Raw genomic sequence first — 72089 nt, 5'->3', positions numbered from 1 at the left:
TTTTTCCTCTTTTCATAGTTTGTTACTTTGTTATTTTAGTTTACATAAGATAGAAAAGATTTATTAGGATTTTATTGATATGGATAGGGACTGGCTGGAATGATCTCCTTCCTTATCAAAACCATGTGCTAGCTTATCCTTGCCTCTATTTTTATCACCAATATAAGCTTGAGAGAATCTTTCCTAATAGAACCGTGCATTGCCACTTTGTCATGATATAGATTATTCATTCTGACAAACTGTATGTTTATTATGTTCATTCCCAAGAGGGAATGTACTAGGAAACTTCACGATTTCTGGCCTATTTCCTCTATAGCTGTGTACATAAGTTCATCATCAAAGTTATTGCCAATTGGATGAAAAATATTTTTAGGAGGATAATCTCAATGGATCAGGCTGATGTTGTTCCTAGATTATCCCAGACAACATCATTGGGCTCATGAGATTCTCCATAGTCTAGAAAGAGGGAAGCATGGTTCTATGTGTCCCAAGTTAGACCTCTCCAAAGCATATGATAGGGTCAGTTGGGATTTCTTTTGTAATGCTTCTTAAACTTGTCTTTCAAAGGATTGGGTGGATCAAATTTTTACTTGTGTTGCTTGTACTTCAAATATCATTTTGATCAATGGTTGCCCTGATTCATTCTTTGATTTGAAGAGAGAGTTCCAACAAGGTGACACTCTCTCTTCACATCTTTTCATTATAGTAATGATTTTTTTTAGAAGATGCAACAAGATTGTTTACGAGGAGAGAATAGATTCAACCCATATTAGGCAGGTGGGCTCCTGTTCTGCTATCATCCCCTTTGCATATGACATCTTTCTTTCTAGCAAGGCTAAGCTTGATAGTGTGAAGGCAATCAGTTGGTGATGAATGATTTCTGCACACATGCTAGGTTCAAGCTAAGTACATAGTAGTCAACCATCTTGCCCTTTCATGTGCAAGAAGGTCATCTTAATCAGATTAAAACCATTTTGTCATGATATGTTGGAGTCTTCCTATCTGCTATTTAAGTGTTCATTTCTTCAGTGGAAGGATGAAAGGGGAATGGTGTGAGGAGCTCATTACCAAGGTGAACAAGCCCCTAGCTGGTTGGAAGAGTAAATTTCTAGTCAGGTCATTTGTGTCTCCTTAATTATGTGATTGCCAATCTCATCCATTATTAAATTATAGCTTTTCAAATCCCATCTAGAGTGGTCAGGAGGATCCAATCTGTTATGTCCAATTTCCTGTGTGACTCAAATTTCCATAATGGATTTAGTCACTTGGTTTTGTAGAGTGCATTTACTAGACCTTCTCTCGAGCCCAAAGGGATTCCACTGCTCTTAAGAAGTCCCAACTTATTGTTTTTCTAGGGCAAAATTGTTGTAACTTGTGAGCTGCAGATACTTAGAAATGTTTTGGAGACAAGCTATCTGTAAATGATTGGAGGTTGTGGATTTGTAATTTAGATGTTGCCCCTAAAGCAAGATTGTTCAGCTATCTAGCGGCCCAAGTATTCTAGACTAGGATCTCACTATGGTGTTCAACATGGGATCAATTGCATGTGCATGGTGCCTAGGAGGCCTTGGACATGTTGGATCTTGACCACCAAATCCGGCAACTATTGACTTTGTGCGGCTTTGGGTCCAAGATATGTGTTAGCCTTTGTTGAGAGCAGCCAAACGAGCTATGACATTGGCTGATCTGATCACCAAAGCACATGTGGGTGGATGCTAACCATTCAACTTCCACCTACAGGTCATGCGAAGGGGGGGGGGGGGGGGGGGGGGGGGGGGGGTGAGTGAGAGAGAGAGAGAGCTATTAAGCCATAGTGGATGGGGCTCCAATAGCAGTAGAGCACCAGCAAAGTGTGATAGATCTCATGATGGTACATGATGATGAGAAATTAGATGGAGGGAGAGAGAAGCGGTCAGCTTACTTAGGTTGGCCGGCTGAAAAAGTTACAGATACAACAGATATGGCCGAAGCAACGGCTAGCGGCAGAGGCCTTGGAGGGAGAGTTCACTGGTAGGGTGCCTCTAGCCGATGGTGGTACAACACTAGTTTGCCAAAGAGCTTACCAGAGTGAAATGTGGGTTACCAGAGGAGAAGTTCCTCCTAGTAGGAGAGCTCGGCTGGTGGAAATGGAGGTACTACTGAGGACCACTCGCAATGATGATGGCTGGGCACCATCCGGAAGGGGTCACCAGAGGGTGGGTGAGGGTCTTCCCTCCCAAAATCAAATATGTTACAATTTTTTTTGACTCCTTGTTAGTGAACATTAAACTTAGTTTAAATAAGTAATCAAGAAAAGCGAGAAAGCAGGTTCATCTAGGGCTGACGTAGTGCTAAAGTGGAGTTGACTTGATGTTGACCGGATGACATGGTGTGTTTCATGGAGGGCAATGAGCTAACTGAGCAATGAAGTGGGGCCCACCCAAACCATCGCTCATTTGAAATTCAAATGGTGGTTATAGATTGACTAGATGTGGGGAGGCTGGAATGATGATGTGGTGTGCTAAAGAAACACTAGGAGGTCGGCCTACCTAGTTGTCACACAACTGGTGGGCATCAATTGGTTGGGGCAGCATCCTAGGGAAAGGACTGGTCCACAATGGCATTGACCAGGCTGGGCTTGGTTGACTTGATCTAGAATGGTGAACGATTGTCTGGGGCAGCATGCAAGGGAGATGACTTGTAAACAATTGCAGGGCCTACCCATGTGGCCTACTGATTGAATGGGTCCAGTTGATGTGCTGGCCTTAGAAAAGCCTGGGTACCATACAGGAGCATTGACGGTTCCAGTATGGCACTAACCTGACCGAGTCCTACCTCTTCATTGGCCAGGGCATCCTCCTGACTGCTGGTTGGTCTACTATGGCAAGGTGTGAGAGCCATACCTAGCCGGTGGGGCAAGCCATGGTGGAGTTTGCTGGTTGGTTGGGGCAGCTTCGGAGGGTGTTGGATAGTACAATGTGGCTAGTTGGCTTTGACAGGCTTGCATTATCCTGAACTAAGCACCAAGGGAACCCAACGGAGTTTAGCCTTGAGGTCTCACCTGTGCAATGTACTTGGGCATTGACCAGGCCCAATATGCTCATCATCTTGGTTTCAGTATAGTGTATGTTGGCGCTGGGAGACCCTTGGGTGCTGCTAGTTTCTATCTGGACTAGGCCCAACTGGGATGGCTTGACTAGTGGACTAAGCTGGACTAATCAGCCTAGGACATGGTGGAGCCTAGACTAGCCAATATATGGATCATTAGGTCCTAGCCTAGCCATCCTAGCAACCTGACTGATTTTGGTTCCAATCTAAGCAGGGTGCGATGCCTGAGAACCAACTGGGTGCCGATTAGGTCACCCATGCCTCACCTTGGCCCCAGTAGCCAACCATCGGTTAGCGAGAATGGTCAAGTAGAGTGGGCCCCTGTAAACAAAGTAGGCACTTTATGGGCAACCCGTCTAGGCTCAGCCAATAAGACTAAGCAAAGCTCAACCATGATGGTCGTGATAGGGTTGGCCAAGATGGCCGGACCGATCATGGTCGAGATGGCCAGGCTGGGCTCAGATGAGATGGCCTAGGCGATAATGGTTGGGCTTGGCTTGTTGAGGATGGTCGGGTTTGGGCTTGGTGAGTTTGGTAGGCCCAGTCATGGTTGAGAGAGTCGAGCCAGGCTCAGCCATGATGGCCGGGCCACACCTAGTTGCTAAGGCTGACCAAGAATTTGTTGATCATATCTTGTTTAGGTTTCCTCTAACAATGAAGGTTAGGAAACTTGTTGTCTCAAGATTTGGTAAGAAGAATGTCGCTCATAAAGTTTCTTAGTGGAATTGAAATGCTGGAATGCAGTTGGCTTTAAACTGGATAGCTCATGAAGTGTTGGAGGATATTCTTGTAGTTATACGTAAAACATGGACGAATAGAAATGGTACACTTTGTGGCACTAGTTCCCTTTTCTCTAATGGTCTTGTCATTAGTACATGGAAAACGTCTAAAGGCACTTCATGACAATCTTCATTGCTTTGGTGGCTTAGGGGTTGCCTAAAAGAGCAATCACATTTGCATGGTGTTTTGGATAGGGTGAATGCTCACTAGCATGGGTTTTTTTATTCTTTTTATTGACCCAGGTTTTGATATTATTGCTATACTTAATCATTTTGTAAAGAACACATAAATGTCTCCTCTATGTATAGCCATTTTTTTTAATAAAAGGTAGGATGCCTATATGAACTGGTGTACTGTCAATTGCAACATCCAACCCCATGCTCGATGACATAAATTATCACCAAAAGAAATGCATGAAAGTCTTTTCAAGTGTTTTTTAAATAGCTAGTGAACCAAGCCACTTTTTTTTTAAAAGGGGATAAAATCATGCATTTGATTTCAGCCCTACAATTTTTTTATTGCAGCTCTTCAAAAAACATCTATTGTTAACTCTCTGGTGATTCATCTTCTCCAATTGCATTTGATCCCTACTCTAAAAGTTTTAGGGTACTTCATCTTTTCCAGCAACATTTTTGATATCTGACTTCTCCTTGATATGCCATTCCCAAGCTCCATTTCAAGCATTTCTGGTAGACCTCGGTACTACTCCTCCCTCACTTTGGTTTATTCCCTCCTCAATTATCGTTTTCTAATTTTCTTTCCCTCTAGAAAGATTCCTACTGGTTCATCTTGTAGCATTTTCAGTATGAATCCGAGACACTGCAAAGAAGTTGTGAGAAGGAAGGAGGTCATCTGAAGTTCCTAGTAGTGATGGGATTAAGAATGAAAACTAAAAACTATGAGATCTAATCTCCTATTTTTCCTTGGTAAATTGATAGCAATCACACTATAGGAGTTTATATAACAACATTTAACATTGAAAATTGCCTTTTTTATTTTTTTAATGTGATTATCATTAGCATTATGACTAACTATTCTTACTTCTTAGTCAATAGACCACATGTAATTGAATCTACTGGAGTACACCAAGGACCATATGCAACTTCAAGAGGCAATGAATGTTTTCCATAGGTTATACAACTTTTCCATACTAAATAGACTCTTTAAAAGTGTACTCCTTTCATATTAATGTCATAAGATTGTTTGGCATGAAAGAGATCATACTTACATGAGAAGAGACAAGGTTAGAATGGCGATTTGAGTTAGAAAGCACGATTCATTTCCATGTTCTATCTTATAAGTATTTTAGGTGCTTTCTAAGTGTAACATGGCAAAAGCTGCTTTTGAAGAAAAAGAGAAACCAAAGCATCTATGCTGATCTGTCTCAGGTAGGTTATACATGCATGCCCTTGACTGAATAGTAATATGTGTCATCTACTATCACACATCAATCCTTTTGACCCTCAAAAATTTTTTTTTTCTAAACATAAAATGATGAGGTGCGACGACAAAACAATTAAAAGGGAAAGGATCCATGCAGTTCAAAACAATGAGGCTAGCTTTCCATTATATAATAATTTTAGTTTATCAATACATATGACAAAAATACCCCCAAATCACAACTTTGATGCCTAACAAAAACAAGACATCAATATGACCAAAACAAGACGCGTCGGCACTACAAAAGACTCAAAACCTCTACAGTAGAATGTGAGTAGAGCCATCTGATCAGCCTGCTGCCCCGGGTCTGCCAAAACTTAAAAAATAAAAACAATTGAAGGTTTAGCCTTCGCAGTATGACAACAAGCCAGATAAATCTCTAACCCTCTAAGGTAAGTGCTTAAATAAGAGACATAACAAATATGAAAGAAAATCTCTATCATGTCATGATGGGGCATGTAGTCACATGACTTGTCAAGAAGGCCCCTCACCTATACGCGACATGTAAAGGCCTCTCAATGGCTACACAAAACACCTTTAACAATCATATGTTTCATTCACATTCTTTTCATTTACATTATTTTAGTGAATTGACAGTTCCTGTGGGTGCAAACACATATACGTGCACACTGCGGGCGGCCTACAGTCGGGAGACAACCCCCATGGTAGCCCGAAACAATATAGATCCATTCACGCTGTAGCAGAAGAGCACTCACTCATTGGTGTGTGAAGACTAATGAGAGACACTCAGCCTTCCCTAGGACACCCAGTTTGGGAAGGCGGGAGCACAATGCTCCAAGCACATCACACACAGTACCCTGGGGCCTTGCATCGCCTGCGCTCTGAACAGACGAGACCAGTGGCGATGGCTGGACAACTCCCAAATACATTGCCACAACCCATTGGCCTCTCATCTCTTATTCTTTCTTTCTTATTATTATAATTGCACATTCACAAAATGACTGGCTAGCTCATGAGGTTAGTTCACTTCTCCAATGCACCGACACTTCCAAATGCCTCCACACGAGGGCTACACATATCATTAACATTCCTAGCTAGCCGTCATAACAATACGTGTATAATTACCTTTCAATTCATTCAATTACATTATTGCCCACGGCAATACATATACAACATACCACAACATTCACATTAATCAAATACATCAATCACATCTTTTGAAACTTAGCCAAACCACGAAGAGTAGTCTCGATCCGTGATTGGTTCGTAGTTGTCCTATGTAGTTATCATTCTAGGATACTTTTTAATGCATAATCGGGGTCAAGGAGACACTCGACTCGATACCCTACCTCATCTGTCCTAAGCAGTCATCAATTCTAGCATGCACATGAAATTGCGTAGTAATTTTTAAAACAAAACTAATCACATAAGCATTTAATTCTCCTGCATACATTCATTCAATCACATTATAATCATTCAATCACACCACAATCCTATGATCCAACGATCCTGGGAACACACATTCACAAATTGGCCCTAGGCAGAGATTTTCCTGGAATGTAGCCATACCTATCGCGGGTCCACAAAACACCCAAAATGCCTTGAGCTTCAAATCTGGTCGCTCAAGGTCTACTGGACGTGCACGATGCACCTGCAAACACAATCAAACGATAAGTACTCCACTTGCTTCGCTTTACAATTTATACAAGTATTAAACATAATCATTGAGACATGTCATCACCTCAAGAGGGTGTCGACCCACAACGCCCTCCAATAGGCCACTTCTCAACTCCTTGAGGTTGTCACCAAACGTCTAAACTCGAAGCTTCAATCAATCTATCACTAACACATTTATCACTTGCTTTCTTTAGTTGAGGCGTCTTTCCAATAATTACACCCAATTACATATTCTTTCCCAACTAACGCCATGAATACACACATTCACAATAGTATGCACTACGTGTTCACTAAAACGGTTTTAAATCTTCTCAACCACATCAAATCTCTACAATTTTTTCAAATAGCTTCGAACATCAACTTATGCTAAAAGGACAATTATACACATAGATCTACGTCCTTCTCTAAATACTCATAAAACTTTTCCCAAAATAGTAACATCGCTAATATGCATTCCAAATCATTGAATCATGAGTCTATCATGCTCAACTAATAATTATACCTGCTCCAACAACAAATATTCGACAACTTAGGCAGATTAAGCCTTGCTTACCACAATTTCAGCGTCAAAACTATTGTAGAGTTCTCGGCAACCACCTCAAGTGTTCGATCAAGCACCAATGCCAATGATTGCCCACTGTCGATGCCAATAACACAGCCTAATTGCTGGTAAGACAAGGAAGACGAACTTTGCTAGCTGAAATCCAATCAAATGGCAATAAGTACGATGAGCATCAACGAAAGGGAGATGAAAAGAGAGGTCTATCGTGAGAAGGAGGCAGTCGACAAGGCAAAAAGGGAGGTTCGACTGAGAGGTAGTGTAACGCCCCACAAATTTGATCCTGTATTGAAGATTGTGAGAGATCTTCAAGGGCTTATAAAGGGGGTCACTAATGAAATGATTGTCTTGGTTCCTAGCCTTTTTGAAGCTGGAGTTGAAACTGCTAGGGCGGGTTGGGATCCGTCGAACCAGGGGCCTGAGCCTGGAAGTGGGTCGGGTGGTTACAGTGGTATCAAAACTGGTTCAACACTCAGACCTGGGGTCCCACATGCGCGGACGCATGTGCCTTAAGGGGGTGGATTGTAACACCCCAGATATTTAGTCATGTATTGAAGATTGTGGGAGATCTTCAATGGCTTATAAAGGGGGTCACTAATAAGATGATTGTCCTGGTTCCTAGTCTTTTTGAGGCTGGAGCCGAAACTACTAGGGAGCGGGTTGAGATCTGTCAAACCAGGGGCCCGAGCCCAGGAGTGGGTCGAGTGGTTACATCTACATTCAATTGAATGTGGCTAACAGTAAACATATCTTAGCTTTTTTTTTTGATACAATAAATGACTTCCATCTAGAAACAAGAGGAATATTTCATTTGGATGCATAATGAGGAAGGCTGCAAATGATCTCTTATATACAATTAACACTTGGGTATTAGTTGCTTATTATGTTTGATTTTTCCATTATCAGGCTTGATTTTGTTGTATCATGTAGAGGATCACTGGGAAGAGCTTTGGTGAAACAGTCTATAATATGCTTAAATATGCATGCATTATTTTTCCATTTTATATCTAATGCAGCAGTTTCTATTCACTTGCTTTGTTGGTATCCTGGCCAATTTTGCAAAGTTTTCCCTGTTGTATCATCTGAAATTTCAGGGCTGAACAAAATACCATTAAACTCAGTTAAAATCTTTTAGGTTGATAGGATTACTTTTTATGCAACTAATGGACTAGGCTTTCCCTACCTCATTGAGAAGCCTTTCTTGCTTAAGATATTTTGTAGTGTTAGGTATCATATTATGGCAGTGACATAACCAAATTTTTTAGTTCACTAAAACATGCTTTATTATTTACATTTTTATATTACAGGTCCTACTTTCCACAAATTGTTGAGCTTGCATTTGTTGTTCTATTTCTCTACAAATCCACCGTATAGTTGGACTTTATTTTGGTAGTTAGACTTTAAGTTTGTTGTGCTCTTTCCATTTTCAGTTTGTTAGGACATCAAAAAGTGTTAGAATTATTTTCAGTAGCATTTAAGATGTGTGGTTTGGTTGTTTAAGTTAAGTGGGTTTTGTTTTTTCTTCTACTTTTTTACTATCTAATCTTTTATTTTTAATGGTTTATTTAGCATTCATCAGCAATAGATGTTTTTCTTCCTCTAATGTCTTGCTAGGGCATCATCCAGAGCAACACCTTCTCATGTGTCTCTCATTTTCACCTAGTTAGAATATGGAATTGTCTAGGTTGTTAGGAAGAAAGAAAGAGAGTAGCAGTTGCAAAGAGAGAAGTGAGCCTTCTAATACCCAAACTATCAATAATTGGAGGTTCTAGCTACTTCAATAAATGTGAATGACATGTAAAGATACATGTTGACCCTTGCAAACATGACAAAAAGGGATTCAACAAAAGGCACTTGAGCCTCCAGATTTGACATTTAAAAGGATCAATAAAGTATATATTATTTTGTGCAAAATTAACAAACAAGTACTTGCCTGATTTTTACTTTCCAAATAACCAGATTTCTTGCAAGTCTAGTTTGTTTGTCTTTTATGTGAAGTACACAAAGTTTTATATTTAAAAAAGACACAAATCATCAAGAGACATCAGAAAGCTGAAAATGTGGGACAGATTTTTCATTAAATAATAAATCCTAATTACCTTTGTCAAAGGTACATGTACATACTAGTGAAGATCAATAATATGCACGCACAGTACATGCCCCATTAAATGTTGACAATAAATTATGGTTATAACTTGAGAACATCAACAATTGAACTTTCCACCATAATGGCCAGGCCTTGTGCTTGTTATTGGTGATCTCTATATTAATAAAACTTTTGACACAAATATAATTTTTGGGAGGTTTTCAATCCAAAATATTCTCCAACCTCTAGGTTGATTTTGGCAAAAGCTCAAGAATTAAAAAATGAAAAATATACACTAACCATACCTATATAAGGAAACTATTGTGATATTTGCTTGTCATAAAGACCATTTCAAAGTGCATAGCATATATATATATATTGTATTGATAGTTAATAGTTGTGTTATGTTATCTACAAATTATTAGTTCCCCACTAAATGGTTTTTTTTTCTCTGATGAGCTTTCATTATAATATGCTGGACCTTGTGATATTCCATTTTTAGTTTATTTATATTTGCTTTTTAAGTGTCATTCTTTGGGATTAACATGAGTAGGCTAGACAAATTCTTACAGTGAGAGGCCTTTTTTCATTTCTAGCAGATCCATGTGATTGTTCATTCAAATAGTGGTAGAAGATTGCCATTGTTGGTTAAACAATATAATGTGTTTTTTGCTTTTAACAAGTTATCCTGCATCTATTCTAGGTAGAGTCAACAAATTCCAGTAAAGAAAATTCTAAAGGTGACCTCTACTATTGTGAGCAGAGGTAAAAGAAAGAAAGAAAGTTTTGTGAGCAGCCTCTACTATGCATCCAGTTCGAAAATTATATCTGCATTCTGCTCACCTAATGAGCCTTGGTACTTCTTTATGATTGTACACTAGATGAGCCTTTGGTACTTCTTTCTACTTACCTAATTGATGAACATGGTACAAACCACATAGGAAAAATACAAAGTCAGAAACTGTCAAAAGATGATAACTAAATGCTATGTGAAAGGGTTCTTTGGTAGAGATACTGGCCACATCTCTCTTTCCTTTCTAACAACGAACTGGATGCATAGTAGAGGCTGAGGTCATGGTGAAAGTGGGCTTGGAAATCTTATGGAATGCATTATTTCTCTAAGAAGAGAAGCATTCTGTTGCCAACCACTGCTCCAAGTTTTGTGAGCAGAGGTAAAAGAAAGAAATAGAGGCCTTGGGGCACTCTTGGTCATTCTTTTTTTGCCTTGCTAAGCTCAATTGAAGTTTGTTCTCCCCATCTTAAGTGATAGACTTGGAACCTACATATGTGTTGTGACTGATTTCTCAACAATCAATGAACTTTTGATTCCTATAAAACCTTTACTGGGGCAAGTTAATGAATGATATTTTAGAAAGCCTAATTGATTGATTAAAATTTCTGTCACTAGATGTTATCTATTGGACAAGCATTTGATTGAGCTTTTCAAGAGAACGTGGTACAAAGTCAATGTGTCAAAGGGTAATTGGTGATGCATTTGTAGTTGAATTGCTTGCTTTCTATTTGTTATGTTTTAGCAGAGTACAAGACTCATCATCAATTAAAGAGATGTCTTCCTTAACCTAGTGAAATAGAATGACAAGATATCACAAGCTCAGGATGCCTCCTTATACACTGGTAAGCATTATCAAGTAAAATGCAAATTTATTTGGTGGAATTCATATTTTCTATTATCTATCCTTCAAGCATAGATACTTTGTCTAGCCTCTCTAGAAGCAAAAGTATAAATTTTGATTGGATTGATGTGCCATTCTCTTGTGCTGAAGTCCTTATCTTGAACTTTTCAACTAGTTCTTATTGTCTACCTCCATTTTTGCATAGTATGAAACATGTCATGGTTTTAATTATAGCCAACCCCAAAATGGCTGCTACAATAGTAGGTGGCCTGTTGAGAACTGGTTCTTTAAAATCTCTTAGGGTAGTGAGATCGAAAAGGGTAACAATACCATTTCCTTGTATGTTCATAGGGCCTTTCGAAGTGTTCAAAATCTACCAGTGATCCTCTACATGCTCAATGAAGTGGAGGCTTGTTCGGGATTTATTATCCAAACCATGTTTCCAAATCAAGTTACAAAAGGGAATATGCATATATTTTGTAACTTTTAACTTTTGTGCCATTTTTATAAATTTTAATGAACTTTTTTCTTTTGCTACAAGCAATCCACCAACAATCAGAGAACAGGGTCAATATTTCACTCATTGAGCATTTGACAATTTGGTGGCAATGCTGACTCTTCATGATTTTAGAATATGTCTCTAGTTTGATGTTCAGATGTGCTTCATTTTTAACAATTGGGGGCTTTCCTGACTTCTCTTGGCATTGCAAGATCAAATGCTAATTAGCACTTAACATCTAATCACCTAATGATCATAGAGAAATTTCTCCTACTGCATGACTCATTCTTGAAGCAAGAGAGTCTAAGTGCAGCCGCCTGTTACATTCAGTCTTTAATTAAGAGTATGTTATTGGTCGCATTTCCTCAAATAGGGGCTGCTTTTCTCCAAAGTATCGAATGATCACTAACAACTGGAAAAAGAGTTGATTTTGGTGCTTATTGAGGAAGATGCTATCAACAACTTTCTGTAAATTTTTTTAATTATCAACAATTTAACTTGTTGATAATATTTTTTTGTGTTAACTAGTTGTAAGAAAAAACATTCAATTTTTTGTGTATTTTAGTTTTTTGATGTATCAGTTTTGTGTAATATTTGAATTTGGGAAAACCTCTTCTTCATGTTATTATTTGAAATTAATATACATATGTTGGGCATGTTTATCAAGAGGCACATCCGCATGATTTCCTTGGATAGTTAATACCACCATTCCCAAACATTTTCTGCCAAATCTTGACATCTACTTGATTTCCACAATCCATGATATTTCTAAATTTTGATCCTCCCAATGTCATCAAACTCTTCCTCAAGGTTCATATCAACTTCTTAATCGGGATCTTCATCTTCAAAAGCCAATCGCTATTATTAGGATTTATGCCCATCTTGAAGAGATATCACAGTTGCAGAATCAGGAACTATTATCAAAAGTATTTGAAAGTTCTTTTATATCTAAGAAGGAGTTCCAAAATTCCAAGTAGAGTTCCACAATTCCTGTATGATGAAGCAAAAATTCCAAAATTTACGGAATTTAAAAAGTTCAAAAGTTCTATCTGTTGGAGTGGCAGTTTTGAAAGTTTTGAGAGTTCTGTTTGCCAAAGCATGAATCTTAAAAATTACATTTGCTGAAGTGAGAGCTCCAAAAGTTCTTAGAGTTTAGTCTGCCGAAGTAGGAATTGCAAAAGTACCAAAGGTTTGGTCCACAGAAGTGGGAGTTCTAAAAGTTTTGAAAGTTTGAAAGGTTCTTAAGTTTAAAAGTTCTGATATTTTAAATTTCCATGAGTTCAAAAGTTTGAGAGCTTGAAAGTTCTAGAATTTGAAGTTTGGGAAATTAGAACACTACAAAGTCACTTGATTTCTCAAGAAAACATTGTGAAAGCATCTAATTTCTTGAGAGAACAATGCAAAAACATCTTATTTCTTGGGAGAACATTGTGAAAGCGGAACAAACAGAGAGAATCAGATCGATTCCCGAAATACCAGATCAAATGACAAGGACTTTTGAGAAAAAGATGGCTTCAACCAATTTTTAGGAAATATTGTGGATATTTTCAAGCCATCCAATTTCTTGAGAAAGCATTGTGAACATTGTGAAAGCATCTAATTTCTCAATAAAACATTGTGAACATTGCGAAAACATTCGATTTTTTTAAAACATTGTGGAAACTTCTTATTTCATGGGACAATAGTATGAAGGCATTTCGCAAGAAAACATTGTGAATGTTGTGAAAGGATTTGATTTCACATGAAAACATTGTGAACATTAGAAAGCATTCAAATTTTCTGGAATGCATTGAAAACATTGTCAAAGCACTTTTTGGGAAAACATTGTGAACATTGTGAACATTGTGAACAAGAAGTTTGAAAATTCCCAAGAAACATTTTGAACATTGTGAACAAGAAGTTTGAAAATTGAGGAAGCATCTATTGTGCAAAGAAAATTTGAAAACAAAAAAGCATATGTTTGTGTAGGAAATTTGAAGAGTGATTTGCAAAATTAAAAGACATGGTCTATTTTGGAAACAAAATTTTGGCAAAAGTGTTGCCTCTTTTTCCCTATAATGTATAGGATTTATAAAAACTTCTAAAGGTGCCCCAATTTGAACAGATGCCCAAGTTTAGGGGGGACAAGTTCAACTGTTGGATCAAGCAACAAGATGGTCTCATCACTAGATGAAGATAAAGGAAAAAAATTGGACTAAATAGAAACATTGATCTAGAACTATATCATCCTTAGAAAAGATTATCATATGAATGAACAAACTGAAAAAGAAACATTGACACCATGGTTGATGATTTCTTCAAGCTCTTGCTCTCCTATGGTCATGGATTAAAATTCCATGTTGCTCAGCTTCTTGGACCAGTAATTCTTTATCAATGCAGTCTTAGATGATGTTCTTCAGTATGATACAATTCTCAATGCTATGCCTGAATGCCCTATGAATTTGTAGGATTGATCAATTTTGTTTCCATTATTTTATGGTGAGTCTACCACTTTCGGCCATTTGCAGATGTTTTGTGAAGGTAATAGTCTAGGATCTCTTTCTTTGACTACTTCAATGGATTAAATTTTCTATTCATTGTCCAGCTTGGGTATTTTTCTTTAATAACTTCTTTGCTGGACAATTAAGCTACATTATTTTGTTTACACCTGTTTTGTTTGACTTGTTCTAGCTATTGCTGCCTGAGCTTGAGCTTGTGGTGGCAGCAAACACAGTGTAGACCTAAGTCTTTGCTGACTTTTTGTTGTCATCTTTACTTTTGTAGCTCTGGCCGGTTTTTCCCTGTGGATATTAATTCCATATGGCAGTCTCGATGTGTTTGTCTTTCTTGGATACTCATAGAAAGTTTCATATTCATTTTACACCAGAATATTTCTAAGATGTACTCAAAATCTCCCAAGAATCATGTTCACGGCATGATCATTTGAGGCTAGAGCTTTTAGTTTATTGCTAATAAACCTCCACCTCTTGATGTAATCTCTAGCATACTTTCCCGCTTCATCTACTAGTCTATAAGGGTGATCATGGTCAGAATCACCGAGATGTTTGATGTGTACTTATCCATGAACATGTTCACAACTTGGTTAAAATTTTTAATCTCCAAAGGGTCTACATTTTTTATATACCATTGTGTTTGTATTTCCCTCCAAACTATATGGAAAGCACAAGAATAAATCTTTGTAATTTTTGCATGCCACATTCCATAAAGAAGGTGGATAGAAGGAAATGTGGGTTCTCCGTTCCTTTGAACTATATAAATTGATGAGGCAGATTTTTCTAATACTTCATTCTCGAACTCAACATAAAAGTCTTTGTAGGAGTAGACCTTCTTTCTTTTATTTTATATCTTTTGGACTGCTTTCCTATCTCCTCCATTCTAGCATGCATGGGATCTAGCATGGCTTTAGGCGGATGCTGAGTAGACATATCTAATCCTACACCTTCAGAAGAGTCTTCTCCATTCATGCCATTGGTGGGCCTAGCATCTATAAAATCAACTCCCTCCATCATTCTGGCCCTCATTTTTCAAGAATATGTAGAACATAGTTGGATATATTTATTGATCTCCTTCTATTTTAAGATTTTCAACATTTGTGTATTCTATATTATCACCCTTTGGGTTCCGGTTTGGCATACCTTTGGACCTAGTGTTAACCGTGGTGATTAGATTTTGATGCTTCAAGACCTATGGCACCATCAAGTAAGAACTTAAAATATGGAGTTGATAGGAATGGAAGAGGACACAAAATGATCGAAACACAACAGAAGAAGTTAAGATCCAAAACAGTAAGATCAAAATGAAATGTGATGGATAATGTTTTTACAAAGATCAAAAACAAGAATCATGGCTCAAAGATAGTATGGAGATCAAAACATATCATGGAGAGCAAACACAATAGAACGGTGACTGTACAAAAAGATACTAGCATGTGTAGGTCAACCCAGTAAAAGTTTAGACACTATATTGGACAAGTGTGACCCAAATCTAGGGAATGTATTAGAACAAAATCTCTGGACAATTTCGAGAAGAAAAGCAGACTCTTTTGAATCTTGTTCAAGTTTTTAAAGTTCTTAGAGTGCAAGCATGCATAGTTTACAAAGATAGATGCTTACACAGCACACCCTAGTGGGCTAGATCAATCATGGACCATTCGAAAAATTTTGGATTTCTAAATTGAGGTAAACATGGTGACAGTGTAGGTTCAGTATCATGCTATAGCTTCAATATCATGATATGCCTATATACTTGGGCTGAGGGCAGGTGCATGGCATATGTTAACTTCATTCTTCTTATTGGCTTGCCTATGTACTAGACTATTGTCCAAGCACATGCAAGGGAAACCATCAAACAGTTTCCAGGGGCTGGTCCAGCCATTGGACTCCCCCAGTGCTATTGTTCAAAGAGATAATCCTATGACATGATGATTGGGACTCGTAGAGAGGAGTTGGAAAATATGAGCACATACACAGACTATGTGCTCTAATTCAATGGGCTGTAAAATAAGGGTTACAAAAAACAAAGAGGGGAATAAACACTATTTTAACTTTTAAATATGGAAACAAGAAATGAGCAAATCTATCTCTATATGGGGCACCTAGTAGAACCTAAGGTTTTGATGCCATTCAAACATGGATTAAAAAATATAGACTAGTCAAGACATGGATTGGTCTCATCATGGTTGTTACTTTTATTTACATGCAAAATTTGCATATTACATGTAGACTGTCAAATGGAAAAAATGCATACTCGCCTCCATTAGATCGTATGGGATAATCTAGAGAGATGGGACTGACCTATTGGTATGAAGTTTGACTATTGCTGACACTTACCAGGAGTAATCAGACAAGGATTAGACTACGTTATTCTAATGTTGAAATGACTGAATGTCATCCCAATCCTAAATAAATTGAAAGCAAAATTTGCCCTGGTTTTGAAAAGATATGGTTTTAAAAACTAATAAAATCATCTGATACTAGGTTTATGAACAAGTGAGCTTCAAGAGAGAGACAACATTTAATCTTGTATTCATCATATATCAATGCAAACATTCTAACCTACATGGTGCGTGCACCTAGGACTTACATGGAAGACTTCTTTAGAGACTATCGACTTCTGCTAATGAAGATTTGAGAGAATTTTAGTGGAATATGTGGTGCAGAAGATTTAAGATAAATGCATATATTTGTGGCGAAAAAAATGAAGTGTGTAGATTCCATGTATGTAGATCCTGGATTGAGATTTAAATTGGGACTCCGCAACATTATTTGGTTCTAGAGAAAGTTCTAAAAAAATGATTTTTGATATGTTATCCAATATCTATCAAAGATCTGGACAAATATAGATTATATATATGAGATATGATACTAATATCTGAGTTGATGTCTGAAGATTTGAAATAAGTGGCATGCCCTAGCCAGGCTTAGTATAGGCTAGGAGGGCTTGAGCCTACTAGATTCAATTCATAATGGTTCGAGCCAAGTTAAGTTCCAGGTTCAGCCTAGATTCAGGTAGGTGTTGCTTAACTAAGCTCAATTTCAGGTTCCTAAGTTAGTGCTCAACCTAGACTTGGGTATTAGTGGCATGGAACTTAGGTGTATGCAGAGAAAATGACATGTGAGAAAATGGACGGCTCCAGCATCAAAACAGGTTTCTGGCTCCTATGTGGCCAATTTGACCACACCCCATTGTGGACTAGATACGCCTAAAGTTTTAGTTCAAAATTCCCAAACTTTCCCTCAAGAATTGCATTTTTTCTAGCACCTAAATGGTTCATTATGCATACAACATGAATAACTTATGAAATCAAAATTTGGGGCAAACTTGGTCCAACTGAAGTCAAAAATATGTTGGTGAACTATACTTAATCCCATATCAATTAACGAAATGCAGAATTATCATCAGATTCAGCCGAAATTGAGCTCAGAAGATAAACTGAGTACTGTGATGTCCAAAACTTGACAAACCTTTGTAAATTTATAAATTTGTAATTGTGGGTCAATCCAAAAAGAATGAATTGAAATCAAGCTAGGAATACTTAGATCTGAGAGTGATGCATATGATCCTAGCTTGGTGACTAGTTTTAGTTGAGCTCGGAACCTACCAAAATAAGAAAGAGAATAACTTAGCATAATCAAACAACTCAGTCTAGAATTGAAATCTGAACCCCCAACTCAAAGTCACTTGGGTTTACATTTGTTTTCCCTAAGGTGAACCTATCTGGAGCTTGGCTGGTTTGGAGATGCCATGGTGAGCCAAAAATGGTAGGCGACCTGGTTATTGAGCATAATGAGGGAACAATGGGTAATTTGGCCTAGTAGAAAACTTGGGGCACTTTATATATATATATATATATATATATAACAATCCAACTTGAAATTTTGATCCTAATTAAAGAACTGAATTTAAATTTAACTAAATGCAAAACATAATTTACAAGAAAGAAATTACCTGTAAAAACTTAAAAAACAACTATTTCCAATTATTCTTAAAAGAAAATAAACTTAAAATAACTATCCTAAATTTTAATAGAATAAAAACTAATGTATAGAAACTTGTTGATTTCAGAATGTATAGAGGAGGGAAGGATTGATAGTGTCAGGGTTGTTGCTGGCGGACACTACCACAAAAGAAGTTTATACGGTTGAAAAATATACCTGGCCTTACCAAATGTAGGATCAATAGTTGATCTTGTCAATTCCTTGAGCTGTGGGTGGCTTGTTCTTGGTTGGAGAAAAAAAATGACTCCAATAAGCTTTTGGCAGCAACTATTTCTGTGCGAAAAAAGCCATGGCAGAGCTTGAATGTGGTTGTCTTCCAACTAGTCATTGCTTCTTGAAGATCCACTTGAAGCTGAACAGCAGTCATTTGTCCATTTATTCCTCACCAATGGCCATTTGGTCTCCACTCCACAGGTGCAATGGTGGGGGGCAAGGCTGATCAACATTAAGGCATGTTGTGATGGAGGTGAGGGAAATGGATCCCCATGCAATAAAGGGGAAAAACAATATCGCATAATGAAAGCGAGAGATCGGGTTGTGATCTGTATCTTTATATATTTCATATAAAGTTCTACAAATGGTTCTCCAAGCAGTCTTATGACTCGGTCCTAGATCAGTTGTTTGCTATAGTCATCTATGCCTTGACTAGAGAGATTGTGGTCATCTTCATCAAAGTGATGATCTTAATCATTTTTTAGCGATTTATACAACAATTTGGACTTTCCAAACCCGTCCAATTTGAGGGAGAATGAGAATCGTAAATATGATAATAAAGTGGTTGCATTGGTGAAGGCACTGCTGCTCGGAAATTTGCAGATCATGATGTCAATTGAAATAGCAAGACTATGGGCGTATGCTGCATTAAATGGACCCCAAGCTCAAATATAAAACTGCCCTTTATTGCATGCATGGAAAGTTAATGGTAACCATAAATGGCTGCAACATAGCGGATTTCAAAAGGGCTCGCATTAGGAAGATATTCATGCTAGATATATTAACCTTACTGAATTAATTTCTCTTGTAATAGCTTCTCTTGTTCAAAAAGAATATTCAATAACTCTTGCAATGAAGAATATAAACAAGGGTTGATCAATACTATCGATTTTGTGGTCAATGTTAGCCTTCTATGGACTAGGAAATTTTCTTATCGCTGTTTTATGTGGTTTAACAAAACTGAAGTCACACTGGGCAATAGGAGGACTCTTGTTCCTACTTGATCTCCAGTCGTGACTCACATTGTTTTGAGAAGTTGACAGATTGACAGATTAATCTCTTGGTTATTAAAAAATGAAAGGGAACATGAAACCACAACTTGTATATGCTTGGTCACATAATTTGAATTTTTTTTGTGCTGTAGAGATTGAACTATTTAAGGAGATCAAAGAAAAGTTGCCAGCCAAGGTGCTGGAGGAGGTTTATGTGTCACTACTCCAGCCATTCCAATCCAATTACTGGTCATAACAGGGGCATTCAACTGCACCTATACCCATCAGCTAACTGTTCGGCTGTTGTCTATCCCAATAACAATCTAAAAACAAATTATCATTTAAACCATTTACATCTTGTGGTCTTGCAATTGTTTTAATTTTCATTATAGGAAGTGTCATTCACACACAGGCATTTATACTTGCACTGCATAGACACCCTATGTGATATAGGGTTAGGGCCACATATCTTTAGCAATCAATATAAACTTTTTTGTGATGAAAAACATGGACTTGTATATGGATGGAATTCAAATGCCTTCCAGTATAACTTTCCCAATGCACAGCAGATCTATAGGTTATAAAAACATTTAAGGGAATTCTTACAAAAAAAGATTTCTTATAGGTGGCCTTCTCATGGCTGCACTAAGTATGAAGATGAATGGTGGCAGTTAGAAACCAGTCTTTTGGAATCCAATTCCTTCTCATCTGAACTTATGGATGTTGCACACACCAGCTCTATGAGAACTTGTTAGGAGATTATCCATATTCTAGAGAGCCACAAGGCTAACTAGAGTGGAGTTTGGAAAGTTTTAGAGGAATCATCAATTACCAGCCATAGAATCCTAGATACTATTAGCTTAGTAGGGATATCCTAACTTCGTATTCTTGCCATTTATTCCTTAACAACAAACTTTGAAGGAACGGAAAGATAAGAAAGAAACTCATATCTTTGTCCAATCCATGCAAACACCTCAAAGTTCTACCATCCAAAATCATTGTTTTACCCCAGGCCTCCATGTTTTTAACCAATGTATCTTGCACCTAACACTATTATTATGTTGCCCAGCTACACTATTGTTTTTGATATTCAAGAGCCCTTGAAAAGTCTAATTCCATAGGTTGATCGTAAGTTATCTTACCCTTAAACACTAGGGAAAACCATAGAAAAATGAAGCAACTCGAGTAGATTAACCTCAACGAGCCTAGTTTTAGTTTTAGATCAGACCTAAGAGCCCTCGTTTCAAAGTTATTAGTGAGCAACTTAGCTCAATCACCCTTGCTTTAGCTCAATTGAGCCTGAAGGGCACTAGAAAGTATAGGTTTTCAGCTTTTTTCATATGCTGCCTAAGCTAAGCCTAGGGCGGACTCTTCATATTGCCTACAGGTTAACTTCAGTGGAACATAAAATACAACTACCAAATTTTAGTTCCAATAAGTTTGTGCCCCTATTACCAGCAACTCTGACTCACATTTGGTAGGTCTAGTTCAATTTCATCTTTTAACTAAGTTGAGTCAATCCAAACAGAGCTCAGGACCAGTGCATCACATTTAGAATCAATGCTGTAGAAGTCATATCATATTTCATATCGATCAAGTTGACTATACACATATCAATATCGTAAGCATATTGTAAATTTATTTTTAATTCATTAAAAAATAAAAAATGAGAGAAAATGAAAGAAAAAATTTTAAAAATTAAGAAAAATGTTTTCTATATATGACAACTCATTATACCACACATATAAATAAACATTCATAATTTTTCATCACACACATAATAATGATACGATATGGTAAGCATGATTAATTTTAAAATCTCAAAAACTTTTGAAGTAAAAGTTGCATTGTTTTACATCATATCATCAAAGCTTTAAAACATAGAATCTATTTATCATCTTCATTATAATCTGCAAGCTCATTTGCTTCATTTCTTCTTCACCCCCTTCAAGTGGAATGTCCTCATCAGCATATGCAAGCTCTCCTTCTTAACTAAACTCTCCTACTCCTTCTATGTTTAGTCACTCACTATCATCATCATCAAGTAGCATGGCTGGTTCTTCCTCAACCTGAGAATCTAAACACATCTATATTGTCTAGGATGATGGGATCAAATTATGTATGATGCTTCCTTCTAGATGTTAATGCTAATTTCCTAAATTAAAAAAACAAGAGAAAATTTTAACAAATTGTTAAAAATATATATTGCAAAACAAATGTATAATGTATTTACTATTTACCTATATTTTAAATTTTTAATGTATCAAACAAAGACAAAGTCATTGAACGTTTGATGATCCATCCTATTTCTTTTCTTGTTGTGGATGTGTTGGAAAATACTCTAATTTCTTTCACATCCACTAGCACTGCATATCTGGCTGAGGCATTGAACTAAAAACTTTCTAGTTTATGTGTAGTCAACCCCAAATGTGCTCCACCGTATGTCTAAACAACAAGATGAATATTAAGAAACAATAAAAGAACACATCAAAATTAGATAAACTTAAAAAGTTAGTTCATATTGTAATACATGAATGCATGCTTGACCTGCATCGAACTGTTAATACTCTCCATGCCACCAAATGTTATATCATACTTGCTCAACGACAAGTGGACATCATCTTGCTCTTTGGGATCTTTGAGTAATACATCAGTCTAATAAACCATGTTGGACATCTCCATCTGTTTTAAATGTAGGAGGAAACCTGATAGCAAGATTCAAATAGTAAGCAGTTGCATAAAGGGGCTATCGAAGTTGTCCTGACCACCTCATCTATAATCCTCCATATAGGCATATACAATCTCTTTTGTCCCTTGAAGTTCTCTTGAATGGCTTCCTTTGCACTATCTATAAATTCATATAAACATCCTATAGAAGGCATATCTTCATTGTCAACCAATATGAGGACTTTCACTGATATAGATGTTCAATAAGCTGATGAATGAATCCCAAAATTCAAAGGTGAATATAAAATCCACAACTGTCATGGATTTTCTTTTATAAGCTTATGGATATACAGCCAAATCATCACTAGAGAATGTCTGCTTAAGAGGATTCATTTTGCACAATCAAAACATTTGTGCAAACCTTGTATGTGCAAGTAAGAACAGTTCAGTGCCTTTTGTGAATTTCCTTGTCAAATTTAAACCATAGGAATAATTATAGATGAACTTTGTATTGGTATCTTCCACAATTGATTTCATTTCTTCTCTTTCACCAAGAACATGAAGCTTCATATTTACACAATAAGTAGCACATGTGATCCAATAGAATGATTTATATTGTGTTGTTAACATCTCATTTATTGCTTTATAATTTGTTGTGTTATCTATAATAAACTGTATAATATTCTCAGTCTCAACTTCACGTACAACTTCAACAAAAATTTTATATAAATCATCAACAGACTTGGGCCTATCTAATCAATTAATAGATTTGAAAAATATAGTACTCATGGGACAATATACAAGAAAGTTTGTTAACATTCGATTCATTATATTTGCCCATCCATCTGCCATCACGTCACAACTTGTGTCTTTCAAACTCTCCCTTAAGATCACAATATGCATGCACATCTTTGACTGCATTATCAAGAATTTTTACCTCTCAACTTATGATAAAAGTGCACTTTATAACCATGTAGAAGAGATCACATCTGCTATAGGCTAAAGAAAAAAAGAATTAGCTGCACTAAAGGAAATCCATACATTAAACCATCTTCCTACTAAATCGTCTGCATGCTCGACACTTTCCTTTGAAGTTATAACTTTACATATCTCAGGTTGAGCACCTATAGCAATATAGTCATGAAAAAAATTATTGATCGTTGAACTTGACCTCCCACTAGGTACTCTACCATCACTTTTATGGCTAGGAGACCTACCATGGTTACATCTTCCTACAACTGCACCTCTTCTCTTTCTACTTGAAGAAATGCTTTTGCTTTATCTTGTGTGGTTCTTAAACTGACATTAGCATCCTCTTCTTCTTCTCCCAACTCATAGTTTGCATCACCACTTTCATCCTCCTCATCAACCTCACAAGGCTCTACAGATCCGATTAGCATCCTGAATATTTATTTCAATCTTATTTGCAAGTAGACAGTTAATCATTTCAGATAGCTGACATATTGTGGCACTCAGTCTTCTTGCACTATGATACATGTTTGCTTGTTCTGACTAAATGATGCTTAAAACAAGATATTCTTTCTAATATGATTTGTTTACATAAATTGCATTTAATCTTTAACCAGTCAGTCATATCTACCCTACTTCCCCATTGCCATATAGGATCGATACTCATGTCTTCAAGAAACAAGTAAAAATAGAAAAACTTATGGTGAATTTTCAAAAATGAAATCAATACATGATAAAACATAAAAGAAAAGATAGCATACCTTTTGTAGATGAGAAAACACAAAAACCTTCTTTCTGAAGGTGAATGAGTTTCACACGAATGAATCTCCCTTTGATGCAGCAAGTTTCCCCTCAATTGTCGAATTACTGATGATTTCTCTCCAAATTGGCAAAAGCTTCTCCTGTCACAACTCTTAAGAATGATGGAAAAATGGACGAGGATGTTTTAAACATAAAATGTTTGAAAAGTGTGTCAAACAACTTTTAAAAAAAAATTGGCCCATAACATACGATATCGGGACCTGTATCATGTCATTTTTCTCATTCAATATGATGCAGATAACACTGCTTAGGATAGCTTAGTCTTAGTTTTGTTCAAGTTTGTAAATCTTAGATTCAATTCAATTTAAATTCAAATGTGTAAGGTGGTAACTCCCCCATGGTTCAATCACTCTATTTTGATGTTTGAGCCCAATTCATTCCAATAATACTATATCAGCTCCTGCTAAGCTGATAAGAGCTTTTTCAAAATTGGTATCACTTTTCTCAACCTAGTTTCAACTAAAATATTTGTGATGAAGTGCAATATAAATTTTATAGGTTGACTACCTTTATCCACTTCACTCACTCTTATATATGGAGTATATTTGAGGTAGAATGTTATCTTAGTTCTTGATTGATAGTAGTCAAGGAGCCATGTATCAGGGTTCTCCCAACTCAACTAGTCAAAACTAACCCATAGCCTTCTAAATCAGTCATTTCCTAACTTATCTCTCTTGTTCTCATTCTTTATGTGTCTAATTTTTTAAAAATAAACTGGCTTTTTGAGCAAAACCAAAGGAATAATCAAGTTCTATCTTAACTGGGGTAGGATATGGGATGGGGCACATGTTCTTGTCAAATTTGAGAAGCAAACTCCAAGTGAAACTCACCTAATATATCTCATTACCATCAAACCTACCAAAAATAATCTTAGTCAGACCCACCAACCTTATTTTTCTCGAACTTTCCTAATTTAGTCTCGCTATGGCCCCCATATCCTAGTTTTCAAAAACACTCCAAAAATAGCTTTGGTAAAGCCTACACACACTAGCTTCCAAATACTTACCAAAATTGCTTTGGTAAGCCCACAAACTATAACTTTTTGAAACCTAATGAACTTAACTTTAGCAAGACCCATGAATTTTGTTCACTAAAACCTGCCTAATTTAGACTCAGTAAGACCCATAGACCTTACTACCAAAATCTGTTTTATTTAGATGAGACAGGACCCCACTAAATTTGGTTCATCAACCTTTCAAATTTAAACAGCTCAACTAAATCCCTCTTGACTCACTAAATTGAAACAAGTTAGGTCCATTGAATGAAGCTTGCAAGCCCATGTTCGTCCAGCAAAACTCCATCAAGCTCAAGTTGACTCAAACATGCCTAATTTAAACCTGACACTGACTCAACCCCAGCTGAGCTAGGTTCAACCACGGCTTAGGCTTAGTCAAGTTTTAGCTTGCCTACTAAATCTGGCCTACTAAAAGCAGTCTCAATTGACTAGACCTAGCCCACGCTCAGTCAACTGAATCCAAACTACTAAAACTAGTATCAGTTTAACTAGACCTAACCCAATCTAAGTCAACTGAATCCAAACCAGACCCACTTGCCTTAGGGGATGCCCCTTATTTCAGATCATACCCTTTATCAAATTTTGAATTCGGATGCAAGATCTGTTATCCATTATCTGTTTCAGATTTGAATTGTGGCCACAAATCTCAATCCAGACCTTTAATCTAATCTCTACTTGAAATCAAAATCCATGTCTTTTCAATACAATTTTTTGTTTAGAATCCATATTTGAGATATGGAATTACCATATCAAGCCAAGTGTCTCTAGGTTAATCTTGGCTGTTGAAACTGTGGTTGATACCTTCTTTTAATTTGGTTAAACTCAAAGTAGGAAATAGGTGCCGTCTCATCCCATTCAAAACTAAAGAAATGTCATTTTCTTTAATTGTAAATAGAGCTTTGATGGGGAACATTGCATCTTTTCTAGCTTGGCGCTTTCTTGGGTAGTCCCTCTCATCTCTTTAGTTTATTTTCATATTAGATCCTTTCTTACTTGGTGTTTTCTTAGAAGACATTCAGCCACAATTGTCAACCCCTTTCAGGGCCTTTAGGAGCCCACATCGACCCCAGGATAAGAAAGAAAGAAGAAGAAAGAGGAGAAAGAAGAAGCACAAACCAACCATTGCTAGTGCAACCTAACATGATTCTTTCTAGGTGCCTTAATGCTCTACAGGCTCTTCCATTTTTCTCTTATTTCCATCATTCATGGATGTCTTATCTAGCACTCTAAGAAGGCTAGAATTAGCTTTTCTTCCCTTGGAACCATCAGAACTCTGCAGAAGCTGATAGGAATTCCTACATAGTTTCTACATGAAACTTTGTAAAGGTCCAGCCAATGTATTCATGTTGATTTTGTGTCTGTTGATGGCTGGTTTTGGCTTGCACTATTTGTTCCATGAATAGAATTCCATACAATGTCATGCAAAAAAGATCTTTCGTGCTTTCATTAACTATATGTATTTAGCCTTCATGCACATTGTTAGATTTCTATTTCAGCATGTGTTAAGGTCCATTTTAGTTTGTTTTTCACATAATTAGGTGTACAGTCACATCATGAAAATCACACAGGTCACCAATGCAGACACTCATGAATGTAGTGTATGCACTTGTTAGACTCAATGTGGTAGGTGGTTTCTACTTGTGGCATAATCTTTGTCAAGCTTGTAATGCCTAAACTTTTCTTTTACAAGGAGTTTTCAATGTTTAGACATGTGTTGAATATGTCCGAATGTCTACTTTCAGTTGTCACCAATTTCATGAGTTTCACGCTTCATTTTCTTCTATTGTTATGATACATACAAAAACTAGTCTTTTGTGTGTTAAAAAATCAGATGATAGATTGTTGTTTGGCTTCGGCAAGAGTTTTCCAATGTTTAGACGTGTTGGATTTGTCTAAATGTCTACTTTCATTAGTTACCATTTTCATGAGTTTCAGACTTCAAACTGGTTTTCTGTATTTTCTGTTTGTAGAAAATCATATGATAGTTTTTTGGCTTTGTCATTATATAGCTTATCAAACATGAGGAATTTATTGATTTCTATGTATAGTCTCTCCTTTGAGTTTCATGAGTTTGGTTTAGGTTAGCCTGTTGTTTAACTTTTCATTGTCAAGTTAGTTTTTTGTTTCTCAAGTTTCGTAAAAGTGACAAATCCTCAATTTCTATTATGCTTTGTTTTCTACTAGCACATCCCCATTTTATTTTATCAGGCTCCTATTTTTCAGATATCATAAGTCTTGCCTAGAGAATGTTATTGAGAAGTTATAAAAGGGGTTTTATTCACATAAACCAACTTCAAGTGCCCAAAATTTTAGCCCAATCCAATATTGTGTAGCCATATTTTTAGTTGTCAAAAATTGCATATAGGATCACATGCATTGGACTGCACTTGTTATGTTGCAGATTTTCACAACACATCTATTATCACCCCAAATTTTTTTAAAAAAACTATATTCAGATTTAATTTATGGATCCTAAGCAAATCACTAGACCCATGTCTGAGTCAAACGCAAGATTCAAATTCAAAATTAAACTCTTGGATTTAAATTAGATCCAAAACCAGAGCATAGATCCAAATTGAGAATTTCAAACTAAAAATCCAAAGCTGAGATCAACACGACAAAATTTGATGCTATGAGCGCCACGTGCACATGCACATACCTTTCCTTTGTTTTATGTCTCGTTATTACACCAAAAATGTGTTTTTGAGTTTAAATCACTCACTAGAACGCGTCAGCGACCAATTGAACTCAATCTAGATTTAAAAAGAGCCCGGAATCACTCAAAACGAAGTAAGCCTCGCATTTATAACAAAAACCATTTTTATACACATTTAAAAAATGGTTTTATGTTTTTTTTATGAACGGCCCCCTTTTATTTTTTTTATTTTATTTTATTTTATTTTATTGTTATTTGAACACAGTTGCATGATCGCATAATCGTGCGTGATCACGTTCAATCGCGGCCACGCATGTGCGCAAACACGCTGAACTGGGGCCTGCCCACGCAGATCCCATTTTCAGCTAAAGCTGTCCTTAAGGGATGGTTTTGGTCCCGTTGAGTGGGCATTAACCCTACCCACACCCCAAAGGGTATTTGGGGGGCTAATGGCCAATCCCTCTTGGTCAAAACCTATTTTAAAAAATTAAAATTCATTCAAAAATACTTGAAATTTGCATGAAAATGTTGTTAAATTCAAAAAAATTCAAATTTTGAGTTTTTGCTCTAAAACTCTTTATAAATACCCCCCACAATCTTCTGTCTAGGCATGAGCTAATTCTTGGAGAACCTCTAGTACTTTCTCACTTGAAAATCTAGAGTTTTCCTTAGCTCTCTATTTCCATCTCTCTCTTCTTCTCTTCTTCTTCTTCTTCTCCAACCTTGAAAGCAAGCTTCTCCAAGTTCAAACTATTTAAAGTAGCACGAGGAGATCTCTTGGGTGGATACCTTCATCATATGGAGCTCTATCCGAAACAACCCTAGAAAATCTCTTCCTCTCTCTCTTTCTCACTATTCCTCTCGTATTAAAGTCTTTTATCTTTTCCATTCTTTTGAACATTGTTCTCTCAAGATCTCAGGTTTTAATTTCTTATTTGTCGACTTCACCAAGACCAAAACTCAAGTAATGGCCCAATATTAGAATCATGCTTGATGGTCTACAACCCCATTCCATTTTCAAAAAAAATTTTCTTTTCATAAAAATACTAATGATGATTATATAAATAAAATTGAGAAACTTAGATGTATGTGATGGTAGGAATGCTTTCAAATGAATGTTATAGTAGGAATTGATGATTTGATTATAATCATGTGGAGTCTATGCATTCATACATCTATATTCACTTAACATCACGAATGATCACAAGCACTTCTCTAAAAGAACTTAAGCAAGATGAGATAGAGTTCTAGCTAGATAGTAAACAAATTAAAACAAAATCTTAAACTTACTTAAATTCTTAAAAGAACACTAAAGTGGCTTCAAAAAGTGATCTTCAAGGGTTTCCAAATGATATTTATAAATATTTCTCAAATCAAAATTTTTTAAAACAAAATGTATTACTCTCAAATGATTATTCAAAACTTTCTCAAAAATTTGAAACATCAAATCTTCAACATTTTTCAAACATCACACTGCATTTAGAATAAAAAGATGTTCAAGTCAAAACAAAATGCATCAAAAATAAACATAGTCCTTGGATTGGTTACCACCGATAAAATCACCAGGAACAGTCAATCCTTGTACCAATGGATGAGTCTATTTCTCTCTCATTTCAACAAAAATAGACTTTTTTTAAAGCACTCCAAAGAAAAAATAGATTTTTGGGGATGAAAACAACATTGGTTGCATACATACCCATGACCTGTTTTTCAATTTTCTTATTTTTGAGAGTTAGTCTAATGTATAGAATGCTACTTGCCAAGTTTCATGTCAATCCAATTTGGTTTACTTGATCATTTTGTCCCAAACAAGTATAGGTTCTATCATCATTCTACTAAACTAGACTTTTAACACTTGTTTGTCACATCATTGGTCCCTTGACAAATCTAGAAGCCCTAGACTGAATTTCATGCCAATCAAAGTTTGTTTTAAGGGTCTACCATGTTCAAACTTTCTACCAGTTTTCTATGTTTAATAATCTTAATTTCTGCACTACCCAAAATTTAGATCGAATTCATGGTGCCACTACTTGAGTTCCATGCAACATTTTCTCATTCCTTCTCTTTTTGAAGTCTTTGTAGGGTGTCAAAAACTTATCCATCAAGTTTCACACCAATTGGAATTTTTTTGTCTAGTCGTTAGGTATGGCAAGTAGGTCTGTGTTCTACAGTTTAGTTTTTAGGCATTGCATGCATGAGCGGGAATGCACTATTGCAACGTATGAGCATGTTTCTCCAGAAAAAAATACCACATAATTCACCTCAGATTGCATACCTTTCATCATTTGTTTGTTTGACTTGTGTGATGCAGGGTCTCTTTGTTCAATATATGTTCTTATTAGCATGATATGTGATCAAGTTTGCTTATTTCTCTTGCACTGGTTTAGGATTACATTGCATTATAAAGTTTATTCTCCTCAATAGTATGTGCGGAGTGATTTGTCATGTATGTGCACACTCCTCCTTATATTCTCTTCACATTTTTGGTGAACATAAATATTGTGTCATTGTCTACCAGCATGACACAATGATGGATGAATATTTTGGCATTTTTCATGACACTTTCAAATTTGCATTATGATTTCAAATTTTCATTAAATTAAATTTTAGATTTCTTCCCGAGATCCATTTTCCAACCTGACTTCCAATCCATTTTCTTAATTGTTTTTATGAAACCACATTGGATGCAACATGCTACTGTAGGATTGTATGTGATGGACCTATGATGAAAAAGGCAAGTTGGTCAGTTTTCCAGTTGTCACCCTATGATTCTTTAGTTTTCTAGAATCAGTTTATTTATAAAGTTAGAAGCTTAGCTCAGTCACCTTGATTTAGCTCAAAAGATCTTGAAGGGAACCATTTCTCTAGAAGGGATAAGTTTTCAGCTTTATTTTTTATCTAATGCTTAACCGAGCGTAGGGCAGGTTCTCGTAGTCCCTGCAGTTTAAATTTATTGGTCCATGAAGGACAACTACCAAATTTTAGCTCCACTAATTCTGTAGTCAGCCACTTTGACTCACATTTTGGTAGGACAAGCTCAATTTCATCTCGGCTAAGTTGAGTCAACACTAACCGAGCTCTGGATAGGTGCATCACACAGAATAGTTTATTCCCAACTATGGTCTAGTTATTTCATCATAGCTTCCTTCAATCTAGTTTCAAAGTATTAGGTGGCAACTCCCCTAAGTGTTAATCACTCTATTTTAATGTTTGAGCTCAATTTCTATCCAATTATGTTATATTAGCTCTTGCCAAGCTGACAATAGCTTTATCATGTGTAGATACAATTTTTCCCAACTCAATTCGGCTAAAACATTTGTAGTGAATCACAATTTAAATTTTATAGGTTAAGTAACTTTTTCCATTTCACTCATACTTACTTATGTCTAGAGCTTGTTTGAGTTAGAATTTCATCTGATCTTTTGATTGACAACAGTCTAGAGCAACTTATTGAGGTCATCCTAACTCAACTAGACAAAGTTCAACCCAAAGCCTCTAGAATCAGATTATTCATCACTTTCCAATTCTTTTTGTGTCTAGTGTTTAAAAAAAAAGTTGGCTTTTTTAGCAAAACCAGAGGATTTTTCAGGTTCAATCTAAACCAAGATAGGATATGGGATGGGCCAATGTTCTTGTCGAATAAAAGGAGCAAAGTGCAGCTAAAACTCCCATCTAATATAGACGACTTCCATCAAACCTGCCAAAAATGACCTCAGTATGACCCACCTACCCCATTTCTCTCAAAGCTGCCCAATTTAGGTTCAATATGGCTCCCCAAAACCCTTTCTAGAAACATGTCAGAAATAGCTTTACCAAATCCTATAAATACTAGTTTCCAAATACCTACCAGAAATAGCTTCGATACGGCACACAAACCTTATCATTTTGAAACTTGCCAAATTTAACTTTAGCAAGTCTGCAAACTTTGTTTGGTTGAAAGCTGCCTAATTTAGACTCAATGGGACCAATAGACATCATGACCAGAAACTACCTGATTTAGCTTAGGTGGGGCCTTGTTGAACCTAATTTACCAACCTACCAAATTTAAATAGCTCAACTAAACCCCTTGACTTGTTAAAGCTAAATCAAGTTAGGTCCACTGAACCTAGCTTGCTAGCCCTTGTTCATCCAGCAAAATTCAATCAAGCTCAAGTTGACACAAACCCGTCAAATTTAAACCTAACACCAACTCAAGCCCAACTAAAACCAATCACAATTGACTATACCCAACCCATGCGTAGTCAACTAAACCTGATCTACTAAAATCAGATTTGGTTTGACTAGACCTAACCCTACCTTAGTCAACTTAATCCAGGCAAGACTCACCTAGCTTAAGGGATGCCCTCCATTTAAAATCAGATGCTTTATCAAACTTTTAATTTGAACACGATATCCAATATCCATTATCCATGATATGTTTTAGATCTGAATTTTGGTGTCAAATTTTAATCTAGACCTTTAATCCAATATCTCACTTGAAATCCAAATCTCAAATGGCTTTTCAAAGTCCTATTCAATACAATTTTATGTCTAAATTTGTATTTGAGATATGGAATCACTAGATCATGCCAAATGTCTCTAGGTTGATCTTGCCTATTGAAAAGTTTAATATCTTCTTTAATTTGGTTAAACTCTAAAATAGGACGGTCCACCCTACCCCATTCCAAACTGCAAAATTGTCATTTTCTTCAATTTTGAGCTAAATTCAACCAAATGTGAGCTGAAAAATACGCTGTGTAAGCTCCTAGTGATTTGCAAATGTGAGAATTTTCATAATTTAAATTGTAGAATATAATTCTCAGGAGTTATATAACTATTTCAAGAAAATTGGATCAAATTTGAGTAAAAATGACGGTGATCATGGGAAAAATGGTCATTTTTTATTGACAGCATGTTGGGTGAACTAGGTCCAATTGCTTAACATTTGGACTACAAAATTTTTGTTTGTGTGATACTTGATCTTTGGATCTGAAAATTTTGAGAAAATCAACACATTAAGCAGGGTAAATTGTTCATTTTGACAATGAAAAATTTGGGGTGTCTACACAAGCTAGGTTTTTACTTCTCACATTTCATAAAAGTAACAAATCCTTGATTTCTATTATGTTGTGTTTTATACTATTATATCTTGTTTCTATCGGTCTCCTGTTTTTTGGACATCATATGTCTTGTTTGGATAATGATATTGAGAACTTATAAAAGGGGTTTTGCTCACCATAAACTAACTTGAGTGCCCAAATTTTTAGCCCAATCCAATATTGTCAAGCCATAGTTGTAGTCGTCCAAAATTGTATGCAGGATCACATGCACCAGACTGCACTTGTTATGTTACAGATTTTTGTTGCACATGTGTTTCATAAGTTCTCATAGTCATGCCTTGTTTCTTGAATTTTCATGTTTTGGGGAGTTGGTCAAATGTATGCTACGTGTCAAGTTTCTCATCAATCTAATTTGATTTAGCCGATCATTTTGTGCCAAAACCAAGTATAGGTTATGTTATCATTCTGCTAAACTAGATTTTTAACATATGTTTGTCAAATCATGGCTCCCTCATTTGAATACGTTTTTCAGTTTCATCACTTCTTCATGCTTCCTTGACGTGTTTAGAAGCCTTGAACCAAATTTCATGCCAATCGAAGTTCGCTTTAAGGATTTACCATGTCCAAACTTTCTATCAGTTTCCTATGTTGAACTGTCATAGTTTTCGCATGACCAGAATTTTAGTCTATTTCATGGTGCTTCTACTTGGGTTCCATGCATCATTTTCTCATTTCTTCTCTTCATGAAGCTTTGTTAAGTGTCCAAAACTTATCCACCAATTTTCACACCAATCGGATATCCTTTGTCTGGTCGATTAGCTTTGGCAAGTACGCAGTTTAGTTTTTAGGCATAGCATGCATGAGCAGGGGAATGCATTGTTGTGACATATGAGTATGCTTCTCCAGCAATCAAATACCACATAATTCACGTTGTGTTGCATACATTTTCATCGTTTTTTTGCATGCCCAGTGTAATGCAGATCTCAGTTCAATCTATGTTCTTATCCGCATGAATGTGATAATTTACTTAGTTCTCTTGCATTGGTTTAGGAATGAATTTCATATACCACGCATGTACACTATCATCCTTTTAAGAACCAGGTGGGTTTGGTATAGTTTGTGTCGTTGTCTACCAGCGTGACATAATGATAGTCAAATGTCTTGGCATTTTCCAGAACATACTTTCAAATTTGCATTATGATTTCAAACTACCTTCAAATTCAATTTGAAATTTCTCCTCGAGATCGATTTTCCAATGTGACTTCCAATCATTTCTCAATTGTTTTCCTAAAACCATATTGAATGTAACAATGCTGCAGTAGGATTGCATACCATGAACCTAATGTTGAAAAGGGCAACTTGGTCAGTTTTCCAGCCAACACTCTAAGGGTTCTTTAGTTTTCTAATATCAATTTATTTTATAGAAGTTGAAACATATGAATTCCTCATGATCGTGTTGTTTATTAGGCCAAAGCACAACACTTTTTTATTAGGAATTTAGCCAGTTAATTTGGACCTTTGGATCGGTTACCCTTGGTAAAGGCACTAGGAACAACTAATCTCGAAACTATTTCTTTGGAATAGAGGAGAATCTATTTTTTCCCATCAGGTTATGAGCAAGGTTTTCCACAAAAATTTTGCGTATAAACACATTGTTTACATGGCGTCTCATAAGAGCTCATAAAAGAGAAGTCTTTCAATACGCACTCCATATACAAAATACAGGTCGGTACCTTAAGCAAGGCTGAAGGAGGAAGCCGTGCTCTCCACGAACCTCCTGGCACCCTTGAACCACCTCTTATCGCCTGCTTGGACCTTGCATATGTAGAGCTTGCCATCAGAAACAACAGCATTGATGAGTTGGTGCTTGCCGCCTTCATCACCATCTGCTGTTCTTGTCAACACAGACAGAGAGTAAAACTGCTTCCCGCCGACAACTGGAGTCGCCGACTCTAAGATATTTGCAGCTGCAACTGCATCCTTGTCGAACCCACCCTGCAATTTAAGTTACCAATACTATTATTATGTGTCGAAGTGCCCAAATAAGAGATAACTGTAAAATGCTAAGAAGGAACACAAATGCATGGCAAATATACTTCTTTAAAAATTACTTCCCAAGCTTCACAAGAAAAATGAACAGTAATGCTAGTTGAAGGGGGCTAGTGCAATAAATAGGCATGGATCAAAGTTTGAAATTAGACGATAGAAACTCAAGCATTTGATAAAAAGAAGAATTCACTTTCTCGATTGATTTCATTTACCTCAGAATCAGTCTTCCCAGAGTAGGCCTGTTTCCCAAGAAGATAGTCGACCTGCATAAGACATGTTAAATTTTGTTACTTGTAAATTTGAGCAATTCTAAGAAACTTCTTACATTTTCCACAAAACTGCCTTTAGAACCACAAGTGCAGTCAGAATTCCAAAGTGAGAAAATATGAACAAGCAGTACTGCCATATGCCTGCGTTTTAGAGGGCTACATATGTGCCTTCTTCAATCCATTCGAACGCAGAGTACATCAAACCATTATCTTTTGTAAGTAACAGAGGACGAATTGTGTACCATTAGCAGTAACTCATAATGGACTAAAAAAAGTTCTACAAAACATTAATCTCGTAGAATTAGGCAGCGAGCCTATTCTGACATGCTTTAGTATTCCTTTAAACGTTAGGCACGTCTTTTGTAACACAATATTCAAATAAGGACCAAGCGTGAAACTTTAGGGGACCATGTTTCAACGGAACATATAAATTTACTGCTTGTTTACCTTGGAAAGAAACTCCTCGGGGAACCATAATCGGCTATGCTCTTCTTGTCTGTGGGAGTGACCGTCACTGTGACATTGCTGTTGGAGTCAAAGTTGTCTTCATATCTAAGGACCTGACCAGGGTACTCCACCTCTCTGCTGGGGTTCCACTTTGAGGGGACAAGAAGCTTGAACCCATCCCCATTGTATGGCAAGAAGTCCGTGTTTGCCTTTGGTTTGCCGAACACGTTAGCTGCATTTTGCCAGAAACCACAGAGAATCAGCACCATGGTCATTGTGAAGCAGAAAGTGGCAGCGATATTGCAGGCATAAAACAACTGCTTAAAATTATATATGCATAAAAACGTGCATTCTGGAATCCGGAACAGGCATTATTTGAAATTTTTGAACTCAAACCAACATAAGATTTTCAATATTTTAATAAATAATTAGGCTGCACTACTTGTTTATAGTAGCTTATATGTTACTTCTAAGAATTATTCCTCAAATTCCCCCAGCCAAGAATGGGACGCCCAACACATAGGAAACACTCCATTGACTTAAACTTCGAATTCCTAATGCGTGATATCACTTGATATGACTGCAACAAGTGAAACATCAAGTGTGATCATTTTGCTTCTCTACAACAGACACTGTTCAAAAAATATCTCATAATCACTCTTGGGGAAAAGGAAAATACAATAACAATCGTATGAGTTCGAGGAATTATTTGCGGAGACCAAATCTTGGTTCATTTTGGCATGGTACACCAACTTACAGGTTCTTGCTGCCACTGCAGCCAGCCAGAATCTGAAATAGAATGCCACCAAACGATCTCCTCAAAAAGAAAAGGAACGGTTTTCGTCCTTGTTGAGCCCAAACAACCTGGTAGCTTTAAGGAAAAAAACATTACCAGCTTCTCCATATGCAGCATCGGCAGGGGAGACCTTGGTGCCAACAGCAGCAGCACCAACGAGCAAAGTGAGTGCCAACCGGCGAGAAAGACCAGAACTCTGCTCTTCCTCCGCGGAGCTCTTCTCTGCCTTGCAGGTCACCAAAGCCGGCTTGGTTGGTGCCCTCGGGGACTGGACCCTGCCTCGGACAGAAGGTGCAATATGGTGAAGGAAGCAAGCTGTTGAAGCCATTTCTCACAACACTCTTTCTTTGTTTTACTTCTTGTCGCGCTCGTGGTGGTCTGCTTCAACTCTTTCTCGCCGACGAAACAGAATAAAAGAGGAGCCAGAAGCAAATAAGAAAGGCCTTTTGAGGATATTAGATTTTGGTTGGGGAATGGGATGGAGCCGATGAGAGGATGAGGTTGGATAAGAGGCAGGCTCTCATAGGACAACATTGATTTCCATGACTCGGACGTGTAATATGCTCCACTTGTTGCTTCAATAGGTCGAATTTGGGAGGCCCCATCAGATCTTCATTAATTCATTCAGCTCGGCATGTAGGACCTGTATCATAATCGAACCAGATCCCGTAACGCAGCTTTGCATCCGAATTCAAATTTTAACACGTAGCAAAATTAAATTTGAGTAAAAACCGTATATCTTAAAGCGTAAAAATGTCCAATTCGGGCTGCATTTTAACAAAGTCACATCCAAGTCTGTTCTTTGATCAAATGGTTCTCGTCAATCTTAATATGCAGGTCTACGGCTGCAAAACAAGTCAAACTAACTCGAACTCAACTCACTCAAACAAACTCAACTCGAGCTTGATTTGTTTATGAAAGAATCAAGCTCGAGTTTAAATCTATACTCAAAAGTCAAGTTTGAGTTGTAAGGGCTCAACTCAGTTAAACTTGGGTCAGTTCGAGTACATAAAACTTGTTCATAATGGTTGAATTAATATAATGAGTGAACGAGTAAAACGATTTGATGAGGTAAACAAGTTAAAAGAAACGAAACTGATTAACAAAAATCAGTTACAAAAATGAGTTAAGCTAGTGGAGCTCGAGTTTGATGCTGTATAGTCGAGTCAAGCTCAAGTCTGTTATATGAAGCTCCAGTCCAGATCGAGCCCGATCTCGAGTCGAGTTATTTGAGTCAAGTTCGAGCTCAAGCTCGGCTCAGCCTGTGTGCAGCCACACAGGTCCAGTGAAATTGGTTTTGGTAAAGCTAAGATTCTTTCCCTTTTACTTCCCTATCTTGTAAGTAGAATCTATTATGTTTTAAATCTGGTTTGTGTTTCAATAGTATTTCATATCGAGACTTCTTTCCAAGTTGAAATGATGGAAGACGATTGATAATATGTACTGCAGTTCTGAAAACATCAAACCATAAGAAATCCTTTAATGAGGCATGAGACATCATGGTAAGTCCAGTTTCAACCACATGTCTATGTTTACGCTCGACGATGTCATTCTATTGATGGGTATATATTCTTCTTTTAATTCCATGATCATTAAAAAATTGAGAGAACCCATGACTCACGAACTCACCCTCACTGTCGCTCTAAAAAAATTTTATTTTTTGACCAATCTGATTTTCAACTATGTTTTTGAAGTTTTTGAAGCAATGGAAGGTGTCAAACTTTTTAGTGAGAGGAAAAATCCAAAAATCCATTAGAATTTAGAATGATCATCAACAAGTAGCAAGTAATACCAATACCCTTCTCTAGATGTGTGAGGAGTTTGTCCCTATAGATCCGCATGCACAATTTTAAGAGGAAAGCTAGCAACTTTATTTGAATTTTCAAAAGGTAAGCAATGCATTTTTCTAACCACACAACTAGAACAAAAATCAGTATCCTGATAATGTTTAAACAAAGATGAAGTCTGATTCATGAAATTCAATATTCTAGGGCTAGGATGACCAAGACGGCAATGCCAAATCGTCGCATCTTTATTCCTTGCTAAAGTAGACAAAGCTTGATATCTTGAGGATTTTTCATGTATCTGCTGCTCACATGTCTCTTTCCCACTATGAGAAGCCAATGAGAAGTCCCAGACATAAAGTCCATACTTATTTTGTCCCTGATGGATTGCGCATTTGGTCTACATGTCCTTAACGAAGAATTTATGAGGATAAAATTCAAAGAAACATTGATTATCTCTAGTAAATTTGCCTACAGATAGCAAATTTTTGGCAATTCTAGGAACATAAAGAACTTGAGGCAAATTGAATTTAGTTCCATTAGTAGAGATAGAAGTATTACCAATATTGGAGATACGAGCATTAGAACCATTTGAAACCATCACACCATCTGTACCCATATAATCTGATTTATTTGAAAGAATGTCTTCTTGTGCAGTCATGTGATGAGATGCACATGTGTCCGCGTACCATGTTGTATTCATAGGCTGTTGACCCAATGCAGTAGCAGCAAATGTCATAGGAATATCATAACATTGGCGAGCTGTGTGATTTTTTCTACCACAAAACTGACATACTACTGGCTGATTCACTGAGCTAGAGTCCTTATACCCACGGTTTCCTTGGCTTTGATGATAAGAGCTATTTGGCTGATGAGGTTGTTGTCTGCCTCTACCTCAGCTTCCATAGAAACAATTACGCCCATGGCCTCGTTGGCTAAAGAAGGCCACAGAATTCTCAACTTGTTGGGAGGCATGGCGATGCATATTTTGAAGTCTTTTCTCATGATTCAACAAGAGATCATATAACTCAGTGAACATAGGGAGATTTTTCATGGTAGTAATTGATGTTATAAAACTTTTATATTCAATGGATAGCCATTAAGAGTATGGTGAACTCAGAAACAAGTTTATTTGCAGCACATAAAGCATCAGTAAGAAATCTAACTTTATTTAAGTATTCGACCATGGGAAGATCTCTCTTCCGTACATCTTGAAGGTCTCGTTTTAGCTATAAAATCTGTATACTTCATTGTGATGCATAAGACTTTTCCAATTGAATCCATGCATCTTTAGACATAGGAGATCTAATAATTTGACCCGAAACAGATTTGTCGATTGTAGCCTTGATCCAGCTCAATGCAAGCTGATCCACACGTTTCCAAATAATAAATTCAGGATTAACAGATTTATTTGCTCCTTTGCCAATAAATTGATTTGGAGCATGAAGAACCATCCACAAATTTAATTAGATTTTGACTAAACATAATAGATTCTATTTGTGACCTCATACTAAATAGTTGGATAGCTTGACCGAAACAAGACTAGAAAAAGCTGAAACATGAATTGAGATGAAAGAGAGATGAAACCTGAATTTAATATAGACAAGGATGGATTTGATGCTGTCATGTCATGGATACCAAGACACAAATTCCAAAACTAATGTTTGTGCTCGTTGATTTATGGTCAAAACAGATTGCCACAACAGGACTTCCATAAGAAAAACGGCACTTCAAAAATCTATACATCCTTCCAACGATCTCCAAAAAAATCTGGAATCGTGCCTCCTCCGATAAACTCCTGCTCGGCAGCAAAAGTCTCCACAGACAGCGCCAGACGATTTTGTTGCCGTGAATGATGAAACGCCCAAATCTGGTAGAACAGGGGCAGGTGGCCGGAGAACAGACGATTCCGGCCGGTGCCGGCAACTTCGCCGGTCGAGCTCAGGTCTATTGGGACTATCACTCGTCTGGGTCTCTGCCTGAGGGCACTTCAAAAATCTATAGATCCTTCCAACGATCTCCAAAAAATCTGGAATGGTGCGAGAGTGTTCTTCAGACACCTAGGAATCCGATAAACTCCTGCTCGACAGCAAAAGTCTCCACAGAAAACAGCGCCAGAGGATTTTGTTGCCGTGAATGATGAAACGCCCAAATCTGGTAGAACAGGGGCAGGACAGACGATTCCGGCCGGTGCCGGCGACTTCGCCGGTTGAGCTCAGGTCTATTGGGACTATCACTCGTCTGGGTCTCTGCCTGAGCAATATTACGCCGATTGATGGCTGGTAGAATCAACGCCGGACGAAAAAGCGATGCCTGGTTCAGCAGACAGAACGTGCTAAAGAAAAACAGAGTCTCTAGCAGACAGAACTTTCCTGGCTTCTTCAGCGTTTAAACCACTCTTGTGAAAAATGAATCTGAATGAACAGAGAAATAGGATCTGTTGTTGCAGGTTACAGCAGAGAACAAAGAAAAACCAGGAATCTACTGTTGCAGGTTACAGTGAGAACAAAAACAACCAGATGATCTCTGCGTCGAGGAGATGAAAAGAGGATTTCTGCAAGGAGCATCAATCAACCGGCTTCTGCGAAAACTTTGGCTAGTGATTTACAGCAAATAGACATGCCATGATACCATGATAAAACTCAGAAAAAAACGAAGGAGTAAGTGCTCAAAAGACTAAGAACGATTTTAACGTGGTTCAGCTATACGCTTAGATCCATGATCTCTGCAATTTCTCTCAATCACTTGAGAAATGCAGTTCACTATTTAATTTGGCAAGTATATCTCTTCTTTCTTTTATCTTGTTCATCACTAATTTTGTACCTAGAGAGATTTGATCGTGATTTTCTTTTATCTTAACAAGTGAAATTGAAAGAATCCTACTATGGCTAAACGAGCCGAGGGGTTTGGCACTGGCTTGGGCTAATGGGTGGTAAATAGTTAGTTGCCGGTTTAAGTGGCATGGGCATCATTTTCTTGCACGAGCTGATGCAGCCCTAAACCCTGAGGACATGGGAAGGGAATGAGCCTTTTGTTCAAACTTCCTTAAAAGGTTATAACCCGCATAAACCAGCTTTAACCAGAGATTTGGTCAAAGTGAATAATTATTTACGCATTTGAATCATTAATAAGATCCAAAATAAACTTGAATGGATTGGTAGATGGAGAAAATACAATTCTGTTTTAGAATCAGCGTGTGGAATTGGGTAAGTCCATATATTATTATGTAGACAACCACTCAATCTAAACAAGGTTTTTTACGTGAAAAACATCCTAGGCAGATGTCAGTTGTCCATAATCGAATTAGATATAGCTACTCCATGTATCCGGATATTGATCAGCATAGTATAATTAGATTTAGATGTCCGTGAAAATTAGACATCTCTTGGATTCAGATTTTTTTTAAAAAGAAAAAATTATGTAGTTGCTATTTACAGGGATGGTATCCCTAGTGTTTTTTTTTTCTCTTTATTGAATATCAGTCAACTTACTACTTGGTACGTAAATAGATCATATCCAGACTTGGGTTTGCCAAAAACCCATGGCTTCCACTCATATCAGAGTACGGAACAAGATCTGCAGGAATTATTTTGGAATTGGACTCAGGTATACTTGGTTCCAATCTTAATCTGATCCAACATATCAAAGAGAAAAAGGATCGGATCTCCATTAGTCAGACAAAATGAATCGCTCACCGAATTTCGCGCCGTGCCGATGACTTGGCCATATTCCGTTTCCAACCCATTTACACACATAGACATGACAACAGGAAATATGGGCAGCAGGACTTTATGGTTCAAAAAGGACAAATTCCGTATACAAATTTAAAAGGAATCTCACTTGACATATAAAAATTTCTAATTCAGCAGCTAGCACCAGCATTTGCAACATTGAATCAACACAGCTGCCCAAACACTGAAGCATGTGAACTGTTATTTATCTTAACAAAATTATAATAAGTGCCCAACTTAAATTTATGAAACATTTAAAAGAGAGGCAATAGCGTTCACGTTACACCTACTGGCCTGAACGCATTGAATCGCTCGTTCTGGTTTATGAAACAACGATTCGCTTAGTTTTTCCTTTTAAATGTTAAATCAAACCACCAATGTGTGGATTATTCGGGTTTGCGGCGCACCACATCCTAGGGTGGAAATTTAGGTGACGCACAAAATGTAAAGTATGTAAAGTTCGGTTCTTCTGAAAGTTTTAAGTGATTTCCCAATGGAACGGACCAATGACGCGTCAAAGGAATAAGAAGCACAACCAATATTGTTTCAAACGATTCAGTAAAAAGAAGAAAGAAACTTAAGAATTTGACACGCCAGATACCTTCAACCCCTTCATATTCTCAAACTGATTTCAGACAAAGGCCGTCATGAGGTCCGCAGCTACAACACTCCAGATCAAATAGCTTACTTCCATCCTTCCCCAATTCATCAATCAGAATAAAACAGAAAGGCTGCTTCTTTGGGATTAGGAACGGAAGCAGTGCCTATAACCAATTAACAAATAATGATATTCACAATGGACTGTCAACCGGATCTGCTCTGGTGACTAGTGTTATCCCTTGAAGACGACTCATTCTTCACACCTGAAAATCATTAATTCCTGTGGGATGAGTATACAAGTTCTAACCATTACCCTCCTAGTAATCAATTGCATCACCAAAGAAATCAAGGGGAACGTAGCTCACGTAAAAACATTTAATTAAAATTTATGCAAGAAAATGAATCATGTATAATAACGGAGCAGATTCATTGTCTCCAGATGTTCACTGACTATATAACAAAGCTCATCGCCAAAGGCAAAGTAGATTTGACAATGAGACGGTGCATTATAGAAGCCACTGTTTGGGATGCAAAAGTCTGCAGCATCAAAACAACCATTTTTTTTTTCTAATGAAAAACACACAATGCAAGAGGAGGACATGGTCTTGCAACTCATCTTTGATGCCAATCCTGCTGCATCAAAGTTGCAAAAATTTTGCAGCAGTTCTACCTACAGAAAAGAAATCCTTGATGAGGGGTTAAGGAAACTGATTTAGCAAGTCAGGGCTGAACATGTTCAGGAGTATTTTCCTTGACTGTTCAGGCTAATCCACTTTTCCATCCTGCATCTTTTTTGTCGACCTCATCTGCGTGCACAAGTTCATATACATGCATGTGTGTGTCTGTGTATGTGTACGCTTGTCCTGCTACTGCTCTACCATCCTGCCCAATGTCCACATCGATCATGGCTTGGCTCGATGATATACATGTCTGCTGCTCATACCAATTGTCCAAAACACCAAAATAAAATATATTAAGGTTGCACTGTTGATATGACAAACATTTCTGAGACCCTGGATAAATTTGGTTGCACTGTCTGTGCTGTAGGTTTATGGGTTACATCCCAGAAGGTTTCTAAAATTAATCGTGCTCATAGATTCTCCTACTTTCCAGTTGTAGGTCCAAAACCTCCTGCAACTTCTCTAGTACATGAGCAGGGATAAAGCACTGTTAAATGATCCTCTGCATTGGCCCACATAGCTGGACCATAATCAAACCTCAATTCACAAAGCATTTGCCATTCTCACTGTGCATCACTCTTTAAGAAAGTAGGTCCCAAAAACTTGTTGCCCTTCCTGTGGACTTCCAGCACTTGGAAAACCCTTTTGAACTCATGTAACCATTCTCCAGCACGTGCCCAATTATTTTGCCCTTGAATATGAGTATATTCATACTGATCAGTGTTCTATATATGATCCTTCTATTTTTATGAGCTTGTGATGGTGTTAGTGGTCCAATGCCTTGTCATTCTCGACGATGATTTGTGTGAAAGTCACCAAAATGTGCAGTATTTTCATGATGAAGGTTTTGGTACTCGGCAAGGTCCTGTCATGGGGATTGCAAGTTTCCTTGTGTTCCACCCTTAGAGGATGAAGGTCCTCACCAATCCATAAGGAACAGCCTCGAACAATCTACATAAGTATGTCATGCAAAAGTTTTAAGAATATGTTTGACAGCATAGCAACCACACATTTCATTGCAAAAGAAAATTTTCATTTATTTACATTAATGCATACATAAGCACTAGCCATACGTCTGTACATTATTAGTGGAATGAAAGTCGGCATTACATTTTGCCCCTAACCACAGGCAAGACCCTGTTGACTCAAAAGTTGACTCGAACTTGCTTTAAGGTCTGGCAAGGCTCCACAGACTGATGAAAGATATACATGAACTTTAGGTTGTATTCAGCTATCACATTGGGTTTTCTAAACTTTCAAATCAATCTACACAGTCCTTGAGTCTCTTTATCAGGATTCATGCAAAAGCCCCACACAACAATTGAAGCATTCTTTGCTTCATCAGTAGGTACTTTCTTAAGGCAAGTCCTCTTAGTACATGCCCACCCTTCCAAAGTCATTAAGGGTTACACTACCCACTTATAGCAAAGCATTTCATCAAATGCTTTCGGCACACAAGGCATGGGTGCCCAAGACCACATGCACCAAACCAATATTAAGGTGCTGAAATTCTCAGAAATGAGTACAGTTGTACTTATTGGGCCAGCATGTGTGCGTTTTCTCCAACTCAATGGATGCAGATGGATTGGTTGATAGTGAGGGCCTCATTTGAATTTGTAAAGCAAGGACCTTAATCATATGTGCATTTTCAGAAACACAAAGTATTCAAACCAATGTTTTTCATTTCCTTAATGCCCAGAGTCCTATTCGACACAAAAGCCTAAGTCTTTCATTCCATCCACATTTCCAACAAATGGTAGAACATCAAATTTGGCAATACTTAAGCTAGCAGGCACCAAACATGATCCTGAAAGTGTGTTTTTCTAGGTCATTGTCACAAATATCGTTAATGGGTTTTAAACGGCAAGGTTTTTCTCAGGTATTTTTCGACAAAGCTGAAAATCTTAGGAATTTAGAAAAGAAAAAATCCAAAAAATTACTAAAAAGTAATATAAACGAAAACCTAACAAAAAAATAAAAAGAAAATAACTTGATAAAATGATAAAAATGATGTTTTATTAATGATAAAAATGAAGATAAGTAATTTAACTTAAGTTTCAAACTTTAAAGCTAAAATACCATAAAACTAACGAGAAAGAAATGCAAAAAAAAAATTATTTTAGAATTTTGTTCAAAAAGGGGGAAAAGGACGAGTTTTTTACTTTTTTCATTTTCAATCTTTTCAACATTTTTATCAGTTTTTTTTTTCAAAAAAGACGGGTTTTCTATGACAATGCTCTAGGTTGTGTAACACAATGCTGCAACACCCTAACCCGACAAGCTACGTATCAAAATACCTTCGACATTTGGTGAAAGCATCCACATATCATAGCTCACAATTAAATTTAGTTTGCAGTAATGTACAGTGTACAATCTTGCAAATTAAACTTAATAATAAGTCAAATTAATTTGTTGAAATTTAATTTCTTAATAACATTTAGTTTGTGGTACATTATATGTTATACATGGTGAACAAATTTGCATTATATATGTTCATATGATGCTAAATTGAGTGTTGATACAAGGGGTACTTATTTTTAGTTTCTGTTTTATGTTGACATGATGTTGGTAAAAGCAACCTAGAAAACAACGCCAAGGGCCTATCTGGTCCTTGCTTGCCATGCAATTATAACTGGATATGAAATTATGATATTTCTTAGAAAATATTGATCAATTTTGAAAATGCCTAGACCATTGTGTCAAAGATGACCGTGGACATTCCTTGCCATATAATACTCGTACATGATATATGTAACAATGCATTGAACAAAGACATGGGGAAAAAAATTGAATATTGTGTCTCTAAGAATGTATACATGATTAAGTTGTTCACTTGACACAAACTATAGTTAGTATCCTAACTGGCACCCGACTCATCCACTTTGAATTGGACAATAGTCAATACCACAAAGAGACAGTGTACCCAAAAAAAGTTGTGTTTGTAATTGGCACATATTTGGTTAAACCGCCCATAAGATCCATGTTCTGACTCATAGCCGGGTTCCATGAACACATATCACATATGATATCAGCTACTAAATCTAACTCAACACAAAGAAATATCTTTCTTCTTCTTTTGACCTTCTGAAAATGGGATAATGTGCTCAATTAGTTGAGAAATATTATTGTGAAGGGCTTATGGGGAAAGTAGAAAAAAGTCAGCAGATAGCAGTAAAAAAATGTCTATTATTTCATGGACTTTATTTGTAAATATTTGTGCCACCCCTAATCCTTACTTAAGAGAGGCTTAGGATTAGTCGAAGAAAACCTCATGTTCCTCTTATATTTAAATAATGTGTGCTTTACAAATTTTAAAACTGTGCTACCTTTTCAGTTTTACAACCATCATTAAATAAACCCGCCAAACTTATAAAGTCGAAGTGAGACACACTTGTTAGATTCATGACTCCGCCAAGTTAAACGAGTCAGACATAGTTCAGTTTTTTATGAGAACAAATCCTACCACTTCTCGGCTAGGAGTTTCAACACTTGTGGAAAAAAATCAGAGACGTATCACTCAAATCATCGCTAAGTCACACTGAGTTTTGTGCACAAATGAGTTCCCCCACTAGGTTGACATGGTAGGGGCCCGAGCCTAGGCAACAAGTTGATTTGGCGAGTTTGAAAATCCCATTTTGTCAAGGCAATGTTGAAACAAAAAGAACTTCAAACATTTCCCAATTTGAGCAAAATTTGATTGAAGGTGAGTAAGGTGGTCTTAGGCAAATTGGATTTGCACCAGATATGTGAAAAGTGTCATGAGGCAAAATAAGCATAGGATCTAAAGGGGTGACCCACAATTGGTGAAAAATCCAAAAGGGTCCAATTTCAGAAATAGATAAATCCTAAGTATGGGTATTAAAGCAAGGAGACAAACTTATTTTCTATAGGAGCTACTCAATCTTAACTATGGACTAAGCTATGATCTGACCCTAGCAACAAAAGTGGTCCTTCTTTCTTAAAAGTTTTCTATACCCAAGAAACAAATTGTATAGGTGTCTTCTACCTTGAATGAAGAACTTGGAACTCCTCCAGGAGAAGTATAATAAGCTAGGACTTCGTTTTTATATGAAGAGAGCAGGTTGTACCATGCTGCAAGATTTAAATTCATTTAGAGAAAAGGCATGTCTTTAATCCACTCAACCTAGTAGTCTTAGGAGGGCCTTAGACTCCACTCAACCTAGTAATCTTAGGAGGGCCTTAGATAGTGTCATGTAAGGTCTTGATCAGTGTTATCCATATTGAATGATACAGACGTATCGTATAGGCCAAAAAAACTTATACAATATATGTTCAATACACATTTTCCATGTGTATCACATGTGTATCGGCTGTATCGTATGATACAGTCACCATATTGTATGATATCAATGGTGTAAAAAAAGGAGTCTGACTCCCTTTTGATCAACTTCTCTTTTAAAACCACCTTTCTTCCTTCATTTTAATATTTCTAAGAGCTTTGGGAAGGGAAGTTATTTCCAGTTTTAGAGAGAAATCACTAAAAAATCATCAACTTGATAGAGAAATCACTGGTTTGAAGGGAGATTTGCTCATGATAAACTCATTCATGTTTCGAAAAAGAAAAAACAGACTTTTGTGTTTCTTCGTATTAATTGATGATAATCATGATATTAATCATAAACATATTTTCAATTATCATTTGACAATTAACAATTATGAATTATATTTATATGTTTTGATCTATGATACACGGGTACGCCTCCAAAGGAGGCGTACCCTACCAGTACCGATACGGGGCTGGGTACGGCTCCGGTATGCATTGACCGTACCGGATACGGTCAACGTACCGGAGGCCGTATCCGTCCAAAATTGGATACGATCAACAATGACCAAGTCCAATTTTGTCCATTTTTTTTTAACGTTTATTTCATTTTAACGTTAAAAATCATTTTGACGTTAAAAAAAAAAAGTAAAACGAAGTTACGAAACCCTTTTGTTCTTTACGACTCTTTACCTCTCGTCTCTCTCCGGCAACGAAGTAGTGGCGACAGCAGGGGCGGCGAACACAGGGCAGAACGGCGACAGCAGCGACGACGCCAGCTATGACGACAGCGGCGACGACAGCAGCGACGGCAGGAGGTGACTTTGCGTTTTTTTCATTTTTTGTTTTCATTTTCATCGGCTCCGCCGCCTCCACCCCTGCCTTCGCCGCCGGCGACGGGTTGTGTGTGCAGAAAACTCATCGCCCTTTTTGTACCCGAGAGGGTATCAAATCTCTCTCCCTCTCTACCCGAGAGGCTAGCCGACGATTTATAACCCAACCGCTTCCTCATGTGTTTTGTGCGTTTATTTGTATGTGTCAATGTGATTTGCAACTTTTTTGTGTGTTTTCATAATAAACTTGATCTTCTTCCTGGTAAGCCAAAGATTTAGAGAATATAATAGAGGCTTCCTTTTCATTCTTCACTGTCTTAGAATATGAGGCCATTTCATTCTTCACTGCCTTAGAATATTGTTGAATGTGAATTGCATTTGCCGGCAGGGCATGTGAATGAGTGTTGCACTCATGCCGTTGTACTGAATGAGTGCTGCATGTAGAGCCATTGTACTGTGATATATCGTTTCATGAGAGGATTCATCTATTTCGAATGATCCCTGTTTTTATTGGTTATGTGTTGCAATTGCAGCTCATTTGCCAAGTTCTGTTCAGACATAAGTTGTAATGGCTGATAAAGGAAAGAAATATTGCCTCCTACAGGAAGTGGGAATGTAGAAAGCAGCAGTGGTAGTGTTAATACCGCTACAGTAGAGAAGGATAATCCATCTCAGCCTCTTTGGCGCTATGTGAAGAAACTATCAAAAGGACCAGGTGGTGGTGGGAATGTAATGTTTTCTTGCAAATTTTGTGATATGATGTTCACGGGCTCTTAATACACGTTGCAAGGCACATTTGTAGCATATTTCTGGCGTTGGAATTAGACCATGCCCAAAAGTTACCAACGAGGAGATCAAGATATTCAAAAAAGAACAAGATGCAGCTGAGACGAAGAAATCTTCATCCAGATCAAGTGTGTCTGTTCCTCTTTATGCTACTGAAGGAGGTGAAGATCCTTCAAAGAAAATAAAAACATTAGCACAAGCATTCAATAATATGGGAAGGGCAGAGATGGATAGAAGGATCGGAAGGTTCTTTTTTGCAAGTTCACTTCCTTTTAATGTAGCCAGAAGTCCTTATTGGAAAGATGTTGCTACAGGTTTGGCTAATTGCAATTTGAGTGGTTATGTACCCCCGAGTTCAGAGAAGTTAAAAACAGTAATTCTTGCAGAAGAGAAGGCAAACATTGAAAAATTATTAGAGAAGAAGAAATTTTCGTGGATACAATATGGAGTATCCATTGTTTCTGACGGGTGGACTGATATACAAAGGCGGCCACTAATAAATTTTATTGCTTATTCGCTTGATGGACCAATCTTCTTGAAATGTGTTGATGCATCTGGGGAGTATAAAGATGCTGAGTATTTAAAAGGGCTATTTATAGAAGTCATCAAAGAAGTGGGTGAAGATAATGTTGTGCAGCTTATTACTGATAATGCTCCAGTTTGCCAATGAGCAGGAATGAATTTGGCAAGTGATCCCAAGTATAGTCACATATTTTGGACTCCTTGTGTGGCACACAGTATAAATCTAGCACTTAAAAGTATTTGCAACCCATCAAAAGATGATCCAAATGCCGGTTTCTTGTGTTCATGGATTGAGGAGCTTGAGCATGATGTCAGAAACATCAGAAATTTTGTTGTAAACCACAACAATGCCCTTGTTATATTTAATAGGCATTCTGATTTGAAATTGTTGAAGGTAGCAGAGACTCGTTTTGCATCCATTATCGTAATGATAAAAAGAATAAAGCAGGTGAAACATGCATTAACACTTATGGTGACTGACAATGATTGGGAATTTTATCGGAATGATGACATCGTGAAGGCTCAAGAAATTAAAAAATGCATTTTAGAAGATGAATGGTGAGATAAAGTTACATATTTTCTGCAGTTTACAGAGCCTATTTGGCAGATGCTGAGAGAAGTTGATAAAGAAGGGCTCATGCTTCATAAAGTTTATGATATGTGGGATAACATGATTGAAAAAATTCAAAACATCATTTTTAGACATGAGAAGAAGAATGTTGCACTTGATGATTCTGAGTTTTTCGATCATGTGCATAGAATTTTAGTAAGAAGATGGAACAAAAGCAATAACCCTTTGCATTGTATGGCACACTCTTTAAATCCCCAATATTATGGACAAACATGGTTGGCAGGAGGTACTGGTCGTGTTCCTCCTAATCGAGATCCAAAAATATCAAAAAATAGGGAGATATGTTTGGGAAGACTGTATTCTGATTTTCATCGGTTGAAGATAATAAATAATGAGTTTGCGAGCTTCTCTGGTGGAAGAAATGATTCAATACAAGCTGCAATGGCAAGAGATGAAGAAGATCCTGTTAATTGGTGGTTGTGTTTTGGAGCATCGACACCAAATCTCCAACAACTTGCGCTGAAGTTATTATCTCAACCTGCAACCTCTTCATGTTGTGAAAGAAATTGGAGCACTTATTCTCAAATTCACAACATCAAGAGAAATAAGCTAACTAGTAAGCGAGCAGAAGATTTAGTTTATGTCCACTCCAACCTACGCTTACTTTCACGTACTTCAAATGATTACAGGTATTTCTTTCTTTTTGTATCTTTGATATGTATACATATTACATATGTATATTATGTTGGTTGTTTAAAGTTAATATTAACTTAAATCATATTTTGATTTTGATGCAACTTGCAGTTCAAGATCATCCAAGTATTGGGATGTTAATCCAGAAGACATTTGACGTAGAACTTGAAGGAGAACATGATTTGCATGCTCTTAATATGGATCTTCCAGAACCTGTTGTTCTTTTTAATCTAACTAGTAAGCGAGCAGAAGATTTAGTTTATGTCCACTCCAACCTACGCTTACTTTCACGTACTTCAAATGATTTCTTTCTTTTTGTATCTTTGATATGTATACATGATTTAGTTTATGTCCACTCCAACTTCTTCATGTTGTAAAAGAAATTGTTGCAACTTGCAGTTCAGGATCATCCAAGTATTGGGATGTTAATCCAGAGGACATTGATGTGGAACTTGAAGGAGAACATGATTTGCATGCTTTTAACATGGACCTTACAGAACCTGTTGCTCCTTCTAATCTTCATGATGCGACTGAGGAGAATCAAGAAAGCTGACATGTTTGTATAATTGTATGTTAATTACTTTCATTCTGTGTTTTGGACCATGATTTTATTCTGTTTGCAATTTTTTGATATATATGTGTGAATATGTTATTTTGTTTGAAATTTTTTGATATATATATATTTATATATATATATATATGCCCGTGTGTGTACGGCCGTACCCCCGTACCCAAATTTTTTGAAAATGGTCCGTACCCGTACCCGTACCTATGTGACATAGGTTTTGATGTGATGTAAAAAAACTTTAATCTTTATTTTCTTAATGTGTTGTTAATATATTATGGCTTATTAATGATGTACCATGAATGTTCATCATGTATGTGATGAGTTTTTTATATATATAACACACTTCCCATTATTTTTCCCCATCTTTTCTGAATGGTCTCTATTTTCTCCGATTTATTCTTATTTTTTATCAAGTAAAAAATAATCTTACAATATATTTATGATACACTACAATATGTTATAATACAATACGGCATATAGGTCAGTTTCGCCGATACACATTACAATATACATTTTACAACATTGGTCTTGATAGCTTTCCTTACTATTAGATTGAAACTGGTCAACTAACTATAGGACCACCAAATCAATGGATTGCTTAGTTCGGAGAAATGGTTATGAGTACTGATGAAGTTAAGAGAACTGATCTTTGATTAACCTCGAAAGAATCCCTAACTCCTCTTTATATAGACTAGAGGAGAGGGATAAGTTACAAGAAAGTCATTAAAAGAAACATTATTACACAAGTGCCCTCTCAAGCCTAATACTGAGTATAAACACGTCTTAACACTCCCCCTCAAGTTGGAGCGTATATGTCAAACAAGCTCAACTTGGAACAACAACTTTGGAATGGTCCTCTTGCAAGAGCTTTAGTAAAAATATCAGCAGTTTGCCCTGTAGTTGAAATATGGGAGGTACTTACAAACCCCTTTTGAATCATGTCTCTGGTATAGTGACAATCTACTTCAACATGCTTGGTTCTCTCATGGAAAGCAGGATTATTAGCAATAAACAGAGCAGCTTTGTTATCACCTAACAATTGCATAGGAAGAGGCACTTCCACAGTAAGATCCAACATCAGAGATCTAACCCACATAACTTCAGCAGTAGCCTGAGCCTAGCTCTATACTCAGATTCTGCACTTGATCTGGCAACCACTGTCTGCTTCTTACTCTTCCATGTAACCAAGTTGGATCCAATAAACACACAAAACCCAGTAGTGGATTTTCTGTCAAGGTGACATCCCGCATAATCAGCATCAACATACACAGATATAGTGAGAGATGTACCATTTTGAAAGAAGAGTCCCATTCCTGGTGAATTTTTTAGATACCTGAGAATCATCATGGCAGCATCCCAATGGACTTTCTTGGGCTTATCCATAAATTGACTCACTCTGCTGACAGCATAGGCAATATCAGGTCGAGTAACAGTGATATATAGGAGCTTCCCAACAATCCCTCTATATTGTCTAGCATCAACATCTTCAGTATCATCATCATACAAGCGAGTATTGATGTCCATGGGTGTAGAGGCAGGTCGACATCCTAGCATACCTGTCTCTTGCAAGACATCAGTAACGTATTTCCTTTGGCACATGATAAGACCCTTCTGATTTCTGGCAAACTCAATACCTAGGAAATAGCGTAGCTCACCAAGATCCTTGGTGACAAAGTGTCGTCCAAGGACGCCCTTGATGTTGGAAATCCCCTGAATATCATCCCCTGTAACAATGATATCATCAACATAGACAAGAACTATCACTGTACCTGTAGAAGTTTTCTTGACAAAAAGGGAATGATCAGCCGAAGAACGTCTGAAGCCCTCATTCTCAATATTCTCTGATAATTTTTGAAACCAAGCTCGAGGACTTTGTTTCAGACCATAAATTGCCTTTCTCAATCTACACACTTTCTGACACTCCCCCTCAGCAACAAACCCTGGTGGTTGCTGCATATACACTTCTTCATGTAGGTCACCATACAGAAAGGCATTTTTGACATCAAGCTGTGATAGAGACCAATTCTTGCTGACGGCAACAGCGAGAAGAACCCGTAAAGAAGCATGTCGTGCCACAGGAGAGAAGGTATCATAATAATCAACTCCATAAGTCTGAGTATAGCCTTTTGCAACCAGGCGAGCCTTATATCTCTCAATGCTGCCATCTGCTCTGTATTTAACAGTAAATACCCATCGACAACCAACAATAGCTGCATCAGATGAAGGAGTAACTAGTGTCCAGGTGCCTCTAGACTGAAGGGCATCCATCTCTTCTTGCATAGTTGCGGCCCATTTGGGATCAGAAAGAGCGTCCATGGGAGTCTGTGGAAGAGCTACAGCCGACAGTCCCTTGACAAACTGGCGGTAAGTAGGAGTGAGTCGAGCCATGGACAAATGACAAGAGAGAGGATGCATAGTGCAACTGCGTTTGCCTTTCCTTTGAGCAATAGGCATATCAAGTTCATTAATATGAGGACCAGTAGCATGCTCTGGAGAGTCCCCTGTGGCATCATCACATAAAAAATGGTCAGCAGGATTTGTGTGTTCAGGAAGTACCTTGGGCATGCTGGGTGAAGGCACAGGAGCACAGGGGGTAGGTTGAACAGGTTTAGTGCGACGTTGGTAGATAGCCCCAAAACGCGAAGCAACGGGTTGTGGATAACTCATGAGAGGTAAAGGAAGATGGACTTCATCACTAAATTCAGGCACCCTTAATTGAGTTCCATTGGGAGAGAAATAAGAGGTGGACTCAAAAAATGTAACATCAGCACTCACATAATATCGACGAGTAGAAGGATCATAACAACGATATCCCTTTTGAGTGCGGGAATAACCAACAAAGATCGTTTTGATAGCCCGAGGGGATAACTTATCTCTCCCAGGACCAAGCAACTGAACAAAGGCAACACATCCAAAAATACGAGGTGCAACAGAAAACAATTCTCTGTCAGGAAAAAGAACAGAGAAAGGAATAAGATCTCCCAACACGGATGACGGCATGCGATTAATAAGATAGCATGCTGTAAGAACAGCATCTCCCCAATAAGAATGGGGAACATGGCTGTGTATGATAATGGTTCTGGCGACATCAAGAATATGGCGGTGTTTTCTTTCAGCAACCCCGTTTTGTTGAGAGGTATAGGCACAAGAAGTTTGGTGAATGATACCCTTATCCCTGAAAAATTGTTCTAAAGAGGAAGCACAGAACTCAAGAGCATTGTCAGAGCGCACAATCTTGACACAAGTATCAAACTGAGTCAGAATTTCATTGATAAAATTTTTGATTACATGACCCGCTTCAGATTTGTGTTTCATAAGAAAAACCCAACTAACACGACTGTAATCATCAACAGCAACAAGATAATACCGATGACCCTGAAGGTCAGGAGTACGACTCGGGCCCCAAACATCAAAATGAAGTAACTCAAACACAGAGTGGCTACTTCTACTAGACCGTGGAGGAAAGGATGACCGATGGTGTTTGCCTAACTGACAAGACTCACATTGAAAAGACGACTTATGAGACAGCTGAGGGAGAACATGCAGCAGTTTCTGAAACGGGAGATGTCCAAAACGTAAATGCCAAGTATAAGCCGAGGATGAGGACGACCCCGACGAGATAGATCCAGCAAAGGGAAAGGAGTGCACTAGCCTGTAGAGACCTCCCTGTTCACGGCCACTGCCAATCACCCTGCCCGTCAGTATATCCTGAAACACAAGAGAGGAAGAGTCAAATATAGCACGACAATTTAATTCTCTGGTAATCTGACTGATAGAAAGTAGGCTATGGGGGAATGCTGGTGCATGAAGAACGTGCTGCAGCGGCAATGATGAAGTAAGTTGGACCTCTCCATGTCCAACAACTGGTGAATCTTTTCCATCTGCTAGAATAACCGAACGACCCGGTGGAGTAGGGACGTAAGAGGTGAATTGCGTCTTATCCCCACAGAGATGTGTCGATGCACCAGAATCAATAAGCCAATCTGTAGTGTCAGGAGGAGAGCAGACTGTACAGGCAGAATACATACCAGATGAAGAAGCACTCGCAGCGGTAGGAACAGTAGAAGTGGTCGGACCAGGGGATGGATGGGCGCTGTCGCCAATCAAGTGCCTCAACTGAGAGAGAATGTCATCTACATGCAACTCACTGGAGGAGGCAGTGTGCTGAGGCTTAGGCTGCTCAGGAGAATCAGTAGATACAGTCTGATTTGCAAAAGCGGGACGACCATGTTTCTGCCAACACTTATCCACAGTATGACCAATGCGGTGACAAAACTGACATACAGGGCGCGAAGGGGTATTGCCACGGCCACGGCCCCCTCGTCCTCTGGCAAAAAAGGGTCCACCTCTGCCACGAGTAGCAAGCATAGCAGAAGTGGTATCAGGAACAGTCGATGCAGAGATCGGAATTCTGCTGAGCCTACTGTAAGCCTCATCAATAGGAGGAATCGAGGGACTAGTAAGCATTTGGTTCTTTGCGGATTCATAAACAGAGTCTAAACCAGAAAGAAAGACCCCTACCATAAGCATATCTATGTATGCCTTTTGTTGTTCACACTTGCATGCGGGAAAGTAGCTATTCAGTCTCTCAAACATGGACTTGAGACTAGAATAATAAGTGTGAAGAGGTCTGCCATCTTGTCGCATCTGATGGATATCATGATGAAGCTGCATAATGCGCGTTTCATTTCTTGCCTGTGAATAAGTGGCAGCAAGGGAATCCCACATATCCTTGGCACTGTCCTTGTGCAAGACTTCATTTGCAATTTCTTGTGAGAGAGTACCAACAATCCATACCATAACCAATGAATTATCTTTAAACCAAGTAGTATATTTTCCTACCTTCTGTACGGGCTCGGGCTCCAATATGAGATGTTCCTTCTCATGGGCGATCAAAGTTCTTTTTACTTGCATGGCCCACATCTCGTAATTACCCCCATCCATTTTGGTGATAATGCTGGAAAATGGGGAACTCTTCATCTCTCCCGACGATACAAAGGAAGAGGTATTAGCGCCACTACTAATTTCAGACATCTTTCAACACAAAGGAGGAAACCGAGCCACGGAATAGGAAGTGCAGGCAAAAGAATACAATCACATATCGAAAGACAACATGCTGATCATGAAGCAATATGCAGTTAACGCAGGTAGCAATCCAGAAGTCTGATCGGCGAGAAGAGGCAACAGCAGAGCTGAACGAAGAGAGATACCAGAGACGACGCTGAGAAGAAAATCAGCGTGCAGAACCACGGGCAGAGCAGCGGCGGAACAGCGGCGGAGCAGCGTGCAGCGGAAAGACGCTGAGAGGAAAAATCAGCGTTGAGGCGGCGGCGAAGGCAGACGGGCGGCGGCGGCGCAGGCGGACGGGCGCAGGCAGACGGGTGCAGGAGGCACAGGCGGAGGCGGCGGCGCAGGCGGACGGGCGCAGGCGGACGGGCGCAGGAGGCACAGGCGGAGGCGGCGCAGGCAGACAATGGGTAGGGCGACGAGGGGCAGCAGGGATGGGTCAGGCGGCAATGGACAGGGCGGCAAAGGGCGGCGGCGGCGACTGACGCCGATGAGGCGGCGGCCGGCGCCGCTCAGTCGGCGACAACTCGCTGAGGAGGAGACGGCTGGAGCTCTGATACCATGATGAAGTTAAGAGAACTGATCTTTGATTAACCTCAAAAGAATCCCTAACTCCTCTTTATATAGACTAGAGGAGAGGGATAAGTTACAAGAAAGTCATTAAAAGAAACATTATTACACAAGTGCCCTCTCAAGCCTAATACTGAGTATAAACACGTCTTAACAAGTACCATGATATTTTGTTATATGTGGTTCTTCTTTAAAAAAAATGGACAAAACTCAGCTGAGTTACCGAGTCGAGTCATGAATGGATGAGCCAAGTCCCGAGTCCCTGTGTTTTAAAACATTGATGAAAACCAGATAATGATAATTGTGACAATGGTCCAAGGGTAGTATTGGAAAGTCACTTTGCAAATGAATTAGCATTTACATTATGATTATAACTTCTCTAATGCCAATGCTTCCACATGTCTTGATTTCTACTATTTAGTCTAGTCTAACCCCTCCTTTGAATTTTCACAGGTTCTAAATGAAGGCAATGTTGGACAAGGATTGGCATTTGTGTTACTCTACGGTTTCTGGTCCCCAGAGAAACTTCAAACTTGATTAAGTTGCATTGTTACTCTAAAACTAGTTGACTTGGAGTTCAAATGAAATGGTTTGGTAAGTTATTTGTTTGTATTATCCTAAAATTTATGAAGAGGAGATGGTTTGGCATAAGCTTGGAGTGTTACAAAGTACAAACTACAAACTTCGCCTACAGCTTGGACTTGTCATCCAACTTTAAAATGAAACGGTATTCCATGTCTACAAGTTGAAGTCACTCCAGACATATGAAGATCTAAAAGCATGTTTCGACATATTCCAATTTTATAGAGAGCACCATCAACAAATTAGGAAGTGAAAAAAACATATAGAAGTAATCTTCCACTTTGAATAAAAAAGTTGTCAATAGCCTTTCTGTCTCAAATTAATGGACTTGTGTAGTCTTGATTACAACAATTCTTGGTAGCCGATCACCACCTGTCCAGTGGAGACATGTTTTAAAAGAGTGCGTAGTCTTCAATTGAAGTTCTTGAACTTGGGACTATAGGCAGTCACCATCGCTGCCCACAAACTAGCATGTCCCAAAAGCTTCTTCACTATTACTGCAAGATGTTTACCGTGTCCTTGGCAAACTAGATTTCCGAGCCTACTTAAACTACCATCAGCCAAATGCAAACCATACTTATTTGCTATTATGCTTCTAGGTATAGCATGTGTCTCATAATACCATTTTCGCATCATACTCTTCCATCTCTTGTTTAATATCGATGATTTTCTTGGTGTCAGAAACAAAAAATAAACTGGACAGCAAGTGTGATGTTTAGTGTTACACCAACAAATGCTAAAGTCTAAATCTGTAATGGTCAGCACAATCATTTGGCATAGCATTGACAAACACAAACATTGCAAATGTAATTTGAAGGTAAATAGCTAAAATAACCCCAATGCCCAAAAGAAATTGTATTCATATTTTAGATAAAATTAAATGAAAGTTAGGTATCAATACCTTCTGAAAACTGTAAAGAGAGCAGGTGGTCTATATTATCAATGCGCCGTTGCATCGACTTTAAAATTGTATTTAGTGATGAGACCCTCTTGCACAGTCCAGAAATCTTTGATGCATGTTGCATGATGAAAGGCATGGGAGCATCCTCTAGGAGCTGATCTAATTCTGCAAGCAATCAAGGAAGAATATTGGTGAAGTTATACCGATTACCGAATTCCACATCAGCAATGACGGTGATAAACTGATCATTAACAACTATAACAAAGGCATTGAAATGATGCTTATGGCCACTATGAGAAACAAGTAGATCTCAGAAGATATAAAACTAGGAACATGAGCCAATTTTATATGACAGCAAGCCTATGCCACATGGATACTTTTAAACATGCCATACATATGTCAACAACCCATATATCACAAGAATACTGTTGCTTATGTTATTCTATTATGAGTCAATTGAGTTTCTAAGTTAGAAGAAGAAAAATACTTCGTGTAATTTAACTGCAGGTTAGTTACATAGTTTTGACTTATTTTAGACTTTTAATTTCTAATTTATAAAATGTTATTTATTTTATTTTGTTTTTGCAAGTTTAGTGTACTTGCACCATATGTGTGTATGTAAATTGCTACTTGGTACCACCACGCCGTAATATATGATTATATCTTATGCTGCCACCTCTAACTATGTGCATCACCCATTACACAATGAAGAATATTGAGGGAACATTATATTTTGCAGAATTTTCTTAAGAGCGACTGAATACAACAAGTGATTTGTATGGCTCAAAAAAATGTCTGAGGACATCAAGAGAATGATAAAGAGGCAATAATTTTAAGAACACAGTGAAAAAAAGGTACACGAAATAAATGGAGAAATTTCAAAATAAGAGGCATTAACGAATACGAAAAATTCACCATCTAGCTGCTGTATTAAGGTAAACTTTAAAATCAAAAAATACTTTCAAAAATAAAAAAGCATAAGGACATCCAATCATGATTATAGGAAGTAGTGGTAAACAGGAAAAAGAAAATGAAGCCAACTGGAAAGGAAATAAATAAGATATGAATGAAAAGAAGAAACAACAAACACATGCAAAGGCAAATGTATTATGAAACTGAAAAATTAATTGCCCTCCAAAATTCGAACCTTGCAACCAAGGATATAAAAGAAAACAAAATAACTTGTCCGTCCTGCCTAGAAAGAAACTCAAATGAATAAACATGAACAAAAATAAACAAAGGAACCAAAAAGTGTTAACAAAAGGAAACTTTTTAAATGTCAAAAAAAAAAATCACAAAGAAGAAGAATGAAAAGGAAAATTATAAAGCAGAAAGGAAATGCTACCTGACATTGTCTTGAAAGAAAATTTTGAAAAGATATGAAAAAGGGGAGTGGGGGTGGATATGTCAGATTTTTTGTCAGGTTTGCAAACTTAGAAAGCTGGAGCTAGTCAAGATACAAACATGTTTAAAATAAGCAACAGAAAAGTTAAAGCAGTAACCAAAAACCAAATGTCCAGTAGGAAGCTTTTTATCTGCAACACTGTTGAAGACAAAAGAATCAACTAATAGGGCTAAATCTAAGATGTGGACTATGGAAGAATAGGATGGCATCAAGAGTGATTTTGCATATTGGAGAATTCAGACTGTCCATGTATTCAGGAATTTAGAAGCAATGTGTTGATCATCTAAGGGCCGACTGATGATTACCCGAACTCAAGCATAAGTTGAAGTGAATAAGACAAATAGCTGCATAATTACAAAATTATCTTGTTTCATCTCACCATTCCTTTACCTCATCTAAAAAAAGATACTCCAGGTTCAAATTATTGATTTGAACCTGAATCCTGAATCCTGAACAGAATTATTGATTTTTCCTAGAAAATTATGGTTCCCTGATTTCTTAATTTACTTTCATTGCATTCCAGAATATTCTCTTGAATCGCTTGTATTTCCACCCAAACCCATTCTCAAAGAGTCACAAACACAGCCTATAACAGCATTCCGTTCCTGAGAATGCCAAAAATTTTTCGAAATAATTCCTAGAGAGAAGGTCAAAACTGCTTCAAAATCATTCCTGAATCAGTCAGCAACATGTGATTACTAAATTTCAATGGAAATGTCAACCAAAACAAACAGATCTTCTCTGAATTCAAAAAATGGAAACGTAAAACGCCCACACATTGTTTTGAAAGTCCCAAGCAAGCCCACCTACCCAGCCTTTAGTAGGCCTCAATTCCGTACACTAGTCAAAACACAATTAAAATCTAACTCGAGCAAACGTTATGAGAGTTGAAACTCCGTGTTTCACTACCAGAACCACAACAAGCTCCTATAACAAGTAACACGAAAATTGGGAACCCTGAACTTCTAATGTTCTCACCTTGACTGGAAGCAATAAGCAAAACTATTACTCTAAGAATCTTTCTAAGAATCCACATCATTCTTAAAAATACTACCAGAAGCAAAACTACCAAAACAACCCATTATCACAACCAGAGAAAGAAAAATAAAACCATCCATTAGAAAGGGAAAGCAGAATAATCACGAAGTCCCAGCAGAATAAATCATGAAGTCCCAACAGAGTTGAGATAAAGGATAATTTGAGCTAAACTTCAAGAACCAGAACGTTCAAAAGCCGTAAACTACAGACTAAATGCAAAGCCCGAAAGAGGAGGGATAGACAAGCACCGGGTGGACTACCTCGGGTGAGCCTGTCGATGCTGTTCGAAAGTTGGACTTGGCTCTGTCCGACACCCTCAGCTCGATCCGCAAAACCACTGATTAGGTTTTCCAGAATGGACGTGATCCCTCTTCCCAACACCTCTACGTTTCCCCCGATCGTCTCCGCACACATAACGCCAGATGAAGTGGACGGATCCTGGACGACCGGCGACATTTTCCTGGCGTCGTCGACATCTGGTGCTTGTGGGGAAGTATGTCCCTCCATGGTGAGGAGTAAAGACATCATGGTCGAACGCGTTCGGAATATTTGAATTTACGATAAAAAAGATCGGTCACAGCTGCATCGGGTCATGCCGGTATGGTTGGGTCCCATCAAATCCATATGTAATTGGGGTTCCACGTCATAACGGTATGTTTGGTTGAACTGTATATTTGGTTGGAAGGAAAGGGATAAAAAAGAAAAAGAATGCAAAGGAAAGTAAATAGGTGAATATAAAAGTTTGTTTGGATATAAATAAAAGGAAAACTATGATCACGTTTGTTTTGAGTACTTAAAGAAAAAGAAATGATAGAATTTATAATACTTGATAATAATACCCTAACAGCAAAAATGTTTAAAACAATGAAAGGTTTCTAAAAGAAAAGACATTATCTAAAAAACAAATTAATAGAGGATTGACCAAGCATCCTTCTCAAAATCAATATTGTGTTTCATGAATACAACATGCTTGGACAAAATTAAACATTTTATTCTAAAGTAATAACTGTAGATCAATGAAACAAAATGTTGGTAAACATAATAATTGTTTAATAATTGTACATCATGCTTGGAGTATTCTTTCAAGTGATATCTCAAACCCCTAAAGGGTGTGATAAGTCCACCCTTTAATAAAAAACCAGCATCGACAAGATAATATTTACCTAAAAAAATAAACACAATCACATGTTAAGTTCATAGAACAGAATAAAATTATTAAATTGTACATGCTTTTAATTACAATTACCTTCAAGAATTTTTAGTTTGTCTTTTCTTGTTAATGCATTTTTTATGATTCTCGAATCAGAAGCAATTCCTTCCCAACCTGCTAATAAATATATAAATTTCATATCAAAAGAACATGCAGCTAACACATTTTGAGTTGGCGAGTCTTTTCTGTCACGGTCTCTCGGTGCATCCTCTGGAGATACTTTAACACGAACATGCGTTCCATCAATTGCACCAACACAATTCTGGAATACAATTCAGTCTTAATGCAATATTGATATATTATAAAGCATAAAAATTAAATTAATTGATTTATTACCTGAAAGTATGGATAAAATCTATTATTGTATAAGATTTCATTTGGCACAGTTGATCCGTCAGACTGTTGAACGAATTTGTCTTCTAATAGAATAATTGGACTCGGTACTTTGTGAAAATATCGAGACATTGTCTCTGTTGAATGATAGAACCAAAACTGAACTAATCGATGTTTATATATATGCGACAACATCATGAGAAAGACAGAAACTTGTTCTTCTACTCTACAATGTCTTGTACTACATAGTCCACCGTCATGTCGAAGAATATCACATAACTCTTTGAAAGTTGATGCTCCCATGTGTGTTAAATTGCGGCATTGTACATCATCATCCAATTTATATATAATTTGATCTCTAATTTTTTGTCTTCCTTCATAAGATAGACCAATTGATCGATGAATCAGTCGTTGTCGACGTTGTCTATGACGTATGAAATAACAAAAAATATAACATAAAAATAGAACGATTTGTTGTTGTTGGCATTGTCTCATGTCTTCCAATATGTGACAAGTTGCAAAGCCAATAGAACGACTATTTATGAAGATGATGCTCATAATGCAGGTCACAATATGATAATTGATTTGGGATGGAATGGAAAAACAATACGATAATTGATTCCACATAAAAGTTGCTCTATGTGATTACATCAAATTGTCAAGTGGAAAGTAGCGAAACAACATTCCCTTGTGGAATAAGAAAATGAGCAAGAAGAGAGAATAAGCTATGACAAACGAATTAGTGGCCTGCTGCTGAAACAGGGGCAGCTGGTGGCAGTCCTCTTGGTGGCCACCACTTGCCTCCATCACCGTGAAGAAGAGGGAGAGGACGGGGACGAGGCCTCAAACAAGTAGCGGTCTCCATCGCAGCAGGGAGGGCAAAAAAAAAAAACAAAAACAAAAGAAGAAGAAGAAGAAACAGAAGAGGGTTCTCCTAGGGAGGACGGGGAGGAGGCCGCAAACAAGAAGAAGAACGTACCTTGTTTCTCGCAGCAGGATGTGGGGACGAGTGAAGGCTGTTTCTCGCGTAGTAGGGGAGGAAGCCTGTTTCAGTCGCCTACCTCCGTCGCAGCAGGATGTGGGGTCTTCGTCGCCTGCCTCAGATGCAGGAGGATATGTGGTCTCTTTCTTGCTTGTTGAGCAAGAAAAAAACGTGAAGGGGGTATTGTGGGCATAAAAAGACTTTTGTCATTCCCTCTCTTTCATTTCCTTCTCAATCCCTCCAATTTTGGAGGGATTGGATTTACACTACACAATCCCTCACTTTCCTTTCCCTCTCCTCACACAGACTTAAACCCTTTCCTCCCTTTCCCTCCTTTCTAATTAGTCAACCCAAACACATGAGGGATTGCTCAATCTCTCCCTTTCCTTCCAACCAAACATAGCGTAAAGCTTTGTTTGGATGGAGGGAAAGGGAAAGAGAGGGATGAAAATAATAGGAAAAAAAAAGAGGGAAAAAGGAAATGAGGAGATAAAAGAAAGGAAAAGAAAGAGATGATTGTAAAGCTTCTTGGGATAGCAAAAAATAAAAAGAAAAGAATTGTTAAATTCATACATAAAGGAAAGGAAATTATAAAATTTATGTTAACTTCATTCAATAAAAGAGGAGCCACACATACACTCAACATTTCATTCTACAGTAGTGAATCTGATAAAAATTTAGAGCAATCAAACAAAATGTCGGTACACATAATAATTGTCTAATAACAAAAAATCACATAGAAAAATAAAAAATAATATTCATGACTTAAATAACTACAGCTCTATTAAGCGTCCTAAGTAAAACACTCTTTCACTTAGAAAAATGACAAGCAAAAAACGTTTCCATCATTTTTTATTCAGTAAGATGAAGACATGCTTTGGTTTGTAACTCTTCTTCAAGACCAATGACTTCAAATGTTGAAAATACGTTTTTTTAGAGTATTTATTTGAATGTCTCAGTTCTAGCATGACATTACTTTTTTCAATTACATTAGCAACTCTCTCAAAAGCATTTTTCATTATTTTAATCTCTTTTAAATCATCTTCATTTGCACTTCTTCTCCTTTTATGCTTCGACAATGAACCTGTGTTGGGCTTAACTTGGACTTCATGCTCGTCCCATATGTTGATAAATGATTCTAATACTACTTGATTTTGAGAAATCACTTTATCAATAAGCAGGATTGTATCACTAGTATTCTCATACATTGAAGTCATTTGGCTGTGCTTTTCTTTCACTATCATCGATCCTTATCTTTTTGCTTTGTCATTACCAAATAAATTTTTTAACTTCTCATAGTTCAGAACAAGTGTTGTTATTCACTTTGTTGCCATTGGATTTTCTTACATAAAGAAACACCAAAAAAGATAACAGTCATAAAGAAACACATGTTTAACATAAAAAGTTGATTATCAAACCAATAAATAATTAAATTGCTAAAAATAAAATTAGGTACCCCTGTAAGTGCTTCCATACTTTGGGTTCATCTGTCTACAAATTTGCCCTCAAATCAATACTAAATCCACTCAAAGTCAAACTTCAACGTTTTCATTCAATTTTTTATGTGATTTTTGGTGAGCATTTTACTCAACTTGTTGTTTAGTTTTGTCACAACATTATCATACACCGTTGTAGTAAAAGTACCATTTAATCTATTGCCTATTATTTGTCAAAACAATAATGCATCACTGAACGCATTGCCCATTGATTGGCCCCATTGTATCTTATCGGTCTTTCCTCAGCCTGTGTATATTTGATTCTTTTTCATTGTTATTAGCCAAATACAAAGTAAAACAAGTTTAAAAAGACGTATATGATGAAAAGAAAAAAACACATGTAATAATAAAAGATCAAGTAATTAAATTAAATGAATGACTATAATGACACATAATATAAGAGAAAAAAATCAACATGTCTCATATACACAGTTATTCAATTTATTGAAGTTTTAAGTTGATAGTTCTGCCACATGGTCAAAGAAATGTTTTGCCCGTGCAAATTCTCCAACCCTATACTCTTTATATATATCAACTAGAATAAAATAATTTTCACTAGATTGATTCATAAGTTCGACATCAATATTTTCAATAATGTTAGCATTTAGATTGACACCCATGAGAAAATTGTGTATTATACAACATGCTAAAATGATCTCAAACTATGTATCACATCAATAAACTAGCTCTATTGAACTAGCTATAATTGGGAATCTTCTTTTCATGACACCAAATGCTCTTTCAATGACATTCCACAAAGAATCATATAAAAAACTAAACAACTCTTTTGCATTTTGCAGACCTCGTTTGAAGTATTCTTTCAAATGATATCTCATACCTATAAAAGTTATAAAAAGTCTATCCTTTAATGAAAAATCAGCATCGACAAGATAATAATTAACTAAAACGATGAACATAACCACATTATTAAGTTCATATTCATAAAATTATTAAATTATATATGCTTTTAACTACAATTACCTTTAGGGATTTTTAATTTGTCTTTTCTTTTCAATGCATTTTTTATGATTCTCAAATCAAAAGCATTTTCTTCCCAACCTTCTAATAAATAGGTAAATTTTATATCAAAAGAATATGCTGCCAAAACATTTTGATTTGGCCAGGCTTTTCTACCACGGTATCTTGGTGCATTTTTTGAAGATACTTTGACATGAACATTTGTTTCATTAATTACACCAATGTAATTTTGAAATACAAGTCAGTGTTAATGCAATATTGATGTATTATATAATACAAAAACTAAATTAATTGATTTATTACTTGAAAGTATGTATGAAATCTATTAATTGTATAAGATTTTATTTGGCAAAGTTGATCTGTCAGAGTTGAATGAATTTGTCGTTTAATAGAATATTTGAACTCAATACTTTGTGAAAATATCAAGAAATTGCCTCTATTGAGCAATAGAACCAAAACTGAACCAATCAATGTTTGTATATGTGAAATAAAATCACAAGAAAGAGAGTGACTTGTTCTTCTACTTTACAATGTATGTACTATGTAGTCCACCATCATGTTGAAGAATATCACAAAACTATTAGAAAGCTAACGTCTCCATGCATGCTATATTGCAGCCTTGTACATCATCATCTAATTTATATATAATTTGATCTCTAATTTTTTGTCTTTCTTCATATGATTGCCTAATTGATTGATGCACAAGTTGTTGTCGGCATTGTCTTCGGCGTATAAAATAATAAAAAACAGAACATAAAAGTAGAATAACTTCCTGTTGTAGGTGTTCTCTCATGTTTTCTAATATGAAATAAGGTAAACAAATAAGTTTGTTATTTCAAACATAGTGTAAATCAGCATTCAAAAAACAAAGAGTAGTTTATTAATCACAATATGACATGCACTCTAGTTGCTTTATTGATAATGTTGACAGGGAACAAATCATTGGTAATGTTGTCAGGGAACAATCAAAGATTGGTCAACTTCATTGATCCTAATTCTTGTGTGAGTTTCCTGATGAGCCTATGATGATGTCATATGTTGATGCACATTACTTCTCAAAGTTGAGTCTGATGTCCTAATTCCATTAGCTAAATCAAGTAATGACTTGATGGATGGTTATAAATTCAATTCATTGACAAAGCTCATCCAACTGCAATTACAAGACTATGGCCAATTAAACTCCTAATGATGACACTAAAAAAATGAAGTTACACCAATCTAACAAGTGATTATGGCATTACTTGGAAAGCAGTCATTTTTGCATGCTTTACCATCTCACCTCTTGCAATTTTACATTTTCATTACATCAATCGACCATATCGCTGGTGATGTCATCAAATAATGGGCGAAAGTTGGCTAACTTTACTGATCCTAATTCATTTGAGGGTTTCATGCCTTTGCATTAAGACGAGTCACATTCAGTTGACTCACATAGAATTGTATTTTGTCTAGACAATTCATTCATGACCAATTATCATTTCTCACAGATTCAAGATTGATTTGGTCCAATATAGTGATATACATGTTTAACTGATATCTTATTTCCCACCTATTTTCTATAGTTGTATGGTTGTCCTGCCAAAGGGTTCTCATTTGTGTGTTGTGCCTCTTCATCTTTCCTCACCATGTTTGGATGTGTTGGTTCATCTTTCACTACCTGTTGCATCTTATATGAATATCATAAGGCAACCCTTTGTCTATCATCACCCTACTTTGTCTGTCATCTTTCTTTAGATTCTCATTTGTTAGGTAGAAGTTCATCGTCTTACCCAATGAAGGGGTGTGCATCTGTTGTGTTGTATAGAAGGTACATGCATGTGTCTTCTAACTTTTGTGGTTGTCATGTTCTACACAGGAATTTGGATGGTAAGGATCTAATTCAAAGCCTTGTGCTGACATATGAATGTGTGGCACTTGAACTAATTGAATTGTGCCATGGATGTATGCACTAAACTTGCCAAACGTTAGTTGTTGGAGAACTTCATTGTCAAACTTATGTGCAAGTACATGATGCAAAGACATCTAGAGAAAGACCGAAACTAGTACATGTACAGCCTCATCAGAGTAATGTTATGTTTGGATGATCCATGCATATTGTTTGACCTATAAATGGTCTAATTGTTGAATCAATCAATCATCTCTCTATGGTAAACACTATCATGTATTGTATTGTTTGAAGTGCCAAATGTATTTGTAGATTGCATTGTATTTGTGTGAGGCAGATATTGTTTCCAACATTGTTCAAGGAGGCACAATATTAGGCATGTATGTTTTAAACTTGGAAAATATGACATTCACATAGGGGTGGGCATCGGGCCGGGCCGGCCCGACCCATTAAGACCCGGCCCGGGTCGGCCCATCGGGCCTGAAGCTCGGCCCGGGCCCGGCCCGATAATATTGCCGGGCCAGGCCGGGCCAGGTACCGGGCCTGGCCACCGAAAATCAGGCCCAGCCCGGCCCGTTTGGTGGGCCGGGCCGGTTTGCTCGTGCCACCGTGCGAAGACAAAGACGGTAAAGGGGAGGGAGAGGAGGAGGGAGAGCGGAGAGGGAGAGAAGGAGGGAGAAGGTCGGCCCGGCGGCGGCCAAGCCCAGCATCCTGATCCAACCGCCCCTCCCCTCCACCTTGGTGTGCCGGCCCCGGCTGGGTCCCCATCGTCGTTGGTGCTAGTAGCCACTGCCATGTTTTCCAGATGGGTCGTCGCTCCCCATCTCCCCTTATCTTCGCCGTTGGCCTTTCTTCTGTGCCTTTTTCCTGTCACTCGTGCCTACGGCTCGAGAGAAGAGGGACCCTCTGCGATTTTTGTTGTATGGGTCTTCAACCTCTTTCGAAGAGGGAGACGGAGGACAGGAGGAGGGGGAAGGAGAGGGAGACTGGGAAGGGGGAGGGAGACGGGAAGGGGGGAAGGAGAGACGGGAAGGGGGAAGGGGGAGGGAGACGGGAAGGGGGAAACGGGGAAGGGGGAGAGTGACGGGAAGGGGGAAGGGGGAGGGAGACGAGAAGGGGGAAGGGGGAGGGCGACGAGCAGGGGGAAGGGGGAGGGAGACGGGAAGGGAGAGGAAGAGGGAGAGGACTGAGGGAGACGGGAAGGGAGAGGCCGAGGGGGAGTGGCAGAGAGGGAGACAGAGGACAGGAGGTGGAGGAGGGGGAGCCCGTAGTCGGGCCGAGCCAGGCTGCCACCAGGCCGGCCTATCCGGCCCGGGCCCGGCCCGGCTTGGGCCCACTGCCGGGCCGAACTATCGGGCCTGGGCCCGGCCCGTCCTGATGCCCAGGCCTACATTCACACTCTATAACTTGTTGAGGTTGGCTGACAATGCCCTTGCAAATTGTCTCATGGTGAATAGTTTTTATTTAATAAATTCATGAAGGAATTAGGGGATATCACAAATGTTAATGCATTTTATATGTTCATAAAACAATTCATATGCATGGAATCAGTTTTCCTAAACCAATCCATGGTCTTCACCCAAGAGGACATGCATCTAATCTGTAGGGAGTTGCACAAGACACTCCTCAATTACCCTTTGAGAAGGAAGGGTTAAACATCTATAATGGCCACACAATTCAATAAGGAAACTATAATCTTGGAACATTCAAAAGTTCTATTGTGTTGGATTGAAATATTTTCATCTATGGATTACATTGTAAGATTTATGTAATGGCATTGCTATTTTTTGGAATACCAAATGAATTAGGTAACTTGAATCGATGCGTCTCTCAATTGAATGGCCACTTGCACAGTTTGATTTCCCCCATTCATTTGGTATAGAATATTAGTGTTGCTATCAATGACTACTACCAAGTTGTTGGTTGTCGCCTACAATCAGCATTGGCTGCCTCCATGAAATGCTTGCTAGAAAGACAAAATCTGGTCCCCATTTCGACCACTTTCACTCTAATTGTGTTATGGTTCAATGAAACCCTCAAATGAAATAGGGGCAGTGAAATTAGCCACTCTTTCACCTATCCTCGATGGCATTGTCAATGATATGGTCAACTCATAAAGTGTGAAAATATAAAATTGCAAGCTACCATGTAGTTAACAAAAAAACAACAATAATTGCTTATATGATTTTGCGTTGTCTTGTTAGACTAGTATAATTTCAAACATGGCATCATTAGGAGCATGACTAGCAGTAGTCTTGTAGTTGTAGTACGATTGAATCAGTGGCTTGAATTTACAACCCTCCAACAAATCATGACTTGTATCAACTAATGAAATTGGGACATCAAATTCAACTTTGAGGAGGAATGAACAATGCTCCCACACATGGCTCGGCTCGAGCTCGACTCATTTATAAATGAGTCAAGTTCGAGCTGAAAGTTAAACTCGAAACAATAAACAAGTCGAGTTCGAGTTGCAAGAACTCGACTCATTTAAACTTGACTCGACTCGTCATATAATCAATTGAATTGGATAAACCAGTTTACCGGTTTAGGGTAAAAACTTTTTTTCTCTTTGGCGTCTTTGCATTTTCACTCTTCCGTCTTTTGCCTCTCTTTCTTCCCTTCTGCTCTCTTTCTATTGTTGTCTTCCTCTTCTGGCGACCATGACCTTCAGCGGCTCGGCCTTCCGTCTTTCCAACTGCTCTCTCTCTTCCCGTTTTCCCTCTTCTATTGACTAGACGACCAGACTAATATTTGCCGCTCCAAAAAATACGCTTCCAAGCGAAGACCTTTTTCCTGATGGAGTGCAACTTCCGCGAGAGCCTGAAAGCGGCCCACCTACCATTGACGGTGCGAGCCCACCAATTAGGGACGACAGCCACAAAAGAATCATCTCGGAGACACCAAAGCTCAAAACGGCATCTGGCGCGCCCGGTACCAGCCCTACCCCGAAGAAGGGAAAGGAGCAACAGAGCATGATCAAACAAGTGCCTCGGTCCAAGAACCAAGGAGGACGACGAAAAAGCAGAGAACAACTCAGGCGAGAGAAAGACACTGTCCAGCCTACGAAGAATAGGAGAGTTCCTATTGTTGGACCAAGTAAACTTACCATTATCCAGAGGCATGTCAAACAGACCGAACTCATCAACAAACGATCGAAAAGTAGACATAGACGGACCCGAAGCGATAGGGGAGGACGAGTCAGCAACGCTAAGCAAACAATTGAAGTCTCCTACCAACAGCCAAGGTGAGGCAGCAAGCTGACGAACATGATGCAATTCAGCCCACAGCTGGTCACGCAAAGCCCCAACGCAAGGACCATAGATCACAGTAACTAAGACCGGGCCATTGGGCCAAAGGCCATCGAGAGAAGCCGAGATAGAGTATCTACCAACATGCACAACAACCCCCATAAGAGGTGGAGACCAAGCCAACAGGATGACGCCAGCGACACCGTTAGCCGGCAGGAACTCGAAGGACGGTTGACGCAATAAAGTACGAACACAAGCATGGGAGATGACAGACAACTTGGTCTCAACCACAATAAGCATTGAAGGTCCATGCTAACGGACCCAAGAAGAGAGATATCTACGCTGATAACGAGCACTCAGACCCCGCACGTTCTAACAAGCTACCCTCATGGGGAAACCATGTGATGCGACGCACGCCTGGCCGTCCTAGCAGTACCGGGAGGGAGGATAGAGGCTGCAGAAGCCCCAATCCTACGCAATTCCCGCCGCAACCTGGCAAGGCTGGAGTGGGAGACCGGTGCGACAACGGCAACAAAAGAAGAACGCAACAACTCAAGTTGCTCCAGCGGAAGAGAGACCTGAAGAGCGGCAAGCGCATCAGGAAGGGAGATGCCAAGCTCAACGTCCAACAAGGGGGCAACAGGTAGCAACTTATCGGGCAGAGAGGGACAAACAACAGGTCTAGAGGTGGTACCAGACAACTGAGCAGGAGAGAGAGGGGTAGACGGGGGGGGGGGGGGGGGGGCAGCGGTGGATGCGGAATCAGACCGCAAGGCGGGGGAAAAAGTATCAATGGAAGGGAAGTGGGGGAGGGCAGGGCAGGGCTAACAGGTGGGAGGGGTAGGCAGGTGGGGGGGGGGGGGGTAGGCAGGTGGGGTTGCGAGGAGAGCCGCGACTGAGCCAAGGGAGCAGTAAATGCAGGGAAGACAAGTCGGTGGTAAAGTTACTGTCAAAAGAAACGGAAGAAATACATAGTAGATGGGCAAAGGAGGATGTCCTGAGTGGCAGAGGGGGCCAGTAACAAATGAAAGGATCAGGGAACAGGCAACCGAGGGAGCTGAGCTGACTGGGGGTGACAAGGCGCCTGGGGTCAAGACAGCGGAGGCCTCAGTCGAGCAAGAGCAAGCAGCAACAGCGATCTCCAGGGGGCGATCCCTTGTAGACGGGTAGGCAACCGACAGTGACAG

The 72089-nt window shown here is 38.0% G+C and overlaps 1 protein-coding gene and 1 pseudogene across 2 annotated transcripts; both read right to left on the bottom strand.

Annotated features, from left to right (window-relative positions):
- Positions 1-34163: 34163 nt before the first annotated feature.
- LOC116267819 (oxygen-evolving enhancer protein 2, chloroplastic-like) lies at positions 34164-36594 on the bottom strand (annotated as a pseudogene).
- A 5592-nt stretch (positions 36595-42186) lies between these two features.
- LOC116267670 (uncharacterized) lies at positions 42187-61319 on the bottom strand. Of its 2 annotated transcripts, none has more exons than XM_031649539.2 (3): positions 61028-61316; positions 58325-58489; positions 42187-42532 (listed from the first exon to the last, which is right to left on the bottom strand). In XM_031649539.2, exons 1-3 carry the CDS (start codon positions 61293-61295, stop codon positions 42474-42476), a joined length of 492 nt encoding a protein of 163 aa, XP_031505399.1. In that variant the 5' UTR covers positions 61296-61316; the 3' UTR covers positions 42187-42473. The 2 variants fall into 2 exon arrangements, with proteins under 2 accessions (XP_031505399.1, XP_049931136.1); XM_050075179.1 differs by lacking the exon at positions 42187-42532 and adding an exon at positions 42805-43900 and having other exon boundaries at positions 61028-61319.
- Positions 61320-72089: the final 10770 nt, after the last annotated feature.

The sequence above is a fragment of the Nymphaea colorata genome, chromosome 14 (genome assembly GCF_008831285.2).
Source record: "Nymphaea colorata isolate Beijing-Zhang1983 chromosome 14, ASM883128v2, whole genome shotgun sequence".
Taxonomy (NCBI): Eukaryota; Viridiplantae; Streptophyta; class Magnoliopsida; order Nymphaeales; family Nymphaeaceae; genus Nymphaea; species Nymphaea colorata.
Note: the sequence above shows the minus strand (reverse complement) of the source record. Positions and strands in the feature narration are given on the sequence as shown.

Excerpts from the sequence above, each read along its gene's own strand:
- LOC116267670 (XM_031649539.2), bottom strand. The coding sequence starts at position 61,295 with ATGATGTCTTTACTCCTCACCATGGAGGGACATACTTCCCCACAAGCA. Across the intron at positions 58,490-61,027 it reads CATCGACAGGCTCACCCGAG|AATTAGATCAGCTCCTAGAG; the intron begins GTAGTCCACCCG and ends GATTGCTTGCAG. Across the intron at positions 42,533-58,324 it reads CTCTTTACAGTTTTCAGAAG|GTGTGAAGAATGAGTCGTCT; the intron begins GTATTGATACCT and ends AATGATTTTCAG.